Genomic DNA, 61,608 nt, shown 5'->3' with positions numbered 1-61,608 from the left:
ATTCACTTTCTCTAATATTGTCTTAGTCTGAAAGGATTAGATGGGGTGGACTTTTTAAGGTGTATTCTTAGCAGCGTGGAGGAATTGGTGAGGCCTGGTTTGCGGTATTGTGTGCGGCTCTGGTCACCTACCTAAAGGAATGGTTGAAAGTGCACAGAGAAAAGTTATAAGGATGTTGCTGAGACTTGAGGACCTGAATTAATAGGGTTAGGACTTCATTCCCTGGAGTGTAGGAGAATGAGGGGAGATTTGATAAAGGTACACAACATTATGAGGGGTGTGGATAGGGTAATTGCAAGTATGCTTTTTCCACTGAGGTTGGGTGAGACTGGAATCAGAGGTCATAGGTTAAGGGTGCAAGGTGAAATGTTTGAGGGGAACATGATGAGGGTGGTGCAAGTGTGGATCAAGCTATCAGTGGAATTGGTGGATGCAGTTCCATTTCAACATTGGAGAAATTTGGATAAGTACTTAGGAGGTATGGAGGACTATGGCCCAGGTGCAGGCCGATGGGAATAGTTTGGCATGGCCTAGAAGGGCTGAAGGGCCTATTCCTGTGCTGTGGTGCCCTATGACTAATTTTCTTATGAATGTTGTGTCTCTGATGCTCTCTGCCTGTGACGCTGCTGCAAGTAAGCTTTCCATTGCATCGGGTAGTAAACTCGACTTTGAGATGTGCCAAATGTGGTACAGCAGCAAGAATAAGCCAGGAAATCATGTAGTTGGAAATTACTAGACAAAAAAAATCTTCAGGACAGGAATGACATGCTCTCAAAAAGGCAGAGATTGAGCCGGGTTAGTCAGAATGGATTTAGTTATAGAGACAAAGACTCTGAGAAGTGCGTGTTACACTTGATATCATTCGGTTCCCACCTATTATTACTGGGGATATATGCAGCCCTTCCAAATTGAATTGGTGTCTTGCAGAATATGATACAATCTTGCGATTAACAAAATGGTGTTTCTTTTTTCTTATTGCATGATACAAACTCCAAATTTCCCCAGAATATTGGAGTTTTCCAATATTCTGGGGAAATTTGGAGTTTGTATCATGCAATAAGAAAAAGGAAACACCATGTCATTGAATTTCTGGGTTCGGTATTTCTATATACTACACTCCGCTCCACGATAACCCGGGACATCTCGCAGCGGGAAGCCCAAGCACCAGGACTGCCTCGTCCCGTGGTTCCCCGCGCCGTGTCGACACCACCCGCCCGGGATCATCCAGGATTCCCCCATTCTGGGAACCCCCGAGACACCACACACCCGCTTCACTTCGGAATTGCCCTTCCCTCCAACTCCGGGATCTCTCTTCCCCCACCCCAGGTCAAACTCCAGGAGTGCCCCCTCCAATTCCAGGAGCTCTCCTACTCCCACCCGCTCAAACTCGTGTTCACCCTCAAACTCCGGAATCACCCCCCCCCGCGCGCGCGCGCGCACGCACACACACTGGAAATATCCCAAATTAGTACAGCTCCAGCATCGCCCGTCCTTCCACTCCACGATCTCCTCCCCTCCCAAACTGCTGAGCTCGCCCCTCCCTGCGCACTCCGGGATCACCCCGTCGTGCCCGTCGCGTCGACCAACAAAGCGGCGGCCGCGGCGCATGCTCGGTGCGGCGGCATGGTGGGCTCCTTGCTGTGTTATGTGTTGGCGCCGCTCGCCACTCTCCTCAGCCGGATCACAGGTGGGTGGCGGCCGGGGCCGGGATCGCTCTGCGAGCGGGAGGGTGGCTGACGGAGCTGGCAACTCCGGCTGGGTGTGACTCTCTCCCCTTCCAGCTCTGTTTTCGGCCGCCCGGGCCAGTTGCCCCGTGCGCCGTTTGGGTTGAGGCCTGGCCTCGGGGTATCCCGGGATCTTACCCCCTCCCCACTCCTTTCACCATCACCGACTACGTCCCCGTCACCGTCCCGCCTTCCATCTCCCGGTTCCCTTGGTCCCCTTCCCCCCCCGACCTTTTCAAATCCTCTGCCCCGCCTCCTCACACTCCTCATCCTTCCCCCCGCACCCTCCTCACCCCACACCCCCCTCACTTCCTCACCCAGCTCACTCCTATCGCCCCCGAACCCCCTTATTTTTCACGGAAATTAACAGAAGGTGCAGAAATGGAGAGAAATTGCCAAGTAATGGGAAAAAAATAATGTAAACACGAGGAGTTCTGTAGATAATGTTATCGTTTGTATCGGGATATGTCAGCAAAAGTAGATAGGTTAAACTTGTGAAAACACATCTGGAGTGTTATGTACAGTATTGACATGCTTATTAAAGATGTTCTTATGAAAAGGTGGATTTGTGATCTCAGTGTACCTCAATCTGGGATTGCTCCTTATTGTCTACCTGTACTGCACGTTATTCTGCATTTTGATACTGTTTTCTTGTGTGTTACCTCAATGCCCTTTGGAATGCCATGATCTGTATGTATGGTATGTTTTTCCCTGTATCTCTGTACATGTAACAATAATAAATCTACCAGTTTGCCGATTTTACCAACTTAATTGCTATTGGTTTATTACAGAGATACAGCGAAACGTTTTTGTTTGTGTGCCATGCATTCGGATTATGCTCTATACTATACACAAAATGTTGGAGAAACTCAGCAAGTCAAGCAGCATCTATGGAGGGAAATGTGTTTCAGGCTGAGACCCTACATCAGGACCCCTGATGAAGGGTCTCAGCCTGAAAGGTCGACTATTTATTTCCTCCTTAGATTGATTTGCTGAGTTCCTCCAGCATTTTGTGTGTGTTGCTCAGATGTGCAGCTTCTGTGTTTAAGATCATTCCTTATGTAGGTACATTGAGGTAGCAAAAAGAAAAACAGTGTGCAGGAACAGCTGTAGCTACAGGAAAAAGTGCGGTGCAGGTAAAGAGTGCAAAGGCCGTGACAAGGTAGATTGGGGGTTCAAAGTGCTAATGCAGGTACAGTACAGCAAGCAAGTAGGAAAACCTGCAGAATGTTATCCACTGTATTCAGAAGATTTGCAAAGTTAGAAATGGTTATACTTGCTTCAGGTACTGGTAAGAACATAGCTGGAGTACTTTGTTCTGTTTGATCTTATTTAAGGAAGTGTGTATATGTGTTGGAAGCAGTTCCAAGATGTTTTACTGCACTAAATCCTGGAATGTATAAAGAGTCATAGAGCACTACAGCACAAAAACAGGCCCTTCGACTCATCTAATCCATGCTGAATTCTACCTAGTCCCATTAATCTGTACCTGGGCCATAGCCCTCCCATCCATGTACTTATGTAAACTTCTCTTAAATGTTGCAGTCAAATCTGCATATACCACTTCCACCGGCAGCTCGTTCCACATTCACACCACCCTCTGAGTGAAGAAGTTCGCCCTCAGGTTTCCTTTAAACATTTCGCCTATCACCCTTAAGCCATGACCTTAAAGTTAGGTTCTAGTCTCACTTAACCTCAATGGAAAAGCCTGCTTGCATTTACCTTGTCGATACCCCTCATAATCTTGTGAGGAAATGTTTGATAGGCTGGAGGCTTAGCTGCTCAAGATCAGGATTGCGAGAAAGGATTTGATTGAAATATATGATCCTGAAAGGGAGGATGTGGAGACGATATTTTCCTTTTTCCCTTGGAGGAAAATCTCGATCACTGTTCAAACATATGTGGTCATCCGTATATAATGACATATAAGATAATTTGACATCTCACCCTAAGCATGGACTTTTTACTCTCCTCCCATCCGGTGGGTGCTACAGGAGCCTCCGCTCCCGCACCAGCAGGCACAGGAAGAGCTTCTTCCTTGAGGCTGTGACCCTGCTGAACCTCACATCACAGCGCTAAGCAGTATTGCCCCCATATTGTACTGTCTCAGTACTTTCATATCTGCATGCTGTAGCACTTTTTATTTGCAGTTATTTTGTAAATAACACTAATCTTTGCATTTCTGGTCAGATGCTAACTGCATTTCATTGGCTTTGTATCTGTACTTGGCACAATGATAATAAAGTTGAACTTAATCTAATCTAAATCTAATAATATATACAAGTGATGCTGGAAATCCAAAGCAATACACACAGTGCTAGAGCAAGTCAGGCAGCATCTATGGAGGGGAACTATAAACTATTTTTTTCTGCACTTCAGGCTATTTGGAACTCTTCCATTGAGGGTGATGGAAGGAGTGGCATTCAACATTTTTATAGCAGAGGTAGACATAGGTGAGGGGTGAGAGGATGAATGGAAGAAATGTGGAGTGTTATATGCACAAGAATATGTATGCACAGGTAAAATGAAAAAACTTGCAGCAGCATCACAGGCACATAGTATCAGAAAAGCAGTATTTGCAAAAGAAATATAAAATCATACTTTTTTTTTAACAAGAAAGAACACATTCAGATCAAAGTTCGAAGTACTTTTAATATCAAAGTACGTGTACTATATACAACTTTGAGATTCATCTCCTTACAGGCAGCCACAAAACAAAAAAAACCAATAGAATGCATTGAAAAAAAGACCACCAAACACCAAATGTGCAGGGAAAAAAATAGTGCAAACAATAAAAGTGAGCAAATAACATTTGGAACTGAAATTCATAAAAGTAAGTCCACAGCCACAAAGCCAGCCATCATTGCAAACAATCCAGGAGCCCGTTAGTTGCAGGCCACAGCCTCAGTTCAGTGCAGAGGTGAGTAAACCTTGCAGAGCAGTAAGCTGAAAACCGACCCATCCCTTGCCGCCAGCCTTGACTCCTTGGCCTTTCCAATCTGGCCCGGTGCTTAAGTCAGCCAAGCAGTTCCTTGCGCTCGGACTTGGACCCCGCTGCTTCAATGTGCTCTCAGCTCTTGGCTCTGAGACCTGCCGCCTCGATTCAGCCCATACCCGAACTTTCCAATTTGGTCTAGCGCTTAAGTCGGTGTCACCTCAGCTCGGTCCTTGCTCTTGGGCCTGGGAGCCATTGCCTCGACTCTACCTTGCCTCAGTTCTGCCATTTCAAATCATCTCCAAGTCCACTCCAGCAATGGCCAAACATTGGCTCGTTTCCCACTCTTGGGCCCAGGCCCAGGCCTGGCTGCCTCAACTTGGCCCGCACATGCTACGCCGCAACCATTCTATACTTTGGAGACCTAAGTTCATACTGCAAATATGCCAGGTCTTACAGATGGTTCAAAAGTTCAGCTGAAAGGGAGGTTACAGGCTATTGATCGTAGTGTTTGTTTCTGAGAAAAGGTGTGATTAATAAAGTAATTAATAGTTGTTTTTGCTGCCAGCAAGTCATCGCTGTGCTTCACCAGCACCGTCTTAAATCAGAAACCAGGAGGTTCGTTATTGTACAAAAAGTTGTTGTAATGTTTCTACGCTGAGGTAGGGATCAGAGTTGTGCAAGTTGTTTCAAGAACTAAATGGTTGAAGGAAGGTTGTTGTTCTTGAACCTGGTTGTGTGGGAGTTCGGGCTTCTATGCCTTCTGCCCATTTACAGCTGCATGAAGATGGCATGGCCCATGTCCCGGGTGGTAGGGATCATTTATAGATGTTGGCTTCTTAAGGCAGCAGCTCATGTAGATATTTACAAGAAGTTGCAATTAGTTAATGGATCAGGTTGATTTTACTAAATGTCAGAGTAGGCTTGAGGAGCTACTCCTAAGTTTGTGTGCTCGTGTAACTTTTTTAATGCTCGAATGTAAGGGGAGAATATACTGTGAGAGGCAGGACACTTGGGAGCACTGATGTACGGAGCGCAAGTCTATAGCTCAGTGAACATGACAACACAAGTTACCTCTTCCTAGAGATGCTGCCTGGCCTGCTGCGTTCACCAGCAACTTTGATGTGTAAAGGTGGCATATGGTATGCTTGCCTTCATCTGTCAGGACAATGAGCACACAAGTCAGGAAGTCATGTTGTAACTGGATGAAACTTTGGTTAGGCCACGTTTGGAGTACAGTGTGCAGTTCTGGCCACCTCATTAGAGGAAGGATATAAAGGCTTTGGAGAGGGTGCAGAAGAGGTTCATCAGCATGCTGTCCGGATTAGAGAGTGTGAGTTATGTGGAGAGGTTAGACAAATTTGCATTGTTTCCTTTGTAGTGTCAGAGGCTGAGGGAAGATCTGATAGAGCTTTATAAATCTTTAAGAGATATGGATGGGGTAGATAGAATCTTTCCCAGGATGGAAATGTCAAATACCAGAGGACATCACAGGATAGATTTTGTTACACCAAGTGGTGGAAGCCTGGAATATATTGCCAGGGATGGTAGTGGAAGACATGATGGTGGCATTTACAAGGCATTTAGATAGATACACAAATATGCAGGGAATGGAGGAATCTGGATTGTGTACAGGCAGATTGGATTAGTTTAATTTGGCATTATGGTCAACACGCACCGTGGACTGAAAGGCCTGTTTCTGGGCTGTACTGTATTATAAGGACTTGTGGAAAACAAAGAGGATGAAAGTGTTATGTCTGTAGAGCTTTGGCTGGAGGGCGACACTGTAGTGTAGTGGTTAATGCATCACTTTGTAGTGCTTTTCAATTCCTGCCACTGCATGTAAGAAGTCTGTACGTTCTCCCCGAGACCGTGTGGGTTTCCAGCTTCCTCCCAGTACATACACGTATGGTTAGTGTTGGTGAGGTGTGGGAATGCTATGTTGGTGCAGGAAGCATGGCAACACTTGCAGGTGACACAACAGAATCCTTGCTGATCTGATTTGAAACAAAATAACTCATTTCACTGTATGTTTTCATATACATGTGACAAATAAAGCTGATCTTTACATTTGGAATTAGGATTGTTTGGCAGCCTTGTTTCATGGTGGGATATCACTGCACTATCAGATGTGTTCTTGGATGTAATGTCAATCAGAGCCTTTACTTATTAAGTTTGATGTCAGGAAATCTGTAATGAGGAAGGGGTGCTTTGGTTGAGATGAACCTTGACTTTTTGAAGGATCTTATTTAAGAGGGGGATCTAAGGAGTTTTAATAGCGTGGTCCTGGGAAAACCTCAGTGAGAGACAGTGTAGTGAAACGTGTGCTTGCTAGGAAATCTTTGAAAAAAAAATAAAACAATACTTAACATTGTAAGAGCAAGATGGAGAGTTTTTAAATTAGGAGGTAAATTTTTCTGATGATCGGAATTTACGGAATCATTGAAACTTAATGGCATTTGGGTATTACTGAACTCTGCTTTGTAGCCTTGTATACCTCCAGCTTTCATTTGGAGAATGAGTTCTGAATACACATTGCCCTCTGGGTGAAAACATTTTCTTTCAATTTCCCTCACACCAATTTACTTTTTTAATTCCCTTAAACACTTCCTTACAGTGACTAATGTGTCTTTTCTGTTTACTTGTGTATAGGCACTCAATTTCCATTAGTAATTTTTAAAAGTGCTTATACAAATGTAAAGTTTCATTTGCATGATTTATTTCTCAGGTCCCCACGTTGATGATGACACTGAGAAAGAATGTCCAGAGGATTCGTGCTTGGAAACTGATGAAGTATCTGGCAGTGGTTCTGCTTCATGGTTCCCACTTAGCAAAGACCAAAGTGTTCTGCTCCAGGATTGGCTAGGCGTGCCAAGTCCAGTTTCAGTAGAGGAGAAGGGCACAAGTGCCGATGCTGATCAGGTCCCCCAGCGTTCTCTGACAGAGATCCTGGAGGCAGAAGAAGCCGCCATGACATGGCAGCAAGCGAGAAGCAGGCCAACAGTGGGCCCGCAGGTGGATCCGTGCCCGGTTGCTGCAGACCAGGGGAACACTGAGGACCAGGGGACATCTCCACCAGACACCTCCATGAGCTGGCCACCCTCCCTTCCACAGGGTGCAAAGAGGGAGACCCCAGGTTGGATGCCAGCATCTCCCCAGAGTGCAGTTAGGGTCCTCCGACCCCCTCCGACTAGGTGGCAGTTCCACCCTCAGCAGTATGACCACCAGGACGTGGGCACGACTGATTGGCAGTTGATGGCATCGCACAGCATGAGCCAGCCTGGTGGCAGCCCGATGTGGCACATGTCCACTGCATTAGGTGTGAATGAAGCATCAGCAAATACACTGTGGCAGTTCCAAAATGAAGGAGATCTTCTGATGAACATAGGTGAGAAGATCAATAGTTCAAAGGTAATTCATAGGACATAGGACAGTATAGCACAGTAAAGACCCTTCAGTCCAAAATGTTCTGCTGACATATTAACTTCATCCCAAGATCAATCTAACCCTTCCCTCTCACGTAGCCCACCATGAGATGGTGTTGCAATTTGATGGTTTTGTTGATTCTGTTAATTAAATGGCTTGAGTTTAAATCCCAATACTGACACTGACTGTACAAAGATGACTTATGTTGAGATACTTAGTTGCTGAATAAGTAGGCTTCAAGTTTTCAGTGATTTGGTATTTTACTTTATCTTCTCGTTATCGTTGGTAAGTAATTAAGTCAAATTGAAGTTTTTGTCAGGTAAGCACAGGTCCAGTGAAAAATTTGCAGCATTACAGGCACATAGCATCGGATAGACAATGTTCACAAGAAAAACAAAAAGACAACTTCAAAAAGAGAGTTTTTACAAGAAAGAGCACAATTAGAACAAACAAAGTCTATTTTAATGCAAAATGATCTTAGTGTTGCTAAACTGTAGTCATTAAGATTGCGTATTAGGGTTGTTCAACAATGAATGGTTGAAGGGAAGTAGCTGTTCCTGAATCTGGTGGTGTGGGACTTCAGGCTTCTGTACCTCATGCCCGATGGTAGCTGTGAGAAGGTGGCATGGCCCAGATGGTGGGGATTTATGATAACTATTGCCTTCTTAAAAAAAAACACCTTCTGTAGATACTACGGATGGTGGGGAGAGATGTATTGAGTCCACTGCTCTCTGCAGCTTCTCACATTCCTGTGCCTTCAAACTTCCATAGGAGACTATGATACAACCAGTCAGGAAACTTCAAACTGTCTATCTGTAGAAGTTTGTTAGAGCACTCGGTGACAAGCTGAGCTCCCTTAACCTCCTAAAGAATATGCTCCTAGAACTTTACTTTCCTGTGATAGATCCAGAGATCAATCAAGGACTCCCTGGAATGTAAACCATAACCATGCTCCCATGACAGTCTCCTGATTTTCCTTAGCTTCCTGAATACTAAGGAAATTCAGTATTCAATTTGGGCCAAAACTTGAGCTGTAACCCAAGCAGAAGTTTATCATCGGATAGATAAATGACATTGCAATGGAAAATAAGGTAAATACAATTCAAATTATGTCATGATCAGCAATTCACCAGATACTTGAAAGCTGATTGCTCAATTATTACATGGTTCAAAATACCTTGGAATCCAAAGAGTTGAGAATTTTTCCTGACTGGGAATAGAAGATATGCTTTTAATTACAATTAAAGGTATGTCTTGTGCCCCCATCAAAATCAGAGTGCCAAAGGTTTTGGGGAGAAGGCAGGAGAATGGGGTTTAGAGGGAAAATAAATCAGCCATCATTGAGTGGCAGAGCAGACTTGATGGGCCAAATGATTAATTCTGCTCCTATCACTTACGGTCTAAACGGTAATTGGCTCAGAATGCCTAGGAAGTGGTTAGCTGAGTAGCAATTGCTTTACAGCACCAGTGATCTCCGTTTGGGATTTGATTCCCGCCACTGTGCGGAGTTTGTATGCTCCCCCTATGGCCACGTTGGTTCCCTCCAGGTGCTCCAACATCCCACGGGTCAGGGTTAGTGACTTGTGGGCATACTTTGTTGCTACCAGAAGAATGGTGACACTTGTGGTCTGCCCCCAGCACAATTCTCACTGATCTGATTTGACAGAAAATGACACAATTCACTGTATGGTTTAATGTGCCTGTGACAAATGAAGCTAATCTTTAATCCCAGGGATATATTCTTCACAGAGTACTGCCTTATAAACCAACTCTGCTTGGAGTCACCGTGTGTCTTGCATCTGTTAAATGTATCAATATTCTTGACTGGCCTCATTTCTGGCCAGATAGCTGAGACAGGCCTTTGAAGAGTCCCATGCTGGTCAGAGCGTCACATTCTCATCAGCATTCCTCTGACATTCCAGCACTCACCTACACACGAGGGGCAATCTGCAGCATGTAACTAACATACCAACCTCTATGCCTTTCACCCAAATGAACCTCACGCAGTCACAGGGGGAACAGATAGCATCCAAGCTCAGGATTGAAGCTGGGTTGTTGGGGCTGTGATGCAGTGACTCCATCAGCTGCACCTTTGTGCTGCCCACGATGATAATCACCTGGTCTGTAGCTTTTCTATGCCTTTGGCAGGGGGTGGCGGGGTGAGAATCGACCTTACTTAGAAAGGAAAAGAAGAAAATTTTGCTTTATTTGTCACATGTACTGTACATTGAAACATTCAGTGAAAAGCATTGTTTTTGCATCAAATTAAATCAATGAGGATTATACTGGGCAGCCTACAAATGCCACCATGCTTCCAGAACCAACAAAGTATGCCCACATTAAAGGTAAATGTTATGAACCTTTACTGTATGGTTTAGGAATGTGGGAAGGAAACCAGAGCACCAGGAGGAATCCCACATGATTACAGGGAGAGCCCCAATCTTACGGTTAGCTATCAGCTATGATAACTAGCTAACAGCGTGTTTATTAAAATGCACTCTCAGAACCATTGACAGCGTAAATTATTCCTGTTCCTTTGCTGAGTCTGGGGGTCACTGATGGTTTGGTTCTCTCCCAGGCCAACTAACCAGAACGTGGGAGCCTTTAAAGAGACAGCGTGCGGATGAAGCCAGTAAAGGCAGCCTGTTTGAGTTCACCATCATGTCATACAATATCCTATCACAGGATCTTCTGGAGACCAATAAAGGTCTCTACTCTCACTGCCAGCCGGAGTTTCTGACCTGGGAATTTCGATTCCAGAATATTTTGGAGGAGTTTGAGTCCTGGGATGCTGATGTGAGTACACCAGAAATAATCAATGCTCATTAACCATCTTGAACGATCAACAAGTTCTTATGCTCTCTAGAATCCTAGAAAATTTGCAATGTTAAAGAAGCCTATTCACCACAAAAGACCCACCCAGCCTAATACCACCTTCCAAATCTTAGGCTGCTTAAGGCCCTACATGGTCCTTCTGGGAGAGACTGTCCGCATGTGAATCCATTGGAGTTAGTTATTATAACCAGTGCTCCTGGTGTGATCTCCTCTACATTGGAGAGCCTTGATATAGGTTGAGGGATTGCTTCATTGAGCACCTTTGCTGTATCCACTGTACCAGCCAGGATCTCCTGGTGGAATTTAATTTCATCTCATTCCCACATCAACATGTCTGCCCACAGCCTCCTCTAAGGCAAGATTGTGGTCAGACAGGGATTAGAAGTATAGCACCTCATAATCTGCCTTGGTAGTCCCCAAACTGATGTTAATTGCTCTAATTTACAGTAAACGTTCCCCTCTTTTCCACTCTACCTTCCTCCACACCCATCAGCCCATTTCTTTCCCCTCCCACAAGTTTCCCTGCCCACCTGCTTTCCTTTCTTTCATTGTCCACTCTCCTCTCCTATCAGATTCCGTCTTCTTCAGTCCCCTGTCACTTCTATCTGTTATCTCCGTTTCTTGTGTCATTTCCACTCTTTTCTCACCCCCCCACCACACTTGCCTGTCTTCCCCCTCTTACCTGAAACATCGACTGTCCATTTCCTTCCATAGATGCTGCCTGGCCTGCTGAGTTCCTCCACCACTGGATTTGTTGTCCTTCAGGTTTGGCTAAATTACATTTCCAATTATTATTGAAATATGAAACAAAAATGCTGAAAGTAGCAAGTTGGGCAACATCTATAGAAAGAAAAAAAAAGAGGGACTGCATCAAAGACTGTTTGTCACACCTGGGAAAGAAAGAAAACAAATTAGTTTGGGCGACACAGTGGTGTAGCGGTTAACACAGTGCTGTTATGGCACCAGCGACCAGGGTTCAATTCTGGTGTCTATAAGAGTTTGTGCATTTTCCCTGTGACTGTGTAGATTGTCCTGCAGCTACTCTGGCTTCCTCGCACATCCTGAAGACATACAGGTTGGTTGGTTAATTCATCACATGGGTGTAATTGGGTGGCACAGGCTGTTGGTTCAGGAGGGCCTGGTACTGTGCTGTATCTCTTAATAAAAAGTTTTAGGTTGCAGAAAAAGGTGGGGGATAGGTGGAAGGGACAAAGGGAGGAGATAAGTTAATAGAGTCCTATGGTCAATGTGTAAATGGGAACAATTGGAAAGTAAATGAACAAAGAAGAGAGCATATAGTGATTGAGAGGTGTAGAATGCTGGTTCACCTGTGCTTGTGGAGAGAAAATTGCTGAACCAACGACACAGGCGAATGTTGAGGTAGCAGTTAGCATAACACTATTACAGCACCAGTGACTCGGGTTCAATTCCACAGCTGTCCGTAAGGAGCTTGTTCTTCCTCCCCACGACCGCGTAGGTTTCCTCTGTGCGCTCCGGTTTCCCCCCACATTCCGAAGGCGTACAGGTTAGTAGGGAAATTGATCACGTAGGTGCAATAGGGTGGCGCGGGCTTGTTGGGCCAGGCAGGAAAAAGTAAGATGGCAGAAGCTGTAGAATTAGATTTGCATCTGGAAGGCTGCAGTGTGCCCAGGGATGTGGGAGAGATACCTTGTTCACTGAGGCATGAGTATTGGCACTGGGGGAGAACTTACATTGGGAGAGGCTTCATTTGAAACGTGCTGGTACTAGTAATTGGATGTAATGTGTAACTAGATAGCATTCAATTAATTGGAGTTGGGGTGAGGGATCAAGTGATAAAAAGTTTAAAAAGGAGATGAGAAGACTGGCACGGGATAGTGATGTAGAATATAGAAGAGTACAGCACAGTCCGTGTCCTTTAGCTAATGTTGTGCCTACCGGTAGATCATTCTAACCCATGTCTCCCTCATAACCATTCTTTTCTCATCCGTGTGCCAGACTAAATGTCCCTGATCTGTCTATCTGCCTCTACCATCACTCCTAGTATGGTAATCCAATCACCCACCATGTCTGTGTATTTTTAAGAAAAAACAGATACCTCTGAATTCCTCCCTGTACTTTCCTCTGATCCATCTTAAAATTACCCTCTTGTCTTAGCTATTCTTACCCTGGGGAAATGTTTCTGGCTGCCTACACGATCTATGCCTCTTGTCTTGTACACCGCTATCAAGTGAAAGAAGAGTATGACAGGAAGGGCCAGAAAATAGATGCAATTGTTTGGCAGAAATTGAATAAAGTAAAAGCTATAACAGCCCAAAGCTTGAGGCTCTTTATCCGAAAGAAGGGGGACATTTGTAATAAGACATATGAGTTGGCAGCACAAGTATAAATAAATGTTTTTGATTTTATCTCCGTGGATAGGTTAAAACAGGCATCCATTATAAGCTCTCTGACTCCCACAGCTGACCAGAAAGTGCTTGGTAAGAGAGGTAGGGGGTGGGCTGAGAGGTCTGGCTTTAATCACAGTGATCCCCAGAGCTGGGTGACCTTTCTGACGCGCCCCTCCGGTTAACTTCTCAATGAACAACAGCCATTTTGATCTCAGATAAAGGTTGAGACCTTTGACCAGTTTTCATGTGGTTGGTGATTGACATCCGTCTGTCTCGAAGGACAATGGGTGGGGATGATCATCATCAGAAGCCTGGGCGGAAGGTATGGAGATCCTGAGATGCCCAGTTGTCAAGATTCCCCTTTTGGCCTCACCAGTGTAATCCAAAGGAAAGCTTATGAAGCAGTACATTTGGCACCAGCTTGGCTGCAGGAGCTGCCAGAAGGATGTTCAATGATGTGCAGCCGCCTTAAGGCCTCCACTCTGGATTTGCTGTCTGAGTTTACTCCCATAGCCTTTGTCTCTCCCGAGGCTGCCCACATAGCTGGGGATCTGGTTCATGAGCACCAGAGTATGTCCACAAGCCGGTGGGCCTGCATGCTATGTGTGCAGGGGCCAGACCTCCTCCCTGTCCTGTATAATTCAGCCTGAGTCTGAAAGGAGTTCAGTTTCAGTTTGTGCCAGCAAGGAAGCATGACATGAAGTTTGCTGTTAGAGAGGCGATGTATTGGCAGAGAGAGACTTATACATTCAGCTTTCCTTTTCACAAGACCACTAGTCAACAGTGGAAGCTAAAAGTGAGAGCGGCAAGCACTACCTACTACACTACCACACTAGACGTGTCACAACAACCATTTTGACATCAGTTTTCATGTGCTGAGGTTGTAATGAAGCATGATGTAAGCACAGGGTACTTTTGAGGCAAGAAGCGGGAGGGAAATGAGGGAAAACCTTGCCAAGAATGAAGGTCTACAGTTGAATGGAGCCTCACGGGCTGCATGCCTTCAAGCAGTGTCAGTGTGTGGCTCTGCTTGTGATACCCAGCCTCTACTTGGCTCCTTCCACCACTGTACTGTTTGCGGTAGCTGATCAAAACTTAGCCACATGGAAGTTGCAACTGGGAAATAGGAAAGTCCTGATTTGTACAGCAAACCTTCAGGAGAGAGAGTCCAAGAAGATCCAAGTGACTGTCACCTTCCTGACGCAGTGTTTTAGACTGCAAACAATTAACTACATCTTCAATGGCTAAGGTCACCTACTTTACTATTTTGAATATAGTCAGGTAAGTTTACTGAGTTAGATATTTACAGTGATAGCATATCCAATTAGCAGAACCCCTGTGAATATTGATTACTTGTGTCAGTTCCAAAAGCCTCTTGAGTGTACACTGCAGACACCCAAAATAAACCCCTTTTGTTACAGTGTTGAAAGATGGCTCCATGAATATACAACAGGACAGAATAGTGAATGATGAAACAGATTTGTCCTAAAGTGCATTAAATATTGGGGATAGGCAAGTTTAACAGTGTGCTAGTAGCAGGAATGTACAGTAGAACATAGAACATAGCAGCATAGGACAGACCCTTTGGCCCACAATGTTGTGGCAGCCTTTTAACCTACTCCAAGATTACCTCTTCTCTCCTACAAAGCCTCCATTTTTCTATCATCCTTGTGCCTATCTAAGAGTCTCTTATATGTCCCTAATGTGTCTGCTTGTCACGCTTGGCAGGGGCTTCCATGCATCAACAACTCTCTGTTGATATTAACAAAAAACTTACCTCTGACTCCCCAATCCCCCAAACTTTCATCTGGGGGAAAGTCTCTGGCTATCCATTTGATCTCTGCCTTTTGTCAGCTTGTACAGCTCTATCAGGTCACTTCTCATCCTCCTTCACTCACTGCAGAAAAGCCCTCGCTCACTCAACATATCCTCGTAAGACATGCAACTCCTGAATAAATTGGAAGGATATTCCTAACACTAATTTTTTTTTTTAAGTTGAACTTGTAGTTGGCTATTCAGCTCTGTGGACAGTACTTGCCATTATCACTGGGTTACAACCCTGTCTGATGTGACATCGTTTTCCAAATATATACTGAGTACATCCAGCTCTACCACGCCACCACCTCTGTTGACCCCCTTCTCTGTCTGTAAATTATCAAACTGTGTATTTGATGGGTGGAAATTTGCTCTGACTGTAAGGAACACAGAAGTCGGTGGATTTGGTAATTGTTATAATGTAAGATCCTAAGAAACAGGAGCTGGTGTGAGCCAACTGGTCTGTAGAGGTTGCTCTGCAATTCAATAAAATGATGGCTGATCTGGCTGTGAACTCAGCTTCACCTACCTGCTTTTTCCCTATAACTCTTAAACTGGACAAGAATCTATCATCTAAATGTGTCTTAAATATACTTAATGAAACAGCTTGTACTACTTCACCGGGCAGAGAATTCCACAGATTAATTTCTCTCTGGGAAAAGTAGTTCCTCCTCTGTCCTCAGTCTACTCCTCTGAATCTTGAGGTTATGTCCCCTAGTTCTAGTCTCACTTAACATAGAACACTATCACACTAAACTTTTACTAAAGTCGCTTATTCGACCTCCCTAACACTGCTCGACTCCACTCTTGCTTCTGCTTAACTGCTGCTAAAGATTTAACTGGCTTTCTCTCAGATTTTATCCTCTGTAGACCTAGGGTCGTCCAAAGCACAGCTGCTCCTGTTGCAACAGAATCTAGCTGAACTACACTGACTGCCACTTAAGTATTATTTCTGTTTAAAAATTATAAACAAGAATGTGAAACCTCTTCAATTATTTTGGCCTTCTCAACATCCATAATCTCTAGTTGTACTGTGCAGAATAAGGGCCATTGGTTCATCATGTCCTTGCTAACTATTGCACCCATTTAAACTAATCCCATGTACAGTACCTGCATTAGGTCCATAGACATCTATACCTTGCTAATTGAAAAGTTTGTTTTTGGTGTTTCTGAAATGTTTGAGACCATCATCTCAGGCACTGCATTCCAGATTTCAATCCCTCTCTGTGGGGTTGAACAGCAGAAATTCACCCTTGCATTCCTCTAGACCTCCCACGCTCACCTTAAATCTCTTGTCTCAGACACCCTCACCATGGGGTAGAAAGATCCTTCCTCTCTGTCTTGACTATGTCTCATAACATTAGACTTCTCCCTTTATAATCTCTGTTCTCCTCTAATTTTGGTCTCTGGAATATCCCTAAATTTGACCACATGGGTTTCCTCTGGGTGCTCTGGTTTCCTCCCACATTCCAAAGACGTACAGTTGAGGTCACTAAGTTGTGGGCATGTTTGTTGGCGCCAGAAGCATAATGATACTTGGAGGCAGCACCCACCACATCCTTGGACTGCTGGTCATTGCATTTTGCTTCTAGAGTAAACAGTACACATAGCAGTAATAAATGGGCAGTTCAGTAGCATAGCAGTTACAGCACCAGCGAACCAGGTTGAGCCCTGCTGCTGAATGTAAGGAGTTTGCCCATGACCTTATGGGTTTCCACGGGATGCTCCCGTTTCCTCCCAGGCTCCAAGGATGTACAGGCTAGAAGGTTAATTGGTCACATGAGTGTAATTGGGCAGCACCGGCTGGTTGGGCTGAAAGGCTGAATCTCTAAATAAATAATCACCCCACCATTGACAGCTGTGTCTTTCAGCTGTTGGATTGCTTCCCAATGCTTCCTTCAAGATGTTACTTAAAACTTGCTTCTGGTCAGTTAACTTGGCACTGTGACAAAATTTTGCTGGGAAAATGCTCCCATAAAGCACCTTGTGTTCAATGTCTTTAATGTCTCTTATGTCAGTACTTGCTTATATCAGTGTCTGCTCGCTTTAGCACAGTGCCTGGTTGATGCAAACATGTAGGCGTTGGGGCAGCGCGCTAACGTAACAGTTAGCGCATCACCTTACTCGTGACTCAATTCCCACTGCTGCCTGTAAGGAGTTAGTATGTCTCCCCACCCCGCCCCCCCACCCATGATCACATGGGCTTTCTCTGGGTTCTCTGGTTTCCTCCCACATTAGTTAGAGTTACTAAGTTGTGGGCATGTTTTGTTGGTGCCAGAAATGTGACGAAGCTTGCAGGCTGCCCAGCGCTATCTACATTGATTTGATTTGACCCAAAATTACACATTTCACTGCAGGTTTCAATGTACATGCGACAAATAAAGTTTATCCTTAAAGACATAAACTTTAAATTGCTACTCAGTCCTCAGCTCCTGTGACAACCTAAATATCTTCTATTTCCCTATCAGATTATGTGCCTGCAGGAAGTTCAGGAAAACCATTACTATCAGCAGTTTCGGCCAGCTCTCCAGCTAAGGGGTGAGTGACCCAAAATGTACTGAAATTTATTTTTGCTACCTCCCACCTTCTTATTCTGGCTTAACCCCTCACCTGCCAGTTTGTACTCCTTTCCCTCCCACCTTCCCCCTCATATTCATTCCCTCCCACCTTCTTATTTTGGCTTATTCCCCTTCCTCTCCAGCCCTGATGAATGGTCTCAGCCTGAAACTTCACCTGTTTACTCCTCTTCACATATCTCAGCATGTACTCTCCGTAGATCTGCTGAGTTCCTCCAGCACTTTGTGTGTGTCACTTTGGACCTTCAGCATATGTATTGATTTTTTTCTCTATTCTCTAAGGAATAGATTATATTAGCTTTATTTATCACACGTACATGGAAACATACAGTGGAATGCATTTCTCTGCACCAATCAAATCACTGATGATTGTGCTGGGGGCAGCCCACAAGTGTCACCCTGCATCCAATACCAACATAGCGTGTCCAGCAACTGACTAACCATAAGGCCATAAGACATGGGAGCAGAATTGGACCATTCGACCTATCCCATACATTCTTGGAATATGGGAAGAAACTGGAGTACTGGGATGAGGGTCACGGGGAGAACATTCAAACTCTTCCAGACAGTGGTGGGAATTGAATTTACAGTGATCGCTGGCACTGTAAACCAATGTGCTAACCACTATGTTACTCTGCCATCCACACAAGGTATGTTTTTCCTTCCTGCAGACTTATGGCACTGTATAGGCCCTTCTGCCCATCATACCCATGCTACCCATTTTGCTCATTAACTTTAATCTCATTTCCTGCATTGGCTGTATATCCCCCTAATCCCCTCCTATCCATGTACTCATCCAATTGTCTTTTATATATTGTACCAGCCTCAAACACTCCTCTGGCAGTTTATTCCAAATATCAACCATCTTCTGCTTGAAAAAGTTTCCCCTCAGGTCCCTTTTAAATCTTTTCCCACTCACTTTAAAACTATGCCCTCTAGTTCTTGGTTCCCCTTCCCTGGGGAAAAGACAGTATGCATTGCCTCAATCTATACCACTCTTTGTTTTATACACCACTATAAGATCACCTCTCAATCTCCTGCATTCTGAGGAATAGAAGTCCAGCCTCCCAACCTCTCCCTCTGGCTCAGACCCTAGAGTCCTGGAAGCATCCTCGTAAATCTCCTCTGCACTCTTCCCAGTTTAATGATGTCTTTCCTATAAAAGGTGACCTCAATGCTGTGCTCAGTTTTGGTAGATTTACTTTTAAGAATTATGAACTTCTCTACTCAGTGAGCTAGGCTAAATTTGAACTCACCCCGATATGTTCAAGCCAAACAAGAGGATGTACATGATTGAATATTGCCTACAGTAGGTTGTTAGGGGAGGGGAGTGCATTATATATTACTGAGCCAAGGCAGAGTTAAACTACTGTTGGATTCTGATGCTTTTGGAAGTCAGAAGTGAGGCATAAAACATGTTGCTTATAGCCATTTCATTAAACATTACAAGAGCAAAGAAAAAAACAAACTAAAAGCAGTTGTGGTCTTCTCATACTCAGACTAGTGATAACAGCATTTCAATGATAACAAATAACCTATAAAATAGCCAGATTCAAGTGGTGTGACCCGCTAATGAAAGCTAAGACGTTTCTAAAAAAAAAATACAGAAGCAACTGTACAGTGATTCCTGGAAAATTCACTGAACAGTTTCATGTATATATAATAGATAATTATATGAAAATACAAGCAAACACAGGAAAGTTAAACTACAAGAAAAATAACAATTCTACACTTCAATCCAACACAACGAGAGCGGTCAATTCAGTTGAATAGCAGAACGGCTTGTTAAGGTAACTGGGCAAATCTTTAACATTATCTCATCGCTTTTAACACAATATTTCTGCTGCACATTGACTTTGCATAAACTTCTCCTTTTTATTACAGTTCAGTGCTGGAGGTGCTTGATGTCACAACCTCAGAACAGAGGCACTTCCATTTAGAACAAAGATGAGGAATTTCTTTAACAAGAGGGTGGTGAACCTATGGAATTCATTGCCATGGATGGCTGTGGTGGTCAAGTCATTGAGTATATTTAAAGCGAAGGTTGATATGTTCTTGGTTTGAGATGTGGAGAAGTACAGCACGGAAACAGGCCCTTCGGCCCATCCAGTCTGTGCTGAGCCATTTAAACTGCCTACTCCCATTAACCTGCACCAGGACTGTAGTCCTTCACAGCCCTATTGTCCATGTACCTATCCAAACCTTTCACCCTTAACCCATGACCTCTGGTTGTAGTCCCTCCCAACCTCAGTGGAAAAAGCCTGCTGGCATTTACCCTGTCTATACCCCTTATCATTTTGTATACATCTATTAAATCTCCTCTCAATCTTATATGTTCCAAGGAATAAAAGTCGAATCTATTCCATCTTTCCAGACCTGGCAACATCCTTGAAATTTCCTCTGTACTCTTTCAACCTTATTTACATCTTTCCTGTAGATAGATGAGAAAAACTGCACATGGTATTCCAAATTAGGCATCACTGATGTCTTGTATAACTTCAACATAACATCCCATCTCCTCTCCTCAATACTTTGGCCAATGAGCCAAAAGCTGTCTTTACAACCCTATCAAACTGTGACGCCACTTTCAATGAATTATGGACCTGTATTCCCAGATCCCTTTGTTCTACCACACTCCTCAGTGCCCAACCGTTCACTGCGTAAGATCGACCCTGATTGGTCCTATTGAAGTGCAACACCTTGCACTTGTCTACTTTAAATTCCAGGTTAGTCAGGGTGTCAAAGGTTACTGGAAGAAGGCAGGAGAATGGGGTTGCGAGGAATAATAAATCTGCTGTGATGGACTGGCATGGTGGGCCAAGGGGCCTAACTCTGCCCTTATGTCTTAAGAATCTCATTGAAACCTACCGAATATTGAAAGGCCTAGATAGTGGACGTAGCATGGATGTTGCCTGTAGTGGAGGAGTCTAGGACCAGAGAGCACAGTGTCAGAATGCAAGAATGTCCCTTTAGAACAGAAATGATGAGGAATTTATTTAGCCAGAGGGTGGAAAACCTGTGGAATTTATTGCCACAGATGGTTTTGGAGGTTAAGTCATTGGGCTTTTTGAAAGCAGTAGTTGATAGGTTCTTGATTAGAAAGGGCGTTGGATGTTATGGAGCGAAGGCAGGAGAATGGGGATGAGAGAGATAATAAATCAGCGATGGTCGAGTGGCAGAGGAGACCCAGTGGTCTAAATGGCCTAATTTTAACCCTATGTTTTATGGTCTATCTGCACATCCATTTACAAGAGGATGCTGTGCACTCCTGTAAAAAAGTAAATAGGAAGAGTTAACTCCAGTGAGCCTTTTGGATATTGCCAACTAATTACAAAGCAGAAATAGACTGGGTTAATTTTTCCTGAGTTGGAGGTGTCTGGGAATGAACCTGTAGAGGTAGACAAAATTAGCTAGTGTAGTGAGGCCCGAAGGTCGGCCCAAAGGCTTGTGTCCAAGGTCAGAGGTCTGCAAGTCTGACCAGGGAATGGAGGTTGGAGGCCCGGCATCTGCAAATCTGGGGCCACGGACTGTTGGTCAGAGGCCCAGAGGTGGCCTGTCTATATGTGAGTGAATGGGTGGGTGAGAGGGTGAGAAAGGGGCTTGTTTTGCTATTGAGATGGATCGGCCATGATCAAACGGTAGAAGAGATTCAATGGGCTGAATGGTCTAAGGGCTGAATGGTCTAATTGTGCTCCTGTGTCTTATGGTCTTATATTAAATGCTGCAATGTAAATTTATTATTGTAACTTACAACCTTGTGCTGAAATGCCAAGGAACAGGGAAGGATAATTATAAATATGTCATTAGAAATTCACTTGTCATTGTTTTACTGCCCAATTGTATCCATTTAAGGACTCTACAAAGTGCCACAGCCAGTGAGAGAGACACAAAATGCAGAGGTCAGAAGGGAATAAGTGGTCAACGTTTCAGGCCAAGGCAGTCTATCATGACTAGAAAGGAAGGAGTAAGAAGCCAGAAGAAGAAGATGGGGGAGGAGGGGGATGAGTACAAACTGGGAAGTGATGGGTGAGACCAAGTGGGTGTGGGAGAGGGGGAATGAAGTAAGAAGCTGGGAGGTGATGGGTCGAAGAAGTTAAAGGCTGAAGAAGAAGGAACCTGATAGGAGAGTGAACCGTGGAATAAAGAGCAGGAGGAGGGGAACCAGAGGGAGGCGATGGGCTTGCGAGAAGGGTATGAGGAGAGCCAGAATAGAGAATTGAAAAAGAGGGAAGAGGAAGAAATTGTATGCTGAAAGGGATATTTCCATTAACGAGAAAATCTGCAGATGCTGGAAATACGAGCAACACACACAGAGTGCTGGAGGAACTCAGCAGGTGTTACAAATGCTACACCTGCCCCTACACCACCTCCCTCACTACCATCTAGGGCCCTAAACAGTCCTTCCAGGTGAGGTCACACTTCACCTGTGAGTCTGTTGGGGTCACGTATTGTGTTTGGTGCTCCCGATGTGGCTTCCTGTACATCGGTGAGACCCGACATAGATTGGGAGACCACTTCGCTGAGTATCTATTCTTCATCCGTCAGAACAAGTGGGATCTCCCAGTGGCCACCCATTTTAATTCCATGTTCCATTCCCATTCCAATATGTCCATCCATGGCCTCCTCCACTGCTGTGATGACCACACTCAGGTTGGAGGAACAACACCTTATATTCCGTTTGGGTGGCCTCCAACCTGAAGGCATGACATAGATTTATCAAACTTGTGGTAATTCCCCCCAGCCCCCCAACCCCTTTTCCCTCTCTCACCTCATCTCACCAGTCAACTTCTCAGCTCTTTACTTCAACCCTCCCCCTCCCGGTTTCACCTTTCACCTGGTGGTTCTCTCTCCCCTCCCGCCACCTTTTAAATCTTCTCCTCAGCTGTTTTTCTCCTGGCCTGCTGGGTTCCTCCAGCATTTTGTGTGTGTTGCTTGAATATTTCCACTTCACGGCCAATGATACATTTTGAATTGAGGCCTCTCTTAGGAAATGCAATTGGCAACAAATGGCAGAATGATAACGAGAAAATCAGTAATGTTGGTAATGCTGGATGAATAGATACATATTGGCCAGAGCATCCAAATCTACTCCCCTGTTCCTCTTTAAATGGTGTCGTGGAATCTGTAGTTCAGGAGGGAAGGTGGAGCCTTGGTTTAATGTCTTATCAAAGATTTCTCCTCTGCTGATTCAGCAGAGCCCTGCACGCAGTTGTCAGTGAAGATTCTGGAGAGGCTTCCCATTCACTCCAATCGAGGGGTCATTGAAGGTTCCGGGTTAGTGTGGCATGGTAGCATAGCAGCTAGTATAACGGTTTACAGTGCCAGTAGTCAGAGTTCAATTTCCTCCACTGTCTGTAAGGAGTTCGTACATTCTCCCTGTGACTGCATAGGTTTCTTCCACGTGTTCTGGTTTCCCTCCACATTTCAAAGACAAATGGGTTAGTAAGTTGTTGGGACCGGAACATGGCAACACCTGTGGGCTTCCCCCAGAGCATCCTCACACTGTGTTGATCGTTGACATTTAGATCACAGAACAGTGCAGCACACAATGTTGTGCCGACCTTTTCACCTACTATCTAACCATTCTCGTTCACAGTTCTCCATTTTTCTATCATCTCTAACAGTCACTTAAATGTTTCTAATGTATCTGCCTCTACCACAATCTCAGCTGAGTGTTCAGTGCGTCTACCACTCTCTGTGTATTTAAAAAAAACCTTACTTCTGACATTGCCCTCCCCTATACTTTCCTCCCATCACCTTAAAACTATCTCTACCCTGGGAAGAAGTCTCTGGCTATCCGCTCTCTCTATGCCTCTTATCTCTTATCAAGTCACCTCTCATTCTCCTTTGCCCCGAAGAAAAAAGCCCCAGGTCACTCAGCCTTTCTTCACTGTCTGCTCGATGTACATGTGACAAATAATGTTTACCTTTATCTTTCCCGTGTGTGAACCTGCTTGTTTTCTCTCCAGGTTATGACTGCTTGTACAAACGGCGCACTGGCATCAAGACAGATGGGTGTGCTGTGTGCTTTAAGCGGGACCGGTTTAGTTTAGTCTCTGAGCACCCTGTGGAATATTTCCGACCCATTGTGGAAACGTTGAACAGGGACAATGTGGCACTGCTGGCTTTGCTCCGGCCCCTAACTCCAGGCTCCAGCCAAGACGCCTCAAAGCTGCCCGACATCTGCGTGGCGAACACTCACCTCATCTTCAACCCGAGGCGGGGGGACATCAAACTCACCCAGCTAGCTGTGTTGTTTGCTGAAATTCAGCAGGTGGTGCAGGCAGCTCAGAGTGATGGCACACCTTGCCCCATCATCCTCTGTGGGGATCTGAACTCTGTCCCAGACTCCCCTCTGTATAAACTCATCTGCAATGGAGAGCTGTACTATTATGGAATACCTACCTGGAAGGTAAGGAGGCAGCATGAGATTTCAGTATTTCCAAAGCTATCATTAGAGTCATAGAGCTCTGCAGTACAGAAACAGTCTGTGTTGAACTAACTCTGCCAAGTCCCATTGACCTGCACCTGGACCATAACCCTCCATACCCCTCCATCCATATACTTATCCAAACTTAAGTGTTGAAATCAAACCTGCATCCACTTGTTCTGCTGGCAGCTTATTCTACGCTCTCCCCACTTTCTGAATGAAGTTCCCCTTAAACGTTTCACCTTTCATCCTTAACCCATGACCTCAGGTTCTAATCTCACCCAACCTCAGTGAAAAAGCCTGCTTGCGTTTACCCGAATTATACCCCCCATAATTTTGTAATGCTATCAAATTGTACTTCATTCTCCTATGCTCCAGGGAATAAGGTCTGAACTTATTCAGCCTTTCTCTATAATGCAAGTCCTCACGTCCCAGCAACATCACTGTAAATTATTTCAATCTTACTGTACAACTTTCCAGGTTTTGTCTGTAATGAGATGCCTCTGGGCCTTTTGCTGAGAGGATGCCAGTGATCTGTTTTATTATAATTAATGTTTCGGCAGGTATCCTGTCAGGAGGATTACTCTTATCAGTTTTGTCCGAGGAAGCTCTATGGTCCTCTGTGGCCGAGCAGACTCAGGATAACTGACAACTGTCAGTATGTGGGCGTGTGTGAGAAGAAGACTACAGGTTAGTTACAGATCTCCTCATGCGATGCTGTGCTGCTTTCTGGTACTCTTTCCTTTCTGTTGGTGGGTATTTTAGGACTGAGATTTTGTCTCATTATTCCTTTAAAATGCCTTACCTCTGCAAAGCCTCATTTTTATTTATGGATACAGCTTGGTAACAGGCCATTCTGGCCCAAGGAGCCCATACTGCCTAACTACATCCATGTGACCAATTAACCTGCTGACCTGTATGTCTTTGGAATTTTGGGAGGAAACCAGAGCACCCTGAGGAAACCCATGCAATCACAGAGAGAACGTACAAAGTTCTTACAGACAGTGGTAAAATCGAACCTGGCTGCTGGCACTAGAATAGTGTTGCGCTAACAACTATGCTGCTATGCCACGCTGTTTTCCTTGATCCTCTTCCCAAATGTTGCTCCAGTTCACTTTGCATCTAATTGCTTTCGGAGAAAGGTAGTCATGAATTGTATTTTGGTGAGACACCACGGGAATGCTAATGGTAACATAGAACAGGTCAGGAATAGGACCTTCGGTCTACCATGCCGACCATGATGTCAATTGAAACTACTCCCATCTGCCTGCACATGGTCTGGTTCACTCTATCTTTTTAAAACCAGCTTTATTTGTCACCCACACATTGAAAAATACTATGAAATGCATTGTTTGTGGCAATGACCAACACAGTTGAAGGATGTGCTAAGGGTAGCTCACCGTGCTTCTGGTGACAACGTAGTATGCCCACAACTCATTAAACTTAACCTGCACGTCTGTGGAATGTGAGGGGGAACCCGAGCACCCGAGGGGAAACCCATGTGCTATGAGTAGAATGTACATACTCCTTACAGACAGCGGCAGGAATTAAACCCAGTTGCTGATCACTGGCGCAGTAAAGCATTACGCTAATTGCTACTGTTGAAAATGTCTAAATGCCTCCCAAATGTTGTCATTATATCTTATTTCACCCCTCTTCCCCCCCCCCCCCCAGTGTTTGTATCCCAGGTATTTGTGTGTGTGTTTTTAAAAACTTGTCTTGAAATCTCCATCGTCCCTATTTCCCTCCTTTTCCCTTTTGAAACAGGAACATCACTGTCTATTCCTCAGTCTCCTAGTACCTCCCCTATGGCTAAAAAGAATTGAGATATCTATCATTTATAGTCTCACTTGCTTTGGTAGATCTCATCGGTGTTTTTCAAGACATCCAGCACCACTTACTGCTCTAGAACAGTGTTTCCCAAACTTTTTTTTTTAGCCCAATGCCCCCCAAAACACTTCAAACTTGCCAATGCCCCACTAAAGCACCTTCATACTTGCCAACACCCCTCAGGCATGGTATACTTTCCGGTGCCCCTTAAATGTAAAAACATATCTACCATATGCTAACATGAGAAAATGATTCTGCTTTAAATTTTTATTTGTCGTTAAAGTTGGCTTACACAGTACCTGTGTGCTGTACAGCAGCTTCAATATCAATGTGATCATTGAGTTTGATGATTTTTACCAAGAGTTGAAATATCTGGTTCAAGTTGTCAGCAAAAGCCTTAAATCCCCACGTGTAACAATGTCCAGATGGTTTCTGGTTGTTTTTATTGTGAGTGTGTGGTTCACTGCACTGCACTACCTTTCAACAAGATAGGAGGATGGAAGTGCAATGAAGAGCAGTTTGGCTCTTCTCCAAAGACCAGGAAACTTTGTATTACAGTGTAGCCACATACCACAAAATCCTTCTTTTTCAATCTTTTTATTAGTATCATAATGACAAACATAAAATAGTATTAATACAAAGTTATTGGGATTACATTGTTATAATTAACATATTTAAATATAAACCCAGTTGGCACACGGGTATTAAACCTCCCACTCGTACAAGATACAAATATAATAGACAAAAAAAAACATGAAAAAGGAAAAGAAGGAAAAAAATACCTCAAAAGAAAAACTAATCTAAACAATGCTAACCAACTAAACTAAGAGAGAAAAAGACATGGGCTGTTGTGTAATGTCAAAAAAAAGAACCATTAGTGTCGTTGACTCCACTCCTCTTGACATATATTAAAAAGAAATAGGTTTGGGAAAGGTCAAATTACATCATGTGGAAGTGTTGAATAAATGGCCTCCACGTCTTTTCGAATTTGATAGAGGGATCATAACTTCTAATTTTTTCGAAGTTTAAACACAACATAGTTTGAGAGAACCAATGAAATGTGGTGGGAAGATTGATCTCTTTCCAATTCAGCAAAATGGATCTTCTCACCATTAATGTAAGAAATGCAATTATCCGACGAGCTGAAGAGGTTAAATGATTTAGTTCTATCATTGGTAACCCAAAAATTGCGGTAATAGGGTGAAGTTGTAAATCAATACTCAGAACAGTTGAGATAATATCAAAAATATCTTTCCCGTATTTTTTCAAAAAAGGACATGACCAAAACATATGAGTTAAAGAAGCTATCTCAGAGTGACATCTATTGCATACAGGATTTATATGAGAGTAATAATGGGCTAATTTATCCTTAGACTTATGGGCCCTATGCACTCCTTTAAACTGTATCAACGCATGTTTAGCACATATAAGACAATAAGACATAGGAGCAGAATTAGGCCATTTGGCCCGTCAAGTCTGCTCCACCATTCAGTCATGGTTGATCCTTCTTTCCTCTCCGCAACCCCATTCCCTGGCCTTCTCCCTATAACCTTTGATGCCGTATCTAATCAAAACATAAGACCATAAGACACAGGAGCAGAGCTGACCCTTCAAAATAACTGATCAAGATCGTCCAGCAATATCATCTGCAAACTTACTAACTGTGAAAAAGGATCTATTGCTTTCACAGCATATATGATGAATAAACCCTTCTCGTGCTTCCAGCTGGGTACAGGTATCAATTTTTTTTTAAGGTTTTCAGATGTTTTTACTGTGAAGCAACATCAACTTAACCACAACTGACAATGTCCTAAAGTACAATGCTTCTTTTTTCTTTTCTTTCTTATAACAACATAATGGAAGTCAAATGAATGTATGTACAGTAAACAAGCAAAAAGCAAAGGAAACCCTACCACCCCATCTCCCTTCCCTTTCCCAGCCCTCCCCTCCCCTCGCCCCTCCCCTATGTGCTGTTTAGGTCCTACCGACCCCCCACACTTAGTTCAGCTGTCTGTCTCTTCTAAATACAACGTAATGGTTGCCAGATTTTTTCAAATTCCTTGAGTCTGTCCTTGATAATGTATCTTATCCTCTCTAGATGCAGAGTATCCATTAATGCCGCCAGCCATTGTCTGAGTGATGGAGTTTCCTCCTTTTTCCAGAACATCAGTATGAGTTCCTTTCCATTAAGTATGCTATAGGTCAGGAGTTGTTGCTGGGTAGCCTGGAATTTGTTTGACCTCGCAGAACTTCCAAAAATTATTAAAATGGGGTCTGGTATTATCTGAACCTTTAGTACCTTCGATAGGATCTCAAATATTTGCTTCCAATACTCTTGTATCCTGGGACATAAAGCATAACTATGTAACAAATTTGCCTCCGAGGACTGGCATTTCTCACACACTGGGGACACCTCTGGGAATATTTTATGAATCCTTACTTTTGAGTAGTCTATGTAGGATGGATAACTAATTGAAGAATTTTTTCCCATTTTTCAATAGGTAAAGTAATCTGACAGAGTTGAATGGCCGTATTTATTTAGTGTTCTTGAGAAATTTAATTTTAGTCCGATATTTATATCTTGGATTAAATTGATATATCATACCCCTGTAGCTTCAGTTTTTACTAATACCACAAACTCCAACATTTCTGAAAAACATTTTTGCTTCTTCATCATTATGAATTTTGATAATTTCTTCTTGCAAGCTCTCCTCTTGCTCTTTCACCTTGCAAAGAAATGGGTTAATTGCCTTTTGACAGCTAACACACTTCAGTGTGAAGCAGCAATTGTACAAACTTTTCATCATTATCTTGACATAACTGGTGAAATATTCTGCTATTTCATGGATGACCTTTAATTTTGTTGATAGCAGATATTGCAAGAGTCATGCTTGAAAAAAGTTGCTGGCTGAGATTTTTGGCCGCAAGATATTGACGATGAATTATACAGTGGATTGCAAACAGACTTGGAGTTTCTTTTTTCATACATGCCACTAAACCAGCATGGTGACCTGTTGCACAAGAAATCATGCTCCTAATTGGAATTCTTTTATCCTCGATATACATTTTGAGCTCGTCGTAGATGGATTCTCTGTTGATGTTTGTTTTTAACTTTTTACAAAAGAGAATCTCTTCATAAACTTTTCCATTTTTGATAAACCATACATGTGCCATTAGCAATGCCTTGTTGTCTCTCACAGTTGACTCATACAGTTGTATCCCACGTTCTGTTTGTTGTAGCTCTGCATAGTTGATACTCGGTATCTTCACTTATTTCATCAATATGACAAACTACAGTTATTACTCAGAGGAATTGATTTTAAAATACTGCTATCCATTTTGAGAACAGTGGTGAGCACTTTTGATACATTATTAATCTTTCACCAATTGTATGAGATTATCTACTGCTATCATTTTGGAAATGTTATAAGAAGCAATGAGACCACTTTCAAGACCATTTTTAGTTTTCTTGGCAAATGACTTGAGTGTGTAACACTTTTCAAATGCTCCTTTCATCTTCTGGAACTGAGAAATACCATAAGTAGGCTTTCCATGGAAGTGTTCCTGCAATCTTGGTGGTTTCATGGCTTCATTAGACAGTACAGTATCACAAATAAAGGCATTGCTGATCTGACGGCAATGGAATAAAACCGTACTTCTGGTATGTAACATTTCTGTAGATCCACCTTTTATCGTTTCTCTTTCTTAGCGGGATTAGAATTCAAGACTTCAGCACCTTCAGACTCCGAGATTACACCGTATGTATTTATCGTCATTAACAGGGCTAAATTTAAATTAAAAATGAACACTAACTGGGAATGTCTATCGGATGTTGACGATGGCAGCGAATTTACACAGAAGGAACGGTGGTAGTGGCACACAAAGGTGAAGATGAAAACGATCACAACAGCAAAAAAATTATGTTGGCAAGGATTCAGGTTGGAATCTGAATGTTAGTTGGGATGGAGCGGGTGTTCAGCAAGCTGCATTTATACTATTCCAGTTATCGTGATTGGGGATTACGAAGCTCTCATAATCCCCAAAAAATGGTTCTTGACTGCAAAATAAAGCCAAGGTCACTTTGAACTCCTCAGTAGGAATCCTCAGGGTAGGCAGGTTCACTGATTAGCTCTATTGCACCATTTGGTTCTGGCAGCACTGCATCATTGAATAACCTGTTTTCCACTGATCTGTAGAGAAGGTTGAGAGGGTGTACTTGACTTACCAACTGGTAAATTGCATGAACTTGTTCCGTGCCATGAGTCAAGAGGAACTGTTGGGCACCCTGGTTGCTAATTTATGAATCCCCAGTAACGTCTGTTTGGTTGGTAAGGTTGGGTGAGATTGCCGAGTTCCAGTGGCTTTGTGCTGACGAGTCTCACCACTTGCAGAGCTATAGTTGTTCCTGTGTTCCAGTGCCTCATCCTTTTTTTTTTGTAAGTGCCTGCTCTACCAACGGTCAGTCAGACCTCGTGCCGCAAGTTGGGGTGCTGCTTACCCACCCCCCAAGAATCTTGAACACCCCCACTCATATAGACAGGCTTCCAACCCCAGGCCTCTGGGCTTCTGACCAACAGTCCTTGTCCCTAGATTCGCAGATGTCGGGCCTCCAACTTCCATTCCCTGGTCAGACTTGCAGACCTGTGTCCTTGGACACAAGCCTTTGGACTTCAATCTTTGGGCCTCACTACACTAGCTAACTTTGTCTAGCTCTACAGGTTCATTCCCAGCTGCCTCCAACTCAGGGAAAACTAACCCAGTCTTTTGCTGCTTTGTAATTCGTTGGTAATATCCATTGGGATTAACTTTTTGTATCTGTCTTGTTACAGGATTCCACAGCATCCTCTTGTTATTCCAGCAGTGACCTGGCAGTGACTGATTGTGTTTTATGTCTTCAGGAATACGGAGGTACGGCCGTGAGTTCCTCCTCCAGTTTCGATACTCCACACCAGCACTTGTGCGGCCAGAGCATCTCGATTTTATTGAAGGCGTAACGGATGCTAAACCAGGTATAGCCAGACTGACATGCAGATAGACCAGAAGACATACGGGCAGAATTAGGCCATTCAGCCCATCAGATTTTCTGCCGTTTGTTCAACGCTGATTTATTATCCTCCTCACCCCCATTCTCCTGCCTTCTCCCTGTGACCTTTTGGCGCCCTTACTATTCAAGAAACTATCAACCTCAGCTTTTGCTTTTAATATACCCAATTACTTGGCCTTCACCTCCATCTGTGGAAATAAATTCCACAGGTTCACCATCCTCTGGCTAAAGAAATTCCTCCTCATCTCTGTTCGAAAGGGACATTATTGAATTCTAACACTGCACTGTCTTGTCCTAGTCTCCCCCAGGATAGGAAGCATCCTCTCCATATCCACTCTATCTAGGCCTTTCAGTATTTGGTAGGTTTCAGTGAGATCCTTAAGACATAGGAGCAGAATTAGGCCACTTGGCCCATCGAGACTGCTCTGCCATTCCATCATGGACCCTGTTCTCCTGCCTTCTCCCCATACCTTTTGAAACCCTTACTAGGAAAGAAACTCAGACGGTTGTTTACCTCCCAGGTGCCAGGATCCGGGATGTTTCAGATTGCGTCCAAGCTATCCTGCAGTGGGAGGGAGAACAGCCAGAGCTCGTGGTACGTATTGGTACCAATGACATAGGTAGGAAGAGGTCATGAAAGGAGACTACAGGGAGTTAGGAAAGAAGTTGAGAAACAGTACCGCAAAGGTAGTAATCTCAGGATTACTGCCTGTGCCACGTGTCAGTGAGTATAGGAATAGAGTGAGGTGGAGGATAGATGCGTAGCTGAGGGATTGGAGCAGGGGGCAGGGATTCAGATTTCTGGATCATTGAGACTTCTTTTGGGGCAGGTGTGACCTGTACAAAAAGGACAAGTTGCACTTGAATCCGAGGGGGACCAGTATCCTGGCGGGGAGGTTTGCTAAGGCTACTGGGGAGAGTTTAAACTAGAATTGCTGGGGAGTGGGAACCGAACTGAAGAGACTGGGGAAGAGGAGGTTGGCTCACAAACAGAGAAAGCTTGTAGGCGGTGCGAGAGGGAGGATAGGCAGGTGATAGAGAAGGGACGCGCTCAGACCGAAGGTTTGAGATGTGTCTACTTTAATGCAAGGAGTGTTGTGAACAAAGCAGATGAGCTTAGAGCGTGGATCAGTACTTGGAGCTATGATGTGGTGGCCATTACAGAGACTTGGATGACTCAGGGGCGGGAATGGTTACTTTGAGTGCCAGGTTTTAGATGTTACAGAAAGGACAGGGAGGCAGGCAAAAGAGGTTGATCGGAGATAGTGTCAAGGCTGCAGAAAAGTTGGACGCCATGGAGGGATTGTCTACGGAGTTTCTGGGTGGAGGTTAGGAACAAGAAGGGGTCAATAACTTTACTGGGTGTTTTTTATAGGCCGCCCAATAGTAACAGGGATATTGAGGAGCAGATAGGGAAACAGATCCTGGAAAGGTGTAATAATAACAGTTGTCATGATGGGAGATTTTAATTTCCCAAATATTGATTGGCATCTCCCTAGAGCAAGGGGTTTAGATGGGGTGGAGTTTGTTAGATGTGTTCAGGAAGGTTTCTAGACACAATATGTAGATAAGCCTACAAGAGGAGAGGCTGTACTTGATTTGGTGTTGGGAAATGAACTTGGTCAGGTGTCAGATCTCTCAGTGGGAGAGCATTTTGGAGATAGTGATCATAATTCTATTTCCTTTACAATAGCATTGGAGAGAGATAGGAACAGACAAGTTAGAAAAGTGTTTAATTGGAGTAGGGGTATTATGAGGCTGTCAGGCAGGAAATTGGAAGCTTAAATTGGAAACAGATGTTCTCAGGGAAAAGTATGGAAGAAATGTGGCAAATATTCAGGGGATATTTGTGTGGTGTTCTGCATAGGTACGTTCCAGTGAGACGGGGAAGTTATGGTAGGGTACAGGAACCGTGGTGTACAAAGGCTGTAATAAATCTAGTGAAGAAGAAAAGAAAAGCTTACAAAAGGTTCAGAGAGCTAGGTAATGTTAGAGATCTAGAAAATTATGAGGCTAATAGGAAGGAGCTTAAGGAAATTAGGAGAGCCAGAAGGGGCCATGAGAAGGCCTTGGCGGGCGGGATTAAGGAAAACCCCAAGACATTCTACAAATATGTGAAGAGCAAGAGGATAAGACGTGAAAGAATAGGACCTATCAAGTGTGACAGTGGGAAAGTATGTATGGAACCATAGAAAATAGCAGAGGCACTTAATGAATGCTTTACTTCAGTATTCACTATGGAAAAGGATCGTGGTAATTGTAGTGATGACTTGCAGCAGACCGAAAAGCTTGAGCATGTAGATATTAAGAAAGAGGATGTGCTAGAGCTTTTGAAAAGCATCAAGTTGGATAAGTCACCGGGACCGGATGAGATGCACCCCAAGGCTACTTTGGGAGGCAAGGAAGGAGATTGCTGAGCCTCGGGCAATGATCTTTGCATCATCAATGGGGACGGGAGAGGTTCCGGAGGATTGGAGGGTTGCGGATGTTGTTCTTTTATTCAAGAAAGGGAGTAGAGATAGCCCAGGAAATTATAGACCAGTGAGTCTTATCTCAGTGGTTGGTAGGTTGTTGGAGAAGATCCTGAGAGGCAGGATTTATGAACATTTGGAGAGGTATAATATGATTGGGAGTTGTCTGCATGGCTTTGTCAAGGGCAGGTCGTGCCTTACTAGCCTGATTGAATGTTTTGAGGATGTGACTAAAGACATTGATGAAGGAAGAGCAGTAGATGTAGTGTACATGGATTTCAGCAAGGCATTTGATAAGGTACCCCATGCAAGGCTTATTGAGAAAGTAAGGAGGCATGGCATCCAAGGGGACATTGCTTTGTGGATCCAGAACTGGCTTGCCCACAGAAGGCAAAGAGTGGTTGTAGACGGGTCATATTCTGCATGGAGGTCGGTCACCAGTGGAGTGCCTCAGGGATCTGTTCTGGGACCCTTACTCTTCGTGATTTTTCTAAATGACCTGGATGAAGAAGTGGAGGGATGGGTTAGTAAGTTTGCTGACGACACAAAGGTTGGAGGTGTTGTGAAGAGTGTGGAGGGCTGGCAGAAGTTACAGCGGGACAAAAGTGGGCTAAGAAGTGGCAGATGGAGTTCAACCCAGATAAGTGTGAAGTGGTTCATTTTAGTAGGTCAAATAAGATGGCAGAATATAGTATTAATGGCATTGTGGAGGATCAGAGGGATCCTGGGGTCAGAGTCCATAGGACACTCAAAGCAGCTGTGCAGATTGACTCTGTGGTTGAGAAGGATGTGGAAGCCATCAAAAAGGTACAGAGGAGATTTACAAGGATGTTGCCTGCATGGAGAGCATGCCCTATGAAAACAGGTTGAGTGGATTCGGCCTTTTCTCCTTGGAGCGACGGAGGATGAGAGGTGACCTGATAGAGGTGTATAAGATGATGAGAGGCATTGATCGTGTGGCTAGTCAGAGGCTTTTTCCCAGGGCTGAAATGGTTGCCACAAGAGGACACAGGTTCACGGTGCTGGGGAGTAGGTACAGAGGAGATCTCGGGTAAGTTTTTTACTCGGAGAGTGGTGAATGCGCGAAATGGGCTGCCAGCAATGGTGGCGAAGGCGGATACGATAGGGCCTTTTAAGAGACTTTTAGATAGGTACATGGAGGTTAGAAAAATAGAGGGCTATAGGCAAGCCTAGTAATTTCTAAGGTAGGGGCATGTTCGGCACAACTCTGTGGGCCGAAGGGCCTGTATTGTGCTATAGGTTTTCTGTGTTTCTATGTTTACTAATCAAGAACCTATCAACCTCCGATTTATATATACTCAATGACTTGAACTCCACAGCCATCGTACTAATTGGGGTACAAGATCATCTACCTTATTCTATATACTGCAGGCATTCAAATATAACATCTTCAGTTCTGTATTCATCACCCTTTTTGATTTTGCCCCCATTTTACACTTTAATTCATCCCACTGAATGCGTTTGCCTGCCTACCCTCACAGTCTCACTACACACTGCATCAACTTGCATACAAACTGTCTCATCCTCAGCCCTATCTCTCCAGTTCTATCCCCCCACCAACTTAGTTTAAACCCTCCCCAACAGCTCTTATCCTGCCCACAAGGACATTGATTGCCCTCTGGTGTAACCTGTCCTTTTTGTACGGGGCATACTTTCCCCAGAAGAGATACCAATGATCCCGAACTCTGACACCTTGGCCCCTGCACTACTTTCTCAGCCACTCATTCAACTATACTATCATCTTATTCCTGCCCTGACTAGCACATGGTCCTGAGAGTAGCACAGTGGATTGCTACCTTGGAGGTCCTGCTCTTCAGCCCCCACCCTAATTCCCCATACTCACTGCTCAGGACCTCTTCCCCTTTTCTACTTCTGCCATTGCAATGTGCACCACGACCTCTAGCTGCTCACCCTCCCCCTTGAGAATCTTCTGCAGCCGCTCTGAGACATCCTGGACCCTAGCATCTGGGAGGCAATACACCATCCTGGTTTCCCTTTCAAGGCCACAGAGTCTTCTGTTCGTCCCCTATTGAATCTTCCATCATCACGTCACAGGCAAGTCCCGAGAGGCCCTGCTTGCATTTTCAAACTGTGGTGCATGAAGTCTCCGACTCACTCCACGATTTCCCATTCCATGATCCCTTCCCTCACCCCCCTTTTCTAAACTCCAGCAAGTACAGGCTCAGTTCTGGCAGCTGCTCTTCCTCAAGCAGCTCAATCCATATCCTATCACCTTCTGTATGGCAAAACTTGCCTCTCAAGTCTCCATCAAGTGTTTCCCCTCTCACCTTAAAACTTAAGCCTTCTAATTTTAGTCTCTCCTACCCTGTGGATGATGAGGTGCAAAAATACTGAATATCTACATCCCTCATGATTTTATAAGCTTCTGTAAGGTCACCCCTCAGTCTCCTATGTTCCAGGTTAAAAAATATCAGAGCCTATCCAGCATCCTATAACTCGGGCTCTCCGGTCCAGGCAACATCCTTGTGAATCTTTTCTGCACCCCTTCAAGCCTAATCAGATCCTTCCTTTAGCGTGATGACCAGAACAGTGCACGTTACTCTGTGTACAGTATGTGTGGGGGGAGTGAGGGTGAGTTAATGCAGAGGCCACTATTTCTTTTACGGTCTTTCATCTTCTCTGTTGACACTGCTTTGGTTTCTGTCTCCACTCAGAGCCTCCTGGAGATGGGTCGGAGCGCTATGTCAGTGTGTCTGATCCAGAGGATGAACTCTTCTGTAAAAGGTACCATTACAGGACTGATGTGGAAGGTGTGCGGAGGAGATTTACCAGGATGCCGCCCAGATTAGAGAGCGTGTCTTACGAGCATAGGTTGAGCAAACAAGGGCTTTTCTCCTTGGAGTGAAAGAAGATGAGAGGTGACTTAATGGAGGTGCACAAGATGATAGGAGGCATAGATTCCAGGATGGAAATGGCGAATATGAGGGGGCCATAACTTTAAGGTGTTTGTAGGAAAGTATCAGGGAGATGTCAGATAGTTTTTTTTTTACACAGAGTGCTGAGTGCATAGAACATGTTGCCAGCGGCGGTGGTAGAGGCATATACATTAGGGGCACTTAAGTGGCTCTTAGGTAAGCACAAGGATGAAAGAAAAATGGAGAGATATGTGGGAGGGAAGCATTAAATTAATCTTGGAGAAAGTTAAAAAGTGAGCACAACACTGTAGGCTGAAGCACCTGAACTCTTCTACAGTCTGATGTTCTACACCAACTGAGGTGATGGGATTTGAGCTCCCAACTGTGACAGGATTTCTTGTCCGTGGTAACGATTTACGGTGGTAGCAATGTATAGCTGGAACCTTAACATCTCTTCTTCTGGTTATAGATAAACAGGTGAATCTCGCTCTTTGTCTAAAATAATTCAACGGTGCAGTTGGTGACCTCCACTGACCCGGCTTTGATCCTGTCCTCCGGCGCTGTTTGTCTGGAGTTGGCATGTTCTTCCTGTGTCCGGAGATGCAAGAGATTCAACAGATGCTGGAAATCTTGAGCAACACACACACACAATGCTGGAAGGAACTCTGCAGGTCAGGCAGCATCTATAGAGGAAAATATACAAATAAGCTTGTCCCGACCCAAAACATTGATTGGGTCTTGGCCCAAAACATTGATTGTTTATTTCCTTCTATAGATGCTGCCTGACCTGCTGAGTTCCTCCAGCATTTTGTGTGTGCCCTGTGCCCACGTGACTTTTCTCCAGGTGCCCTGGTTTCCTCCCATATCCCGAAGACAGATAGGTTGGTTGGTTGGTTAATTGGCTGCTTATTGGTAGAATCTGCAGGAAGTCAATGGGAATGGCTTCCCATTCTGCAGTAGTGTAGAGGGGTGATACAGTGGTACAGCAGTTAGTGTAACCTTTTACAGTGCCACTGATCGGGAAGATCAGGGTTCAATTCCTGCTGCTGTGTGTAAGGAGTTTGTAGGTTCTCCCTGTGACGATGTGTGTTTGCTTGGGGTGCTCCAGTTTCCTCCCACATTCCGAAGACATGTGGGTTAGGGTCAGTGTAATGTGAGCAGGGTCTGTTGGCACCAGAAACTTGGCAATACTTGGTGGTTTACCCCTCCCAGCATATCCTCAGACTTTGTTGTTCATTGACTCAAACAACAAATTTCACCATGTGCTTCAAAGTGCATGTCACAAATAAAGCTAATCTTTAATCTTTGGAATATGGGGTGAATAAATTGGGCTAGGATGTAATTGATGTAAAAATAGGTGTTTGGCACAGACTCGTGTCAAGCGGCCTGTTTCCATGCTGCGTGACTCTATCAGTAATGGTGATTGTGTATCCTAGATGATGGAAACAACCCGTCTCACCAACCCTTTGTCTCTCTATTCCACTCAGGTCTCCCACCACCATCCGACACAACCTCAACCTGACCTCGGTCTACACTCATTTTCAGTCTGACACAGGACGACCTGAGGTCACGACCTGCTCGTCAGGCTTTGGCCTCACTGTGGATTACATATTCTACTCTGCGCAGCCCGTTGCTGATACAAGTAGAAAAGGTTGGTGGGTTTTCTATAGACCATGAAGGCGGAGTCGGGAAGGTATAGTGTCCGATGAGTCTTCCATGTTCCAGATGTATTGCAGTGTTGGATGGCATAAGTACAAAGTTCAAAGTGAATTTTATAATCAAAGTATGTATATGTCACCCAATACTACCTTGTGATTCATTTTCTTGCAGGCAGTCACAGTACAACAAAAAAATGCAATAGAATCGATGAAAAACTACACACAGGCAAAGACTGACGAATAACTAATGTGCAAATTACAAAAGAAACCATTAAGACCATAGGACATAGGAGTAGAATTAGGCCATTCAGCACATCAATTCTGCTCTGTCATTCCATCAGGGCTGATTTATTATCCCTCTCAACCCCATTCTCCAGCATTCTCTATAACCTTACTAATCAATAATCTATCAACCTGTTTTTTAGATATACCCAAAGGCTTGGCCTCCACAGCTGTCTATGGCAATGAATTCTACAGATTCATCGCTATCTGGCTAGATAAATTCCTCCTCATCTCTGTCCTAATAAGGGGATGTCCCTCTATTTTGAGGCAATGTCCCCTGGTTCTAGATGCTCCCACTATAAGAAATATCCTCTCCATGTCCACTCTATCTAGGCCTTGCAATATTCAATGGTTTCAATGAGAATCTGCCCATCCCCCCATTCTTCTAAACTCCAGTGAGTACAGGCACAGAGCCATCAAACACTCCTCATATGTGGTAATAATAATAAAAAGGTTGGGATGTCATGTTGCAGTTGGACAAGACTTTGGTGAGGTCTTGGTTGGAATTTTGTGTTCAGTTTCCATGCTCTATGATTTTAATAAATAGTAAAGTGTTAATATTATTAAGTACGAAGCAGCAGAAGGTGCAGGAGGACAATAACTGGAACAAATGGAGGGTGAAATAATGCACATTTAAGCACCTTTTGTCCATGTGATGTGTTTTAGAAGAGTACAGCATAGTACACGCCCTTCAGCCCACGATATTTTACCAACATTTTAACCTACTCTAAGATCAATCTAACCCTTCCCTCCCACATAGTGTCCTTTTCTATTTCATCCATGTGCCTGTCCAATGCGTACATAATGTATCTGCCTCCACCACCAACCCCAGCGTGCTTCATGCTCAAAACGCTTCGTAAAAAAAAAAACTTACCTCTGACATCCCCCTCTATACTTGCCTCTAATCATCTTAAAATTATAACCGTCATGCTAGTCATTTCTGATCTGGGAAAGAGTTTCTGGCTGTCTTCTTGATTTGTGCCTCTTATTGTCTTGTACACCTCTATCAAGTCACTTTTCATACTCCAAAGTGAAAAGCCTTAGCTCGCTCAACCTGTTCCCATAAGACGTGCTCTGCAATGCAGGCAGCGTTCTGATAAATCTTCTCTGTGCCCTCTTTAAAGCTTCCACATCCTTCCTACAGTGAGGCAACCAGAACTGAGCACTGCAGTATACTCTAAGGGTGGTTTAACCAGAGTTTTATAGAGCTGCAACAGTACCTCGTGGCTGTTGAACTCAATCCCCTGACTAATACCTGTACAAAAGGGATAGGCTACACCTGAACCCAAGGGGGACCAATATCCTTGCAGGCAGGTTTGCTGGAGCTGTTGAAGTTGGTAGTTTAAACTAATTTGGCAGGGAGATAGGGACCGGAGTGATAGGGCAGAGGATAGATAGGGCTGTTGGTTTACAAGCAGAGGCAGTGTGTAGTGAGACTGTCAGGAATGACAAGCAGATAATAGGGCAAAATGCAGTCAGTGGGATGAGTTGCAATGTAATGAGAGAACAAAATCAAAAAGGGTGACGAATACAAGACTGAAGATGTTATATTTGAATGCACATAGCATACAGAGTAAGATAAATGATCTTGTAGCGTAGTTAGACATTGGCAGGTATATGACATTGTGGGCATCACTGAGCCGTGGCTGAAAGGAGATTATAGTTGGGAGCTTAACAACCAAGGGTACACATTGTATCAAAAGGACAGGCAGGTAGGAAGAGGGGGTGGGATAGCTCTGTTAGCAACAAATGAAATCAAATCCTTAGAAAGAGGTGACATATGATCAGAAGATGTAGAATCATTATGGGTAGAGTTTAGAAACCACAAGGGTAAAAAGACCCTAATGGGAATTACATACAGGCTTCTGAACTGTGATCAGGATGTGGGCTACAAATTACAGCAGAATTTAGAAAATGCATGTTAAAAGGGCAATGTTAGGATACTCATGAGGAATTTCAATATGCAGATAGATTGAGAAAATTAGATTGGTGCTGATTTTGATTCCCAAGAGAGAGAATTTGTAAAATGCCTACAAGATGGCTTTTTAGAGCAGCTTGAGGTTGACCCCACTAAGGGATCAGCTTTTCTGGATTGAGTGTTAGAAAATGAACCGAATTTCATTTGGGATCTTAAGGCAAAGGAACCTTTAGGAGACAGTGATCATAATATGATTGAAGTCACCCTTCATTTTGAGAGGGAGGAGCTAAAGTCAAATGTTACAGTGGAGTAAAGGGAATTACAGAGGCATGAGATAGCATTTGGCCAAAGTTGACACAAGCCGGGATGACAGCTGAGCAGTAATGGCTGGAATTTCTGGGAGCAATCTGGAAGGTGCAGGTTAGACACATCCCAAAGAAGTAGTATTCTAAAGGTGGGATGATGCAACAATAGCTGACAAGGGAAGTAAAAGCAAAAGAAAGGGCATATAACAGCAAAATAAGTGGAAAGTTGGAGGAAGTTAAAAGTTAGGGAAGCTTTTAAAAACCAACAGAAGGCAACTAAAAAGCAATAAAGAGAGAAAAGATGAAATATGAAAGAAGCTAGCCAATAGTATCAAAGAGGATACCGAACAATTTTTCCCAATATATAAAGAGTAAATGAGAGGCAAGAGTAGATATCAGACCTCTGGAAAATGATGCTGGAGAGGTAGTAATGGGGGACGAGGAAATGACAGATGAACTGAATAAGTATTTTCCATCAGTCTTTGGAAGGCAGTAGCAGTATGCTGGAAGTTCAAGAGTCAGGAGGCAGAAGAAGTGAGTGCAGTTGCTCTTCTTATGGAGAAGGTGCTTGGGAAACTGAAAGGTCTGAAGGTAAGTTACTTGGATCAAATGGATTACATCTCAGGGTCCTGAAAGAGGTAGCTGAAGAGATTGTGGAGGCATTAGTAATGATCTTTCAAGAATCAATTGATTCGGGGATGGTTCCAGAGGACTGGAAAATTGCAAATATCACTCCATTATTTAAGAAGGGAAGGAGGCAGAAGAAATTATAGGCCAGTTAGCCTCTCGTCAGTGGTTGGGAACATCTTGGAGTCAATTGTTAAGGATGAGGTTTCGGGTTACTTGGAGGGATATGATAAAATAGGTCAAAGTCAGCCTGGTTTTCTTAAGGGAAAGTCTTGCTTAACGCATCCGTTGCAATTCTTTGAGGAAATAACAAACGGGATAGAGAAATGAATAGGTGGATATTGTAAACCTTGATTTTCAGAAGGCCTTTGACAAGGTACCACACATGCAGCTGCTTAGCAAGATAAGAGCCCGTGATATTACAGGAAAGATACTAGCATGGAAAGAGCTTTGGATGATTAGGAAAGAGTGGGAATAAAATGAGCCTTTTCTGTTTGGGCTGCCAGTGACTACTGGTGTTCCACAGGGATCGGTGTTGGGACCACTTCTTTTTACATTGTATGTCAATGATTTTGATGATGGAATTGAAGACATTGTGGCCCAGTTTGCAGATGGTACGAGGATAGGTGGAGGGGCACGTGTTGTTCAGGAAGCGGACAGGCTGCAGTAGGACTTAGACAGATTCAAAGAACGGGCAAAGAAGTGACAGATGGTATGCAGTGTCGGGAAGTGTATGGTCACGCACTTTGGTAGAAGGTGTAAAAGTGTAGGTTATTTTCTAAACAGAGAAAATTCAAAACTGAGCTGCAAAGGTACTTGGGAGTCCACATGCATGATTCCCTAAAGGGTAAATTACAAGTTGAATCGGTGGTGAGGAAGGCGGATGTGATGTTAGCATTCGTTTTGAGAGGACTAGAATATAAGACCATAAGATATAGGAGCAGAATTTGGTCACTTGGCCCAATGAGTCTGCTCCATGGTTCATTCCCAGCCGTCGCCAGTTCAGGGAAAACTAACCCAGTCTATTCCTGTTTTGTAATTGGTGATATCCAAATGCCCATGTGGAATTAACTCTTCCTATTTACCTTGTTACAGGATTCTGCAGCTTCCGTTTGTAAATGAACATGCAGATTGACCGTAAGCCAGAGGGTTAAAATTAGGCCATTTGGCCAACTGGGTCTCTTCTGCCATTTGACCATTGCTGATTTAATATCTCTCTCAGCTCCCCAAATCCCTTCATGACTAACCAAGAAACTATCAACCTCCGCCTTAAATATACCTAAAGACTTGGCCTCCACAGCCTCCTGTGGCAACAAATTTCACAAATTCATCGCTCTCTGGCCAAAATTAGGTCGGCTGGTGGCGCAGTGAGATCAGCGCTGGGCTCGAGAACGGAGGTTCCCGAGTTCAATCCAGTGACAGACCACCCCTGTGCGCGCTCTCTATCCGTGCTGGGTTGATGTCGAGCCTTTCGAACTGCGCCTTGTAAGGCATGAAAATGCCTGATGCTGGCCTCTCAGGTCTGAGTCGATGTCATCATCATCATCTGGCTAAAGAAATTCCTCCTCATCTTCATTCTAAAAGGACACTCCTCTATTCTGAAGCTGTGTCCTCTGGTCCTAGTCTCTCCACCATAGTAACCATCCTCTCCACAGCCACTTTATCACAGCCTTTCAACATTCGATAGGTTTCAATTTGGTCACCCCACATTCTTCTGAATTCTAATGAATACAGACCCTGAGCCTTCTCTGGCTAAAAAAATGTCCTCCTTACCTCTGTTCTAAAGAGTTGCCCCTCAGTTTTGATGCTGTGCTCTGAAGTTCTGGACACCCCCACCATAGGAAACATCCTCTCCACATCCACCCTATCTAGTCCTTTAAACATTTGGTAGGTTTCAATTAGATCCCCTCGCATTCTTTTAAACTCCAGTGAGTACAGGCCCAAAGCTGTCAAACGCTCCTCATGTGTTAAACCCTTCATTCCCGGAACCATCTTTGTGAACCTCCTCTGGACTCTCTCCAATGACAACACATCCTTTCTGAGGTATGGGGCCCAAAACTGTTGACAATACTCCCAAGTGTGGCCTGACTAGTGTCTTATAAAGCCTCGGCATTATCGCCTTGCTTTTGTATTCTATTCCCTTTGAAATTAATGCCTTCTTTACCACAGACTCAACCTGTAAATTAACCTTCTGAGAATCTTGCATGAGGACCCCTAAGTCCCTTTGCACCTCTGATGTTTGAATTTTCTCTCCATTTAGATAAGTCTGCACTTTTATTCCTTTTACCAAAATGCGTTATCATACATTTCCCACCACTGTATATCATCTGCCACGCTTTTGCCCATTCTTCCAATTTGTCTTAAGTCCTTCTGCAATCGCATTGCTTCCTCAGCACTACCTACCCCTCTACCTATCTTCGTATTATCTGCAAACTTCACCACAAAGCATCAATTCCATTATCTAAATTATTGACAAACAATGTGAAATTGAGAAACCCCTGAGGGACACCACTAGTCTCAGGCAACCAGCAGAAAAGGCCCCCTTTATTCCCACTCGCTGTCTCCTGCCTGTCAGCCATTCCTCTATCTACAGTATCTTTCCTGTAATGCCATAGGATTTTATCTGCTAAGCAACCTCATGTTTGGCACCTTATCAAATGCCTTTTGAAAATCCAAATAAATGAAATCCACTGCCTCTCTTTTGTCCACCCTGCTTGTTACTTCCTCGAAGAACTCTTAACAGATTTGTCAGGCAGGACTTCCCTTTACAGAAACCATGCTGACTTTGACTTACTTTATCCTTAGTCCCCAATAACCCAAAGCCTCATCCTTAATAATGGAGTCCAGCACTTTCCCAACCACTGAGGTTAGGCTAACTGGCCTATGATTACCTTCCTTAAAAAAATGGAGTGACATTTGTAATTTTCCAGTCCTCTGGGACCATACCAGAATCAAGTGATTATTGAAAGATCATAACCATAGATGTATATCTGCTATCTCTTCAGCAACCTCTTCCAGAGCTCTTGGATATAGTCTATTTGGTCAAGTGATTTATCCACCTTAAGACCTTTGAGTTTGCCTAGCACTTTTTCCTTTGTAATAGCAATGGCACTCACTCCTGCTCCCTGACACTGACGTCTGGTACACTGCTGGTGTCTTCCACATGAAGCCTGATGCAAAGTATTTATTGAGTTTATCCACCATTTCTTTGTCCCCCAATACTACCTTCACCAGCATCATTTTCCAGTGGTCCAATAGCAACTCTCACCTCCCTTTTACTTGTTATATAACTGAAAAAAACTTTTAGTATCCTGCTATATATTATTGGTTAGTTTGCCCTCATATTTCATCTTTTCCCCTCATATTTCGTCTTTTCCCCTCTTAAGGCTTTTTTAGTTGCCTTTTGTTGGAGTTTTAAAATTTCCCAATCATCCAACTTCCCACTCACTTTTGCTACATTATATACCCTTTCCTTGGCTTTTATGCAGTCCTTAACTTCCCTTGAGAGCCACAGTTGCTTACCTTTGCCATTTGAGAACGAACTTCTCCTGTGGGACATATCTAACCTGTGCCCTGTGAACTATTTCCAGAAACTTCAGTCACCTCTGCTCTGCAGTCATCCCTGCCAGTATCCCCCTCCAATCCACCTGGGCAAGTTCTTTTTCATTCCCCTGTAATTCCCTTTACTTCATTGTGATACTGATATGTGCGACTTATGCTTCTCCCTCTCAAATTGCAGTATGAATTCAATTATATTATGCTCACCGTCTGCTAAGGGATCCTTTACCTTAAGCTCCCTAATAAAATCTAGATTATTACACCCAGTCTAAGGTACTCTTTCCCTAAGTAGGCTCAAGCACAAACTGCTCTAAAATGCCATCTCGTAGGCATTCAACATATTCCATCTCTTGCGATCTAACACTAACCTGATTTAGAATACAACTACTTCTTTGGGATGTATATATCCTGAACCTTCCGAATTGCTTCCAGAAATTCCAGCCTCACTGCTCTGCCGTCATCCCTGCCAGTGTTCTTTTCCAATGAACTTCGGCCAGCTCATCTCTCATTCCTCTGTAATTCCCTTTACTCCACTGTGATACTGATATAAAACCAAGGATGTAATGCTGTGGCTTTATAAGGCACTGCTGAGGTCTCACTTGGAGTATTATCAGCATTTTTGGATCCCTTATCTAAGAAAGGATGTACTGACATTGGAGAGGGTTCAAAGAAGGTTCAGGAAAATTATTCTGGAAATAAAAAACTTATGACATAAGGAACGTTTGGTGGCTCTTCATAGTATTCATAGTCATACTTTATTGATCCCGGGGGAAATTGGTTTTTGTTACAGTTGCACCATAAATAATAAATAGTAATAAAACCATAAATAGTTAAATAGTAATATGTAATTGTGCCAGGATATAAGTCCAGGATCAGCCTATTGGCTCAGGGTGTCTGACCCTCCAAGGGAGGAGTTGTAAAGTTTGATGGCCACAGGCAGGAATGACTTCCTATGATGCTCTGTGTTGCATCTCGGTGGAATGAGCCTCTGGCTGAATGTACTCCTGTGCCCACCCAGTACATTATGTAGTGGATGGGAGACATTGTCCAAGATGGCATGCAACTTGGACAGCATCCTCTTTGCAGACACCACCATCAGAGAGCCCAGTTCCATCCCCACAATATCACTGGCCTTACGAATGAGTTTGTTGATTCTGTTGGTGTCTGCTACCCTCAGCCTGCTGCCCCAGCTCACAACAGCAAACATGATAGCACTGGCCACCACAGACTCGTAGAACATCCTCAGCATCGTCCGGCAGATGTTAAAGGACCTCAGTCTCCTCAGGAAATAGAGACGGCTCTGACCCTTCTTGTAGACAGCCTCAGTGTTCTTTGACCAGTCCAGTTTATTGTCAATTCGTATCCCCAGGTATTTGTAATCCTCCACCATGTCCACACTGACCCCCTGGACCCTGTTAGCCTGTAATCACTGGAAATTCAAAGAATGAGGGGGATCTCATTGAAACATATTGAATGTTGAGAGGCCTAGGTAGAATGAATGTGGAGAGGATGTTTCCTATGGTGAGGGACTCTTGGGCCAGAGGGCACAGCCCCAGAATAGAGGGATGTCTATTAGAACAAAGATAAGGAGGAATTTCTTTACACAGAAGGTGGTGAAGCTGTGGAAGTCGTTGCTACGGGCGGCTATGGAGTGCAGGTCATTGGGTGTATTTAAGGCGGAGGTTGACAGATTCTTGATTAGTCGGGGCTTGAAAGGTAATGGGGAGAAGGCAGGAGAATGGGGTTGAGCCATGGTGGAGCAGACTCAGTGGGCCGAATGGCCTAATCCTGCTCCTATGTCATGATCTAATGAATGTCAAAATGCCATATACAAGCTCACCTTATCAGCTTGAGGGTTCTAATGTTGTATAGTTTCTACAGAATATACAAACAAAAGGAAAAGGGACACGAATGTTGGTGGTGAAGTTGTGGTCTTGGAATTGTGACTTTCTATCCTGGTTGCTGTGACCTCCTTTGCGTTCTCTCCTTGCCAGGGCACCGGCGATACCAGGATGGACCACTGAAGCTGCTGGGTCGGCTGCCCCTTCTCTCCGAGCATGACGTCTGGCTGGCTAATGGTTTACCCAACGCTGTCTGCTCATCTGATCACCTGTCCCTCCTGGCCAAGTTTGGGCTGAAGCCCCAGAGTTGATCTTGCAAAGAAATGGAGAGTGAACAGTGAGACTTGCTCCTGGCAGGTGCCTTTGCAAAGCTTTTTGGACAGATGCCCCTCGGGTGGGTAGAATGAAGTTCCTTGTAGGGTATATAATTACCATTTTATGGTCTGAATTAGGCTATTTTAATCTTTTTGCTTTTTTTTAGTGGTCTGGAATATCGAGTACACTGCTTTAAGATAATGAAAATACAGTTGGCCTTTTGGTGGGGGTCTGGAACAAGTAGGCTGATGATTTTGTCACCAAGAGTTTCCAGAATGTGATTTTCTTTCATTTGATTCCCAGGCAAGAGCTTCCTTGAAAGCCAATTGGACACAGTGATAATTTGCCAAGTGTTATTTCTGGGCACTTTCTGTTCGCCCCCCATACATACCTGTGGCTGGATGTGGAACTGTGCTGGATTCCCTAGAAGCAAACCATTCTATATTCCTTTCATTTGCACTATACAAGGCAGAGTCCACTGTCTGTTAACCAAATCTGAGCTTTCTTTTCCCCTCTGGCCCTGGAGTTTTAAAATCTTCCTCCTGCCTCTCAGTAGGTCGCAGTCAATTCAGAAACAGTCCTGGTTTGTACCTTTGGACAGGCATGCATGGATTGGGGAAGGGATGGGAACGGGGTGGTTTTTAAATCCCTCTAGGGAACTAGTACATTAATTCAACACAAGTAGGTTCTTCTTCCTTCTCAAACATAGTCTGGCATACATAAATACCCCTGATTCTGGCCTTTCCCATTCCATATATATCTATGTGTGTTTCTGACACACACATACATTCTGGACCTTGTCTGCAAAATAGTGTCGTGATCCCTGCCTCTGAAATTCCTTCCTTTAATGAAAGCAGTATCAGGGTTCTGTCTTCTTTCCATGGTAGCCTGACTGAGTTAGGAGTTAGTAACAGGTGTGAGGCTCTCTCTCTATCCCTGCATCAGATTTCCAGGGGATTCCCTGCTGCTTGTAGGTGAAGCAGCTGAAGAGTGGGTTGACTCAGGAAGACCAGAACTATTGGAGACAAATTCACCAAAAATAAAGGGTTCTGTACCTGGTACCCTCTCTAATTTCTTTGTTGCTGGATAAACAACCAAAAACAACACACATAAAAAATGCTTTAGGAACTCAGCAAGTCAGGCAGCTTCTACAGAGGAGAATAAAAATATTAATGTTTTGGGCCAAGACCCTTCATCAGAACAGATCTCAGCCCGAAACGGCGACTGTTTATTCCCCTGCATAAATCCTACCTGATCTGCTGAGTTCCTCCAGCAGTTCGTGTGTGTTGCTGAGTATTTCCAGCATCTGTATGATCTCTTGTGTTTATAAACGAATGTTTTGAGTTTGAAGACTGATAATGAGGCAAGAGATTTCAGGTGCTGGAATCGGGAGCGACAAACAAATGCTGGAGGAACTCCACGGGTTAAGCAGCATCTACAGGCATGGAGTTTGGGGTGTGGATCTGTTGAGGGGTCTCAATCCGAAATGTCAACTGTCCATTTCCCTCTGCAGATGCTGCCTGACTGAGCTGCTCCAGTGGTTTATTTTTGCTGACTGTTGTCTGCCTCTGCTTTAACTGTGTGATGCAGTCAATGGACTGAATATTGTCTTTCTGTCACAGCGGAGTGCTTTTTGCTCTCCGAACTGAAAATCAGAGCCTTTCCACGAGTTCACTGCCAAATCCCAGCCACTCCTGCTTGCTCCATTTTTCAGACTGTTTCTTTCTCTCTCCTTGACCCTGAGCCCCTCTCCAGGGAAAGGGCAATGGCTGGGATTCCCAGCATGTCTCGTCCTCAATTCAGGATGAGGTGAGTGTGTGAATCGAGGCCCCGCTTGAAGCTCCTCGTTCTCCCACTCGTCATGTTCAGGTAATAAGGAAGAGCAGAGTGAGCTTTATTTGGCTTGTGTTTCAGTGGCACAGTGCTCAAAATGTTGTCCCAGTAGTCACACGGAGCTGTCTTATCTTGTGCCAGGGAGTGCAAGGCATTGGTTCCTAGGCTCTGCTGAGCGTTTAGCAAGTGCCACCACACAGCATGGCCTCTTCCCACACAACTTTACATTAAGTTGTGTGCTGCTGGGGCTGAGAATGATGTGCACCTTACTGTGGAAGGGAATCCATGTTCAGTACCTGTAACACTACATTTGGACATTCTCGAAATAGGGGAAGGAAATAAAGGAGCTAAGTACAGCCCTTCAGACCTCTTCTACTTGAACTTAGGGCTGATCTGTCTCTCAACTCAATGTGTCCTTGCAGTGAACCTTTTAATGTAGAGGTGATGAAAAAAATATGAGCCAGGTTTCTTCTGGTGTGCAGATTCCGTGTTGGGATGGGTATAGGTGCTATAGGAAAAGGACCCATCCTGGTTAACCAGGACACTTAATGTACCACCCACTTGGGCAGGTTAACATCACTGCAGACACTGCGATAAAGTCAATGAAGTGAGGGAGTGTAGGAACCTCTTAAATTGTGTTTTGAGGCTTCGTGTCTCATCCTTAATCATCGCGCATTTTGGAAATGAATCTCGTGTCTCAAACCAATGAGCTATATTGTTACGCAAACACGAGGAATTCTGCAGATGCTGGAAATTCAAGCAACGCACATCAAAGTGGCTGGTGAATGCAGCAGGCCAGGCAGCATCTCTAGGAAGAGGTACAGTCAACGTTTCAGGCCGAGACCCTGACAAAGAGTCTCGGCCCGAAACGTCGACTGTACCTCTTCCTAGAGATGCTACCTGGCCTGCTGCATTCACCAGCCACTTTGATGTGAGCTATATTGTTACATGGCTTCTAGATCTTCTGGGAGTGCTCACGGGACGGAGGGGCATTGCTAGTGTGATGGGAACTCTGTTCCCCAAGTGAGTGACCAGTTGGGTGCATACTGTATCACGTCTCGGGATCTTTCCCAGGTGAAGTCATGATAATGGCCTTTAGGTCAAGAGGTAAAAATATTGGACATTCATAATGTATTTTAAACACTACCTCCCAAACAAGCAGACAATTGCCATACGTTTAATTCTTAGTTGCTTTTGTAAACGTTTGTACGACTGGTTTCTGCATTTAGAGATTGCTTTGGATTAATTGAAGGCTAAAGTTGTGGAACCTGGATGCAGTCTTAACTAAAGGACCAAATCCCTCGGTCAGCTGGAATTCTGGGGCTTATGGATTTGTGCCTAAGGTTTGAAACTATTGGTGTTTAAAAATGCATAGATAAAGCATATATTCAAATGGTGCAATTCAAAGGCTGCGTTTTGCTGATATTTTTGTGACTTAAGGAAATAAAAGTTTGTTTATTTGAAGTGTTGTCATTTTTGCTATGGGTGAATGTTTGCAATGCATTGATAATGTGTTTAATAATGTATGGCTGCAATTGTTGCAAGCTTTGTGGAACTGTCTCTGAAACACAGACAGGAGATCTGCAGATGCTGGAAATCCAGAAAAACACACACAAAATGTTGGAGGAACTTAGCAGGTCAGGCAGCATTTACAGAGGGAGATGGATAGTCAATCAGTATTGATGAAGGGTCTTGGCCTGAAACATCGACTGTTTATTCCCCTCCATAGCTGGTGCCTCACCTGTTGGCTTCCTCCAGCATTTGGTGTGTGTGTGTGTGTGTGTTTCTTTAAACACAGTTTAATACATATATTTTCTGTACTCTAAGCAAACTTGGAACTAAATCTGGATGTGGATGAATGTTTTGAGAGGCAATGTTGTAAACTAGGTAAACACAGAACAGTACAGCATGTTATACATCTGCCTGTGATGTTGTGTCGACCGCTTAACGCACTCCAAGATCAGTCTAACCCTTCCCTCTCAAATGGCCCTCCATTTATCCATGTGCAGAAGGTACTCTTAAATGTCCCTAATTATCTACCTTTACCACCACCCTGGTAGCACTCCCTTACCACTGTGTGTGTGTGTGATATATATGTATATATATTTTAAATAACTATCTCTGACCTCCACCCCTCCAATCATCTTATATATGCTTGTATTAGTTATTTCCACCCTGGGGAAAAAGTCTCTGGCTGGCCACGCTATTTATGCTTCTTTCATCTGTACACCTGTATCAAGTCGCATCTCATTCTCTTTCACTCCAAAGAGAGAAGCTCTGGCTTGCTCAGCCTATTCTCCTAAAACATTCTCTCTAATCCAGGCGGCATCCTGGTTAATCTCCTCGACCCTCTCTAAAGCTTCCACATCCTTCTTACATTGAGGTGACCAGAACTGATCGAGTGATCTAACCAGAGTTTTATAGAGCTGCAACATTACCTCATGGCTGTTTAACTCAGTCCCCCAACTAATGAAGGCCAGCACACCATATGCCTTCTTAACAACCCTGTCAACTTCAAGGGATCTACAGATGTGAACCCTACATCCAGGTTTGAGAATGGTCTCCAAGCCTGCCTTGTTCCATGCAACAACTAGGAGCCTCTGGTCCACCATCATTCACTGTGGAAGAGCATGCGGGATGGCATTGAGAACCTCAAGGACAGCATTGGGAGCATGTGTGTGTGATGATTATTACAATGCTATTACAGCATCAACATAAGGTGTTACTCCAGTCACTACACTACTGTTTGTTGAGACCAACTCTTTGTGACCTCACGGACTCCTGCACACCAAGCCATCTTGTTGGAAGCTGCCTCTCTCAGATCCCCCAAGGTCATACATATTGTCTGAGCAATATTATCTATCGTAGTCTTTGTCGTCCTCTCCTTTTACCTTCTGTTTTACCTAACATGAGAGTCTTCTACAAGGAATCCTGATTTCTCATGCTGTGGCCCAAATATTTCAGGTTTTGTCACATAATCAAGCCTCCTAATGAGCTTCAAGTATTGACTTGTTGGATCTTCTTATTGTCCAATGAACTTTTAACACTTTCCTCCAACATCCAAGTTGAAAGGCATCGATTCTTTTGTATTCTAATAACAAACTGGTTCAAGATTGGGAAAGGAGTACGACAAGGCTGCGTACTGTCATCCTACTTATCTAATTCTGAACACATCATGAGGATGCTGGCGTGGAGGACTCAAATATTGGAATCAAAATTGCCAGACAAAATATTAACAACTTCAGATATGCAGACGATACCACTCTAATGGCTGAAAGTGAGGAGGATCTGAGGAAGCTTCTAATCAAAGTGAAAGAAGAAAGTGCAAAAGCTGGCTTGTTGCTCAATATTTAAAAAATAAACAGGATTATGTCAACCAGCCCAATTAACTCCCTGGTAATAAATGGAAGTGGAATCAGTAATGGATTTTGTCTTCCTTGGTTCAAAGATTTCTATAGATGGTAACTACAGCCATGAAATTAAACAGTGTTTACTTCTGGGATGGCAGCAATGGCAGATTTAGATAAAATACTGAAGAGCAGAGGCATCATCTGTGAAGATCAGTGTAGTCAAGTCCATGGTATTTCCGGTTCTGATGTATGGCTGTGAGAGCTGGACTATTAGTAAGGCTGAATACAAAAGAATTGACGCTACTGTACCACCCCTATTGACCCCTTCTTCCCCCACCCTCCCTGAAGCTTTAGTCTCTTTCATCGCTCAGTGGATTGTGTACAATAGTTGGACATCATTGTTACAAATGTGCAAGTTGTTGATGCGGCCACACTTGTGTGCAGTTCTGGTCATCCAGCTATAGGAAGGATGCCATTAAGCTGGAGTGCGTACGGTAAGATGTGTTACTGGGACTGGAGGACTTGAGTTGTAAGCAGTGCTGAGACTTCTTTCCCTGGAGCATACGAGGCTGAGAGTGACTAGTAACCTGTGTATAAAATTTTGGGGGCAAAGATAAGATGAGTGTTCATAGCCTTTTTCCTAGGAGAGAGGATCAAAAACTACATGGCATAAACGTGAAGAAAAAGGGGAAATATTTACTTGAGAGGCAACTTTTACACACAATGGGAATGAGCTGCCAGAGGAAGCTGTAGAGGTGGGTTCAATTCATCATCAGCATTATGTGCCATGTAGTGTGACATGGGCGATCATGGTCTTTGTGGCCATGATTATTCTTGGCAAAGTTTTTGACAGAAGTGGTTTGCCATTGCCTTTTCTGCTAGGCAGTGTCTTTACAAAGTGGGTGACCCCAGCCATTATAAATATTCTGAAGGGGTTGTCTGCCAGGTGTCAGTGGTCACATAACGAGGACTTGCAATCTGCACCAGCTGCTCCTATGATCACCCACCACCTGCTCCCATGACTTTTCATGACCCTGATCAGGGGATTAAGCAGGTGCTACACCTTGCCCAAGGTGACCTGTAGGCTAGCGGAGGGAATGAGCACCTTACACCTCCTTTGGTATCTCCACCCCACCACCCAATTACAGTGTTTAAAGTAAACTTAATATCAAAGTATATGTTAGCATATACCACCTTGAGATTCATTTTCTTGCAGGTATTTACAGGAAAGTAAAAAATACAATATTTATGAAGATTATAGATGTAAAACCACTGACAAACAACCAGTGTGCAAAAGAAGGCAAACTGTGCAAATAAAAATGACCGAGAACATGAGTTGTAAAGGGTGCTTGAAAGTGAGTGCATAGGTTGTAGAATCAGCTTAGAGTTAGAAACTTAGAAAACCTACAGCACAATACAGGCCCTGCGGCCCACAAAGTTGTGCCGAAAATGTCCCTACCCTACCTGCCTGTGGCCATCGAATTTGCAGCTCCTCCCGTGGAGGGTCAGACACCCTGAGCCAATAGACTAGTCCTGGACTTTTTTCCATCTGGCATAGTTTGCATTTTGTTGTTTGATTGTTTGTGGTTTTCGTATTGCTATATTTATGCTCTATTTTTGGTTGTTGTGGCTGTAACGAAACCCAATTTCCCTCGGGATCAATAAAGATATATCTATCTATTTATCTAAATTACTAAACTTACCTATAGCCCTCTATTTTACTAAGCTCCATGTACATAACCAGGAGTCTCTTGAAAGACCCTATCGTATCCACCTCCACCACTGTTGCCGGCGGCCCATTCCACGCACTCACCACTCTCTGCGTAAAAAAACTTCCCCCTGACATCTCCTCTGTACCTACTCCCCAGCACATTAAACCTGTGTCCTCTTATGACAACCATTTCAGCCCTGGGAAAAAGCCTCTGACTATCCACACGATCAATGCCTCTCATCATCCTATACACCTCTATCAGGTCACCTCTCATCCTCCGTTGCTCCAAGGAGAAAAGGCCGAGTTCACTCAAACTATTCTCATAAGGCATGCTCCCCAATCCAGGCAACATCCTTGTAAATCTCCTCCGCACTCTTTCTATGGCTTCCACATCCTTCCTGTAGTGAGGCAACCAGAACTGAGCACAGTACTCCAAGTGGGGTCTGACCAGAGTCCTATATAGCTGCAACATTACCTCTCGGCTCCTGAATCCATTTCCACGATTGATGAAGGCCATTACATCGTACGCCTTCCTAACCACAGAGTCAACCTGCGCAGCTGCTTTGAGCGTCCTATGGACTCGGACCCCAAGATCCCTCTGATCCTCCACACTGCCAAGAGTTGTGAGTGAAGTCATCCATGCTGGCATGGATAGGAAAGATTCAGAAGGATGCAAGTCAAGTATGGGTAAATGGGACTAAATTAGACAATTTGGTCGTGCTGTATGACTCATTGACATACTCTTGTTACCTTTAGGGATTGGGAGTGGGAGTGGGGTTGTGGACTCCCAAGTTTTGTTTGTTTCTGTGAACCTCCTTTATTATGCAGTCAGTCCCATGTGCATCACCTTCTTCTCTGGATTAAATTTGATTTGTTTTATCTTCCATACCTTTCTGCAGTTTAAAGGAGTACCAGAGGGGATAAATATCTGTACCAAAAGTGAATGTATTTATCTGTTCTAAAACCAAAATTAATCTTTCAGATATAGTTGTGGTTGGGCACTGAACAGTAATTGTGGAGCCTACTGGCACCCTGTGGCTCCACGTAGTATTGCATTGTGACTTTTCCCAAAGAGATTTCGAGATTAAAGATCATCTTTAGTAGTCACGTGTACATTGAAACATACAGTAATGTGTCATTTGCGTCAACGACAAACACCTTCGGAGGATGTGCTGGAATCAAATTTAGCGTGACTTTGTTACGTGCCTTTAATCTTGACCCACGGGCCTGCATACCTGCAGTATCATTCATTTTGATCGTGTCCATCGGTGATTATTCTGATTTAACTCCGACCTCTGGATTCCCTAAAAATAATTTAAAATAATGCCGACTGACTCCAGTGTTATTCATATCCACAGTCCGGGGAGCACAGTAGTGTAAGGTTCCAGTGACCCAGAATCCATTCCCGCTGATGTCTATAAGGTTCTCCCTGTGACCGCGTGGGTTTCCTCCGGTGCTCCGGGTTTCCTCCCATATTCCAAAGATGTGCAAATTAGGGTTGGTGAATATGTTGGCGCCTGAAGTGCGGTGACACATGCAGACTGTGTTGAACAACACGTTTCACCGTGTGTTTCAATGTACACGTGACTAATAAAGCTAATCTCTAAATTTATATTTAAAGAGAAAAATTTCTGGTTTCTGCTTTGTGGGAAAAGCGATCATTGGTTAATCGAGCTTCAATTCTATTACCTATTATTCAGAGTTCCCTCACCAGGGGAAACTTCTCTTACCTGTTTAACAGATTTATCACTTCTACTTGTATCCGCCAGCCTTTGTGGGAAAGAGTCCTTCTGGAATGAATAAAACCAGGGCGCATTTGCTGATAAAGTACACATCTCAGGAGGAGTTTTAGCCAGAGTGGGCAAACCGCTGTCATCTGTGGTAGAGGGCACGGACATAAGGGCGAGAGTAAAAATGTCTCTATTTGTCACATGTGCATCGAAGTATACAGAGAAATGCGGCATTTGCGTCAACGAGCAAAAACAGGCGGAAGGTGTGCTGGGAACAACCTGCAAAAGTCACCGTGCCAGCATTAGCATACCTACAACTCCTATCCTAACCCGTACGTCTTCCGAATGTGGGAGAAAATCGGAGCACCCGGAGGAAACACATGCAGTCACAGAACATACAAACTGGTTGCACATAGCGGCAGGAATTGAACCCCGATTGCTGGCACGGTAAAGTGTTACACCAACGACTATGCTACTGTGACGCACCCAAGCAGTGGGCCACTCAGCCCCTCTAGCCTGTCCGGCTATTCAGTCTAGGTCATGGCAACCTCTATGGCCTTCCATTTGAGGCAAATAATGTTGATGCATTACGTCGGAACCAGGTATAACGAAATCTAGAGGTCTTATCCAAGGATCAGGCACAGCTGGAGACTTTAAACAGTTTAAGAGAGACGAAGGAAGCGGCAGCCAGCAGGCTACTATTGTGTTGTTGAAACTCATTCACAGGTATGTCAGGAGAGGAAATGGCTCCCCTGCCTGTTACGCTCACTCCAGCCCAGTAGCGTGGCTGACCCTCAGCTCCCCTCCGCAGTGGCTGGAGATGGCCTCTGGAGACGTGGGAGATGGTGGATGCTGGAATCTGGAGCAACTCACAGGCAGCATCCACGGAGGGACTGAACAGAAGCTTTTGGCCGCCACCCTTCATCTGACTGGGACATCTTGTCCCATTCTCTTAAGGCCATGGGGGTGTGGTCCAACTCCGACCTTGAGAAAGAAAGCAAAAGCGCTAGGGAACCTGGAAGGATTAAATGAAGGGAGGACAGCGGACTGTTCTGGTCACCGCGCAATTTGGAAGGATGTGATTAAACTAGGGTGGGTGCAAAAAAAGATTCTCAAACATGGTGCCTGGACTCTAGAGCAGGTGGTGAAATTATGTGGGCTGGTGGGGGGGGGGTGTTATACAGGGTGCATGGAATGTGCCGATGGTGGTAGGAGGTAGATACTTAGAAACATTTAAGAGACTCTTAAATAGGCGCACGAATGCTTGAACAAATGTAGAAGGGAACGGTTAGATTGGAGTAGGTTAAACCGCTGAAGGGCCTGGACTATGCTGTTAAATTCTCCGTTACGAGGAGAGACTTTTCCCTGGAGCGAAGGAGGCCGAGAGGTGACCTTAAAGAAGTTATTAAAATCACCAGGGCAGAGATACGGTGAATGGTCACAGTCTGAAACTGGAAAGTGAAAGGGAAAATATTTAAAAGGGGCCTGAGGGCAGGCAGGTTTTTTCCACCTGGAGAGTGATGGGTATATGGAACGAGCTGCCGAGGAAGTGGTTAAGGCACGTACGTTAACGGTTAAAATGTACAGGTACTTGAATAGGTAACGTGGAAGAGAAAAATTTAAAGATTAGCTTGATTTGTCACTTGTACACCGAAGCATCCAGTGGAATGCGTCAAATCAAGTCAGCGAAGATTGTGCTGGGCAGGTCGCTTCCGGAGCCAACATAATGTGCCCACAGCTTCGCACCCCTAACCCGTGCATCTTTGGAACGTGGGAGGAAACCCACACAGTTTCAGGGAGAACATACAGACTCCTTACAGCAGCGGCAGGATTCAGACTCCCGATCTTACAGCTGGCTGCATAAAGCTATGCGCCGTCCCAAAGGGATTGGGGCCACAAGCCAGCAAACTCAGGTGCTTTACACACCCTGGTCAGCGTGGACGAGTCGGACTGAATCTAAATTGGTGGAGGAGCCCAGTGGGGCTCATAAATACGGAGTAGAGTAGTTGGCCCGACTTGGCCACGCCACCCAAGGTGCCTCCCTGGACTTGTCCCTTTTGCTTGCGTTTGGCCCACGTCCTTATAAACTTCGCCCGTCCGTTTACCTGTCACATGTCTTGTCAACATTACAACTGTCCTCGCTTCCCTGCGGATCGTCACCTTGTCGTGATGAAAAGGCTTGAGGGTTCCTGAGATCCCGACAGCTACGCCGTCTAGAGTTTAACACCTGATGGGGTTAGCGGTAAGGTTAAAGGACAGGCCCCAGACAAAGTTCGGTGGTGGAGCTGGCCGAAGCTAAAGACCCAGCAACAGCGGCAATGACGGCAGAGGAAAGCTGCAGCGGGGGAGGGTCGCCAGTCGTCCTGCGTTCCAGGCCACTGGACCCTGATCACCGGCTGTCAAGGACCGTGTTATCATGTTAAAGTCACGCACAAACGTTTTCCATTAACATCCTGGATTAAGTACAAACGGGTTCCTAATCGGCCTTTACAGCCACCTGAACATCGTACTCAATTAGAGTCATCGTACACAGAAACATAGAAAACCTACAGCACAATACAGGCCCTTCGGCCCACAAAGCTGTGCCGAACATGTCCTTACCTTAGAACTACCTACCCATAGCCCTCTATTTTTCTAAGCTCCATTCACCTATCCAGGAGTCTCTTAAAAGACCCTATAGTATGCCTCCACCACCGCCGCCGGCAGCCCATTCCACACACTCACCACTCTCTGCGTAAAAAACTTCCCCCTGACATCTCCTCTGTACCTACTTCCTTAAAACCATGCCCTCGCGTGTCTACCATTTCAGCCCTGGGAAAAAGCCTCTGACTATCCACACGATCAATGCCTCTTGTCATCTTGTACACCTCTATCAGGTCACCTCTCATCCTCCGTCGCTCCAAAGACTAATTGTTCCCTCCTCTACTAATTCCTCTCGCAGCTCTACCGTCTACTACCACTCTCTGGCTTTTCCCACTAAGCCAGTTGACCACAGAACAGTCGCAACGGGCTGAATGGCCCGCTGTGACCTGGTCATGCTGTTGACAGCAAGTAATCCACTAACCACCAGCAGGGCTCGCCGCAAGAAAAAAAATGCCCAGCAATTATGTGTAATTTAGCAGGGGTGAAGGTGATTGCGGTGTTTGTTTTGCGTTGATCCCAGCCGGTGACGGTACTGTAAATCTTCGTGTCCGACTGTCTGGGCTTCATAACAAACTGACAGCCCTCTGGGCGGCACTGGCCTTGACGTTGACTTCAAGCCCCAGCTTCCTCGCTTCAGGCCCCTCGGAAAGTCGACGAGACTCCAGGGTTTCGTCATCTTCCTGACTTGCAAAGTGTTCGTGGGGGTGGGGTGGGGTGAAAGACACGGCCGGGTTGATTAGATTGATGCCGGAAAACTTCTGTCAGAGCGCTGTACAAATACAGAAAGGTTCGCCTTCAATTACTCACTTCTTCATGGCAGATTAAAGTTGTAAGCAGCCGCCGAGGGAGGGGGTTGATGGTGGGTGCCGGGGGGAGGGCCAGAGGGAGACCAGGCAAGGGGGAGAAATCAGAATTAGGTTGGTTATCGCCAAGGCATATCATGAAATCCGTTGTTTTGCGGCAGCAGTACAGTGCCACACATAACAATCACTATCACACAGTCATAGAGTCAAAGAGCACTATAGCGCAGAAAGCGGCCCTTCGGTCCGTCTAGTCCACGCGGAACTACAGTATTATTCTACCTAGTGACGTTGACTCTCCGTATCCCTCCCATCCCAACTGGAAGTACTTATCCAAACTTGTCTAAAATGTTGCAGTCGAATCTGTATCCACCACTTCCACCGGCAGCTGGTTCCACACTTGCTCCATCCTCTGAGTGAACAAGTTTCCCTCCTATTCCTCTTAAGCATTTCACTTTTCATCTTTAAACCATGACCTCAGGTTCCAGTCTCTCACAATCACAGTGAAGAAAGCCTGCTTGCATTTACTCTGTATCCACGCCTCATAATTCTGTATACATTTATCAAGTCTCCCCACACTCTCTTGCGCTCCAGAGAATAAAATCTTAACCTATTCAACCTTTCCCGACAACTCAGGTTTTCAAGTCCTGACAACGTTATTGTAAGTAATAACTTACAAAAACACTTTATAAAAAGTTATATAAATGGTGCTAAAGAGGAATCGTGAGACAGTGTTTATGGGTTCATGGACTGTTCTGATGGCAGAGGGGAAAGCTGTTCTTAAAGCATGAGTGTGTGTATTCAAACTGCTGTGCCTCTTCCCTGATGCTAGTAATGAGAAGAGGGCATGACCCAGCTGGTGATGGATGCCCCCTCCTTGAGGCATCGCCTTTTGAAGAAGTCCTCGATGGTGAGGATGCAATCAGTCAGAAGGCTCTCCAGGCGCATCTGTAGAAATCTGCTGGTCTCTGGTGACATACAAGATTCTGCTCAAGCTCCTAATGAAGTAGAACCACTGGAGTGCCTTTTTCATGGTTGTATCAATATGCTGGGCCCAGCATTGATCCTCTGAGATGCTGACGTACATAAACTTGAAACTGCCTGCCCTGTCCACCTCTGACACCTCAATGAGGACAGGTTTGCATTCTCCTGACTTGACCTTCCTGAAGTCCACGGTCAATTCCTCACTCTTGCTGACGCTGAGTAGAGGGTTGTTGTGTACACGTATACACATCCTCATCGACATTTGAGATTCACAGTAGTGTGAACCTGTAGATCGGTGTATTTATATCTAACACCCTGGGAAAGGTTTCTCTGCTAACGTAATGGTCTTTCTGTAGAAGCAGTGTTTGGGTTATGGTTAGAGATAACAGGGGCTTTGGAATGCGGACCGTCCAATGACAGGAGTGTGTTTTCATGCTGTGTGCCTGACACTGAGGGAATCTGGGTCTTTTGTTTGGGCGAAGATGGAGAGAGAAGATGCCAGAAAGTGGAGGTCATGGACACCAGAAAGGAGTGGTCTTGGAGTGGGGCCGGGAGTCGATGAAGCCCAGGGGAATCGATGAAGGACCAGCAGAAGAGAATCCCTGAGTTCCAACGTGCACATGAGACTGTCTCATTAAAATGGGCCCTTTTCTTCTTGTTTTCTTTCGTCGTTAGGTCGCATCTGGAATTTCCAGTTGGCGGGCGATTTCCCTCCGCGCCGCTCTGACATATTGGGAAATCATGTACGTGGCAGGTTACAGCTGTGGTTTGCCTTTGCCTTCTGCCGGGTGAGTTTAAAGAGGTCACCACCTCTTGCAGTGGATGACCAGGACGTCTAAGTGCCTTGTTGTGCTCTCAGCGCTCCACCAACGCCTGCTGGCCTGCCTTCTTGACCATTGGACCAGTAATCCGTCTCCTCCGCTCAATCCGCCAGGGCCAGACTTCACACGCTGGGACAGGCAGATCCCCTAACTCACCGAGGGTCGAAGACCCGTCGGCTACCCTCACCTGGTTTGGCCCGTCTGCCGAGGACGGTTTACCAGGGTGTGGCCGCTGCACGTGTTACAGCTACTTGGAGCCACAGGTGAGAGCTGAGTGCCAGGTGGGGACCGAAGGTGGACAAGCTCCCCCGAAAAGGGCACGGCAGGCCCCCCCATCAGAGGTGCTACCCCTCCCTAGACACCCCATACACCCCTTGTTTTCTTTACTAACCATCTTGTTAAATTAATAATTATGAAGCTAAATTGTTTATTTGCATATGGTTCACTGCCTGTTATTTTGTGGTACTGATTTGTGACAGGGTACGTGTCACACAGCATCCACACAAACAGGAGGTGTTACAGCTCAGATTTCACACGTTTGGCGGGGGCCAGAGACTGTCTTCCCTAGACTAATGCTGCCGGCCAAACCTCGAACCTGATGGTTACATATAGATGGTGGTTGTGGTGTGCCTAGCCACACAGCCATGAGTGTAGAGAGAGAGTCGAGCAGTAGGCTAAACATGCATCATTGGGGTGAGCCCGGGTTGATTGTCAGCACAATGATGTTGACCTTGTGCTGATGTTGTGTTGCTCAACCTGCTGAGTTCCTCCAGCATTTTGCGTGTTGCAGAGAAGCAGATATTGTTACTGATCTGCACTGACTGTGGTCTCCAGTTGCAGAGGGAGGTACAGAAGCCCAGGTTGTGAAGCTTCTCAATTA

General features: G+C 44.5%; 1 protein-coding gene across 2 annotated transcripts; it reads left to right on the top strand.

The window, feature by feature from the left end:
* Positions 1 to 1,520: 1,520 nt before the first annotated feature.
* On the top strand, positions 1,521 to 49,485 carry LOC140205218 (protein angel homolog 1-like). 2 transcript variants are annotated; one of them, XM_072272628.1, is made up of 10 exons: positions 1,521 to 1,687; positions 7,388 to 8,047; positions 10,664 to 10,881; positions 17,573 to 17,642; positions 23,650 to 24,092; positions 24,674 to 24,800; positions 30,839 to 30,949; positions 36,152 to 36,221; positions 37,840 to 38,003; positions 40,995 to 41,161. In XM_072272628.1, the coding sequence occupies exons 1-10, from the start codon at positions 1,624 to 1,626 to the stop codon at positions 41,009 to 41,011; spliced, it is 1,944 nt and encodes a 647-aa protein (XP_072128729.1). In that variant the 5' UTR covers positions 1,521 to 1,623; the 3' UTR covers positions 41,012 to 41,161. The 2 variants fall into 2 exon arrangements, with proteins under 2 accessions (XP_072128729.1, XP_072128720.1); XM_072272619.1 differs by lacking the exon at positions 40,995 to 41,161 and adding an exon at positions 46,695 to 49,485 and having other exon boundaries at positions 1,525 to 1,687.
* Positions 49,486 to 61,608: the final 12,123 nt, after the last annotated feature.

The sequence above is a fragment of the Mobula birostris genome, chromosome 1, assembly GCF_030028105.1.
Source record: "Mobula birostris isolate sMobBir1 chromosome 1, sMobBir1.hap1, whole genome shotgun sequence".
Taxonomy (NCBI): Eukaryota; Metazoa; Chordata; class Chondrichthyes; order Myliobatiformes; family Myliobatidae; genus Mobula; species Mobula birostris.
This window is presented reverse-complemented; position numbering and strand designations above follow the sequence as displayed.

Excerpts from the sequence above, each read along its gene's own strand:
- LOC140205218 (XM_072272619.1), top strand. The coding sequence starts at position 1,624 with ATGGTGGGCTCCTTGCTGTGTTATGTGTTGGCGCCGCTCGCCACTCTC. Across the intron at positions 1,688-7,387 it reads TCTCCTCAGCCGGATCACAG|GTCCCCACGTTGATGATGAC; the intron begins GTGGGTGGCGGC and ends TTTATTTCTCAG. Across the intron at positions 10,882-17,572 it reads TTGAGTCCTGGGATGCTGAT|ATTATGTGCCTGCAGGAAGT; the intron begins GTGAGTACACCA and ends TTTCCCTATCAG.